We start from the raw sequence: 72089 nt of genomic DNA on the forward strand, positions 1-72089 counted from the left end.
CGGCTCACAAAGACCCGGCGAGTATTTGGTGACTTACTGATGACCCCAACGGCAGGTCAGACGGATGACAAGACCCAAGGCCCAGAAGGGCAGTTCATGTGATGGTGGGCCGGCTTAAGAAGGAGACATAAGGAATATTCTCCTGCAAAGGAAGCAAGACTAGGACTCCACTTGTAATAGAGTAATCCTAATCCTACTAGGACTAGTCATGTAACCCGCCCCTTTAACTTATATAAGGAGGGGCAGGGCTCCCCAAAAGAGGGACAAGCAACAAGCAATAATCTCTAGGGCTAGACACGATTAGAGGGGAGCCGGCTTATGCGGTGACTCTCTCATGAGCATAATGAGATCTAGCCACAAACAGCATGTAGGGCTATTACCGGATGATGTTTCCTGGGGCCCGAAGCTCTCTAAATCCTCGTCTTGTGTTTCATCTCTCGATTCCGCTTAACCCCTCTCAAGCTACTACAAAGATGTGTTGACCTCACGACTATGTCCTCGCACTAGGACATCTGCCATGACAAATCCATGATAGAAAGGGTTCTTGCATGTGTTACAAGGTGTGAAGTTGAGTAAGACTCAATGCCCGACCAATGCAGAAGATAGAGAGAAAATGAAAAGTGTTCCCTATGCTTCAGCCATAGGCTCTATCATGTATGCAATGCTGTGTACCAGACCTGATGTGTGCCTTGCTATTAGTTTAGCAGGGAGGTACCAAAGTAATCCAGGAGTGGATCACTGGACAACAGTCAAGAACATCCTGAAATACCTGAAAAGGACTAAGGATATGTTTCTCATTTATGGAGGTGACAAAGAGCTCGTCGTAAATGGTTACGTCGATGCAAGCTTTGACACTGATCCGGACGATTCTAAATCGCAAACCGGATACGTGTTTATATTGAACGGTGGAGCTGTCAGTTGGAGCAGTTCTAAACAAAGCGTCGTGGCGGGATCTACATGTGAAGCGGAGTACATAGCTTCTTTGGAAGTAGCAAATGAAGGAGTCTGGATGAAGGAGTTCATATCCGATCTAGGTGTCATACCTAGTGCATCGGGTCCAATGAAAATCTTTTGTGACAATACTGGTGCAATTGCCTTGGCAAAGGAATCCAGATTTCACAAGAGAACCAAACACATCAAGAGACGCTTCAATTCCATCCGCGGTCAAGTCCAGGTGGGAGACATAGAGATTTGCAAGATACATACGGATCTGAATGTTGTAGACCCGCTGACTAAGCCTCTCTCACGAGCAAAACATGATCAACACCAAGGCTCCATGGGTGTTAGAATCATTACTCTGTAATCTAGATTATTGACTCTAGTGCAAGTGGGAGACTGAAGGAAATATGCCCTAGAGGCAATAATAAAGTTATTATTTATTTCCTTATTTCATGATAAATGTTTATTATTCATGCTAGAATTGTATTAACCGGAAACATAATACATGTGTGAATACATAGACAAACAGAGTGTCACTAGTATGCCTCTACTTGACTAGCTTGTTGATCAAAGATGGTTATGTTTCCTAACCATAGACATGAGTTGTCATTTGATAAACGGGATCAAATCATTAGGAGAATGATGTGATTGACTTGACCCATTCCGTTATCTTAGCACTTGATCGTTTTAGTTTACTGCTATTGCTTTCTTCATGACTTATACATGTTCCTATGACTATGAGATTATGCAACTCCCGATTACCAGAGGAACACTTTGTGTGCTACCAAACGTCACAAGGTAACTAGGTGATTATAAAGGTGCTCTACAGGTGTCTCCGATGGTACTTGTTGAGTTGGCATAGATCGAGATTAGGATTTGTCACTCCGATTATCGAAGAGGTATCTCTGGGCCCTCTCGGTAATGCACATCACTATAAGCCTTGCAAGCAATGTAACTAATGAGTTAGTTGTGGGATGATGCATTACGGAACGAGTAAAGAGACTTGCCAGTAACGATATTGAACTAGGTATTGAGATTCCGACGATCGAATCTTGGGCAAGTAACATACCGATGACAAAGGGAACAATGGATATTATTATGCGGTTCGACCGATAAAGATCTTCGTAGAATATGTAGGAGCTAATATGGGCATCCAGGTTCCGCTGTTGGTTATTGACCAAAGAAGTGTCTCGGTCATGTCTACATAGTTCTCGAACCCGTAGGGTTGGCACGCTTAACGTTCGTTGACGATATAGTATTTATGAGTTATGTATGTTGGTAATTGAATGTTGTTCGGAGTTTCGGATAAGATCACGGACATGACGAGGAACTCTGGAATGGTCCAGAGATAAAGATTGATATATGGGATAATAGTGTTTGGTCTCCGGAAGGGTCCCGGAATTCACCGGAAGGGGTTCCAAATGTTTCCCGAAATGTTTGGGTACGAGAAGACTTTATTTGGGCCAAATGGGAAAGCCCACAAGGTTTTTGGAAAGCGCAAAAGGAAGTTTTGCGGAGTCCAGAGGCTAGACGCTAGGGTCCCTGGCGTCTGGGTCCAGACGCCGGGAACCCGGGCGTCTGGCCCTGGAGTCCGAGGAGGACTCTTGCCTTTTCGGGCGAAACAGACTTTGTGGAGGCTTTTACTCCAAGTTTCGACCCCAAGGCTCAACATATAAATGGAGGGGTAGGGCTAGCACCCAAGACACATCAAGAAACACCAAGCCGTGTGACGCAACCCCGTCCCCTCTAGTTTATCCTCCATAATAGTTTTCGTAGTGCTTAGGCGAAGCCCTGCAGAGATTGTTCTTCACCAACACCATCACCACACCGTCGTGCTGCCGGAACTCATCTACTACTTCACCCCTCTTGCTGGATCAAGAAGGCGAGGATGTCATCGAGCTGAACGTGTGTTGAACGCGGAGGTGCCGTACATTCGGTACTTGATCGGGACGGATCGTGAAGGTAGTATATTGATATTGCTTTCTTCATGACTTATACATGTTCCTATGACTATGAGATTATGCAACTCCCGAATACCGAAGGAACACTTTGTGTGCTACCAAACGTCACAACATAACTGGGTGATTATAAAGGTGCTCTACAGGTGTCTCTGATGGTACTTGTTGAGTTGTCATAGATCGAGATTAGGATTTGTCACTCCGATTGTCAGAGAGGTATCTCTGGGCCCTCTCGGTAATGCACATCACTAGAAGCCTTGCATGCATTGTAACTAATGAGTTAGTTGTGGGATGATGTATTACAGAACAAGTAAAGAGACTTGCTGGTAACGAGATTGAACTAGGTATTGAGATACCGATGATCGAATCTCGGGCAAGTAACATATTGATGACAAAGGGAACAACGTATGTTGTTATGCGATTTGACCGATAAAGATCTTCATAGAATATGTGGGAACCAATATGAGCATCCAGGTTCCGCTATTAGTTATTAACCGGAGATGTGTCTCGGTCATGTCTACATAGTTCTAGAACCCGTAGGGTCCGCACGCTTAAAGTTCTATGACGATCGGTATTATGAGTTTATGTGTTTTGATGTATCGAAGGTAGTTCAGAGTCCCGGATGAGATCGGGGACATGACGAGGAGTCTCTAAATGGTCGAGACGTAAAGATTGATATATTGGATGACTATATTCGGACATCGGAAAGGTTCCGAGTGATTCGGGTATTTTTCGGAGTACTGGGGAGTTATGGGAATACGGGGGAATAAGTATTGGGCCTCATGGGCCAAGTGGTGGAAGAGGGGAGGCAGGACAAGGCAGGGCGCGCGCCCCCCTAGCCCAAACCGAATTAGACTAGGGGCCGGCCCCCCTCTCCTCCTTTCCTCCCTCTCCTTCCTTCTCCCTCTCCTCCTTCCTTTCCCCCCTCCTAGTAGGAGTAGGAAAGGGGAGTCCTACTCCTACTAGGAGGAGGACTCCTTCTCCTGGCGCGCCCTGCAAGGGCCGGCCGGCCTCCCCCCTTGCTCCTTTATATACGGGGGCAGGGGGCACCTCTAGAACACACAAGTTGATTATTCCAAGCCGTGTGCGGTGCCCCCTCCACCATAATCCACCTTGCTCATATCGTAGTGGTGCTTAGGCGAAGCCCTGCGTCGGTAGCAACATCATCACCGTCATCACGTCGTCATGCTGACGGAACTCTCCCGTGAAGCTCTGCTAGATCGGAGTTCGTGCGACGTCATCGAGCTGAACGTGTGCTGAACTTGGAGGTGCTGTGCGTTTGGTACTTGGATCGGTCGGATCATGAAGACGTACCACTACATCAACCGCGTTCTCATAAGGCTTCCGCTTACGGTCTATGAGGATACGTAGACGATACTCTCCCCTCCCGTTGCTATGCATCACCATGATCTTGCGTGTGCGTAGGATTTTTTTTGAAATTACTACGTTCCCCAACAATGATCAACATAGAGATGTTCACCATGGAAGACTACTCCATCTCACGTGAAGATCGGACATGGTTTAGTTGATATGGATCACGTGATCATTTAGATGACTTGAGGGATGTCTATCTAAGTGGGAGTTCTTAAGTAATATGATTAATTGAACTTTAATTTATAATGAACTTAGTCCTGATAGTATTTGCAAATTATGTTGTAGACCAATAGCTCGCGTTGTAGCTCCCCTATGGTTTTGATATGTTCCTAGAGAAAACTAAGTTGAAATATCATAGTAGCAATGATGCGGACTAGATCCATGATCTGATGATTATCCTTGTTGCTGCACAGAAGAACTATGTCCTTGATGCACCTCTAGGTGACAGACCTATTGCAGGAGCAGATGCAGACGTTATGAATGTTTGACAAGCTCAGTATGATGACTACTTGATAGTTTATTGCACCATGATTTACGGCTTAGAACCGGGACTTCAGAAACATTTTGAACGCCACGGAGCATATAAGATGTTCCATGTCGAGAGATATGAGACCTCTGACAAGTACTTTGCCTACAAAATGGAATAGAATAGCTCAGCTAGTGAGCATGTGCTCAGAATGTTTGGGTGCTACAATCACTTGAATCAAGTGGGAGTTAATCTTCCAGATAAGATATTGATTGACAGAGTTCTCTAGTCACTATCACCAAGTTACTAGAACTTTGTGATGAACTATAATATGAAAGGGATGAAGGAAACGATTCCCGAGCTCTTCACGATGTTGAAATCGACGAAGGTAGAAATCAAGAAAAAGCATGAAGTGTTGATGGTTAACAAGACCACTAGTTTCAAGAAAAAGGGCAAAGGAAAAGAAAGGGAACTTCAATAAGATTGACAAGCAAGTTTCCACTCCCGTGAAGAAGCCCAAAGCTAGGCCTAAGCCTGAAACTGAGTGCTTCTACTGCAAAGGGAATGGTCACTGGAAGCAGAACTGCCCCAAGTATTTGGCGGACAAGAAGGATGGCAAAGTGAACAAAGGTATATTTGATATACATGTTATTGATGTGTACTTTACTACTGTTCATAGTAACCCCAGGGTATTTGATACCGGTTCGGTTGCTAAGATTAGTAACTCGAAACATGAGTTAAAAAATGAACAGAGGCTAGTTGAGGGCCAGGTAACGATGTGTGTTGGAAGTGATTCCAAGGTTGATTGGATCACCATCACATACTCCCTCTACCCTTGGGATTAGTGTTGAACCTAAATAAATATTATTTGGTGTTTGCGTTGAGCATGAATATGATCGGATCATGTTTATTGCAACACGGTTATTCATTTAAGTCAGAGAATAATTGTTGTTCTATTTACATGAATAAAACCTTCAATGGTCATACACCCAATGTGAATGGTTTGTTGAATCTCGATCGTGGTTATACACATATTCATAATATTTACGCCAAAAGATGCAAAGTTGATAATGATAGTGCAACATGTATGTGGCACTACCGTTTAGGTCATATTGGTGTAAAGCGCATGAAGAAACTCCATGCGGATGGATTTTTGGAATCACTTGATTATGAATCATTTGATGCTTGAGAACCATGCCTCATGGGCAAGATGACTAAGACTCCATTCTCCAGAACAATGGAGCGAGCCACTAACTTATTGGAAATAATACATACTGATGTATGCGGTCCAATGAGTGTTGAGGCTCGCAGCGGGTATCGTTATTTTCTTACCTTCACAGATGATTTGAGCATATATGGGTATATCTACTTAATGAAACACAAGTCTAAAACATTTGAAAAGTTCAAAGAATTTCAGAGTGAAGTGGAAAATCATCGTAACAAGAAAAATAAAGTTTATACAATCTAATCGCGGAGGCGAATATTTGAGTTACGAGTTTGATCTTCATTTAAAAATAATGTGGAATAGTTTCACAACTCACGCCACCTGGAACATCCCAGCGTAATGGTGTGTCCGAACGTTGTAATCGTACTTTATTAGATATGGTGCAATCTATGATGTCTGTTACCGATTTACCACTATCATTTTGGGGTTATGCATTAGAGATGGCTGCATTCACGTTAAATAGAGCACCATCTAAATCTGTGGAGACGACACCGTATGAACTGTGGTTTGGAAAGAAACGTAAGCTGTCATTTATTAAATTTGGGGTTGCGATGCTTATGTGAAAAAACTTCAGCCTGATAAGCTCGAACACAAATCGGAGAAGTGCCTCTTCATAGGATACCCAAAAGAAACTATTGGGTACACCTTCTATCATAGATCCGAAGGCAAGATATTTGTTGCTAAGAATGGATCCTTTCTGGAGAAGGAGTTTCTCTTGAAATAAGTGAGTGTGAGGAAGGTAGAACTTGATGAGGTAGTTGTACCTTCTCTCTAATTGGAAAGTAGCTCATCACAGAAATCAGTTCCTGTGATGCCTACACCAACTAGAGAGGAAGCTAATGATAATGATCATGAAACTTCAGATCAAGTTACTACCGGACCTTGTAGGTCAACCAAAGTACGTTCCGCACCAGAGTGATACAGAAATCTTGTTCTGGAAGTCATGTTACTAGACCATGATGAACCTACGAACTATGAGGAAGCGATGATGAGCCCAGATTCCGCAAAATGGCTTAAGGCCATGAAATCTAAGATAGGATCCATGTATGAGAACAAAGTGTGGACTTTGGTGGACTTGTCGGATGATCGGCAAGCCACTGAGAATAAATGGATCTTCAAGAGGAAGACGGATGATGATGGTAGTGTTACTATCTACAAAGCTCGAATTGTCGCAAAATGTTTTTGACAAGTTCAAGGTGTTGACTACGATAGATTTTCTCACTCGTAGCGATGATTAAGTCTGTCTGAATCATGTTAGCAATTGACATATTTTATGATTATGAAATCTGGCAAATGGATGTCAAAACTGCGTTCCTTAATGGATTTCTTAAAGAAGAGTTGTATATGATGCAACCAAAGGTTTTGTCGATCCTAAAGGTGTTAACAAAGTGTGCAAGCTCCAGCGATCCATCTATGGAACTGGTGCAAGCATCTCGGAGTTGGAATATATGCTTTGATGAGTTGATCAAAGCATATAGTTTTATACAGACTTGCGGTGAAGCATGTATTTACAAGAAAGTGAGTGGGAGCACTACAACCTTTCTGATAAGTATATGTGAATGACACATTGTTGATCGAAAATGATGTAGACTTTTTTCGAAAGCATAAAGGATTGTTTGAAAGGAGTTTTTCAAAGAAAGACCTCGGTGAAGCTGCTTACATATTGGGCATCAAGATCTATAGAGATAGACTAAGACGCTTGATAAGACTTTCAATGACTACACACCTTGATAAGATTTTGAAGGAGTTCAAAATGGATCAGTCAAAGAAGGAGTTCTTGCCTGAGTTGTAAGTTATGAAGTTGAGTAAGACTCAAAACCCGACCACGACAGAAGATGGAGAGAGAATGAAAGTCATTCCATATGCCTTAGCCATAGGTTCTATAAAGTATGTCATGCTGTATACCAGACCTATTGTGTACCTTGCCATGAGCTTGGCAAGGGGGTACAATAGTGATCCAGGAGTAGATCACTGGACAACAATCAAAATTATCCTTAGGTACCTAAAGAGGACTAAGGAAATGTTTCTCAGTTATGGAGGTGACAAAGAGTTCGTCATAAGGAGTTATGTCGATGCAAGTTTTGACACTAATCCGAATGACTCTGAGTCTCAATCTGGATACATATTGAAAGTGGGAGCAAATAGCTAGAGTAGCTCCATGCAGAGCATGGTAGACATATAAATTTGCAAAATACATATGGATCTGAATATCGCAGACCCGTTGACTAAACTTCTCTCACAAGCAAAACATGATCATACCTTAGTACTCTTTGCGTGTTAATCACATAGCGATGTGAACTAGATTATTAACTCTAGTAAACCCTTTGGGCGTTGGTCACCTAGAGATGTGAACTATGGGTGTTAATCACATAAAGATGTGAACTATTGGTGTTAAATCACATGGCGATGTGAACTAGATTATTGACTCTAGTGCAAGTGGGGGACTGAAGGAAATATGCCCTAGAGGAAATAATAAAGTTGTTATTTATATTTCCTTATATCATTATAAATTTTTATAATTCATGCTAGAATTGAATTAACCGAAACTTGATACATGTGTGGATACATAGACAAAACACAGTGTCCCTAGTAACCCTCTACTGGGCTAGCTCATTAATCAAAGATGGTTAAGTTTCCTAACCATAGACATGTGTTGTCATTTGATAAACGGTATCACATAATTAGGAGAATGATCTGATGGACAAGACTCATCCGTTAGCTTAGCATGTTGATTGTTGAGTTTTATTGCTATTGCTCTCTTCATGACTTATACATATTCCTTTGACTATGAGATTATGGAACTCCCGGATACCGGTGGAATACCTTGTGTGCTATCAAATGTCACAATGTAATTGGGTGATTATAAACATGCTCTACAGGTATCTCCGAAGGTGTTTGTTGGGTTGGCATAGATCGAGATTAGATTTTTCACTCTGAGTACCGGAGAGGTATCTCTAGGCCCTCTCGGTAATGCACATCATGATAAGCCTTTCAAGCAATGTGACTAATGAGTTAGTTGTGGGATGATGCATTACGGAACAAGTAAAGAGACTTGTTGGTAACGAGATTGAACTAAGTATGAAGATACCGACGATCGAATCTCGGGCAAGTAACATACCGATGGCAAAAAGAACAACATATGTTGTCATTACGGTTTGACCGATAAAGATCTTCGTAGAATATGTAGGAACCAATATGAGCATCCAGGTTCCGCTATTGGTTATTGACCGGAGAGGTGTCTCGGTCATCTCTACATAGTTCTCGAACCCGTAGGGTCTGCACGCTTAACGTTCGATGACGATTTGTATTATATGAGTTATGTGATTTGGTGGCTGATGTCGGATTTTGGGTTCCGGCAGACCCTTGAGGTTCGAACACTGGGGTGCGCGCGGAGATCTCTCCCCTACCGATCTACGTCTGATCCTCTCGTGTGAACTAAGATGAAAATGATGAACAACACAAGAGACACGAGGTTTATACTAGTTTGGGCCACCGTTGTGGTGTAATACCCTACTCCAGTGTGCGGTGTGGTGGATTGCCTCTGGGGCTGATGATGAACAGTACAAGGGGAGAACAGCCTCACGAGAGGTGTTCTTGAGCTGGTGTGATGAACTGCTAGGGTGAGTTCCGTCGCCTCTTTCTATCTCTCTCTCTGCTAGGGTTCTCCCAGGTCTCCCCCCTTTTCTCTCCTTCCTACTCTGTGGTGGCTAGCTCTATTTATAGAGGCCCTGGGCCTCTCCCCAAATAATGAGTGGGAAGGGCGCCAACACTTGGCCATTTTGAAGGGGAACATATAGTACAAGTTATCCTGACCAAAGGTGGTCTTCGGCTGCCAAAAGCACTGGTGATGATGCCGTCTTGGGCTCCATAGTGACCTCTGTCCGGCTGGTCTTGGTCTTGTTGCACCGGAATGGCAACCTTTGCCCGATGCCTTGGCCTATGATTACCCCCTTTGCACCAAAGGGGAAACAAGGACACTGCGCAGGCCGGCGCCCGCCTGGTCTCGGTCGTCATGGCTTGCGTCACGGGTTCCTCGCAAGGTACCCCTGCCTTGATCTCTCTGGCTCCTCGCGAGCCTGCCTGATGAGGCTGCCTCTGAGGAAGCTTCCTGTCATCCGCCCCGCGAGGTTTTTCCCCTCACGAGGGTCTTGAGCTTGAGCTGATGAAGATGGGCCGCGCTGGGCCCCCACTTGAGCCACGCCGCAGGCCGCAGGCAGGCAAGTCTGGGCCCCTGTTCCTAGAACGCCGACAGTAGCCCCCGGGCCCAAGGCGCGCCCGGGCTTGGCCTAGCAGGAAAGCGAAAGGGCAAGCGCGAAGCGCCGCGGGCCCTAATAGCCTGCGGCCTTTGGTGCCACGTGGCGATTTATTGGATGTGGGCGACTGCGCTTCCCCACGACGCCTCGGCGACCGCACGACTTGATAAGTCCCTGCATGCAGAGAAACCGGTCATGATTACCTGCGATCGTGGTGCTCGGCGGTTGGCCTTCTCCGGCTATAAGTACGGGGCTGGGCGACCCCCTTCGGCCCGTCCCTTCTTGCTGCTCCTTTCCTTCTTCTTGATTACTCGCCGCTCCCATGGCTCCAAAGAGATTCTCGGCCGCGGAGAAAGGAAAGGCCCCTCAGGCTAGGCCTGACTCCCCCCCCCCGGCCAAGCGCGACCGAGGCCGCCCTCGCAAGTATACCACGGTCCCCGTGGTGGCCTCCTGCGGCCATGGAGGCGGTTCCCGACGCGGTGGTGAGCGCCCGGTTGCCGACGAGGGGCACGCCGTGGGTGTGCGCCCCCTAGACCACGCTTCTGCTCTGCGGAGGTGCTACCGGAGTTCGTCGTGTGGTCGGCGGACCCATCCAGCACCCGGTTCCTGCTCCCACGCTTCTTCGTAGATGAACTGCCGGCCAGCGCTCGGTGCGGCTTCTGGCTCCAGGCAGACGGCTGCTGCAGCAGGGCCTCCTGGGCTTCGCTGGAGGTTTCCGTCTCTGGGAACGGGGCCCTGATGCGCGGCTGGCAAACGTCTGCCCGCGCGCACGGCTTGGGCCGGTGGTGTACCCTGTACTTCAAGTTTGATGGCGACGCCACCCTCTACGTGAGGGTGTTTGGGGAAGATGGTCACCGTGCCGGGTGCTGCCCTGAAGACGACGACCGCGGCCGCCTGCCCAGCCCCGGCACTGACCAGGATGAAGATGGCGACTAGCGTACAAGCGACGGTGCTCAGGGTTCGCCAAGTTTCGGCGACTCTCCCTCAGGCAGCAGCTCCTCCAGCGATGGACGCGACCAGCCCACGCGCCGTCGCGCCCGCCTGGGTGAAGGCAGCGGGTCCGCCCGCCGCCGCGCCCTGGTGAAGTAGGAGGAGGTGGCCTGAACCCCAGGAGCAGCTCGAGCTTTTGCTGTAGGTTGGTGTTGGACAGGTCGTGTCCATTTTGTTTCCTTCCTTTCCTGCATAAGAATAAGGTAGTACAGGGCCCCGTGGGGGCGTGTTAGAACTGTTGCTGTCAAGCGTCGCGTTGCTTTTGCCATTTCTGCGCTATGTTTCCGTGTTGCCTGTCCATGTGCGGGAGTCATTTGAGCTTGGTGGATCTTGACGCGGCCCTCACCTCCAGAGGCTGAGGCATCGCCGTGCGCTTCATGCCCTGCAAGGATTAGTTAGAGGGGTAGCTTACGGTCTTGGTTGTGGGGGCGATCAGCCTAGGTCCTGCGCTCGTGTCGCGATGCCCATGGGGCACGGACTGGGAGGGGTGCTCCCGCAGAGGACTCAGGCAGGAAAGCTCCAGACGATCGGGGCAGGAAGCACTCGCGAGGGCGCTCGCGACTCCCTCACGAGACTTGTGTGAGAGAAAACGAGGCAAGCGAGTGAGAAAGACAAAGAGTCACAAGCCAGGAATGTCAGCAACTCCAATAAAACTTCAAACGGGAATAAACAAGCCAACTGCAGAAAGCAAATGGGAAAGCCGCGTCCGGCACCTATTCTAGTCTTCGACGTCTTCTCACCAGCGCGGAGCTAAGTGCTGCCACTAGGCGTGGGCGGGAGCCCCCGAGGCCCGAAGGTGGCGCTCCGGAGACTCCGGGGTGTGTACAGCCCCACTCATTATTACGTGAGAGTTTCACGGGCGGCGAGCTTCACAGGCGTTTGCCTTCTTCACAGGCACCGGGCCTTTTCCAAAATGCGATAGCTTCACAGGCATTGGCCTTCTTCACAGGCACCGGCCTTTCCCAAAACGCGATAGCTTCACAGGCATTGGCCTTCTTCACAGGCACCGGGCCTTTTCCAAAACGCAGCGGCTTCACAGGCATTCGCCTTCTTTACAAGCACCGGGCCTTTTCCAAAACGCAGCGGCTTCACAGGCATTCGCCTTATTCACAGGCACCGGGCCTTTTCCAAAACGCAGTGGCTTCACAGGCATTCGCTTTCTTCACAGGCACCGGGCCTTTTCCAAAACGCAGCGGCTTCACAGGCATTCGCCTTCTTCACAAGCACCGGGCCTTTCCCAGGCGCTAGGCCTCGCTCAGGGATAGAACCTCCGGAGATGTTGAATGTTCCATGCATTTTGGATGGGTACTCCCTCCAGGGTCTCCAAGCGCGCGGAGCCAGGCCTGGAAACATGAACAACCTTGAACGGGCCCTCGCACATGGGAGAGAGCTTGTGTAGCCCCTCCCTGGAGAGAACCCTTCTGAGCACGAGATCCCCTACCTCAAGGGTCCTGGGGCGGATGTTGCGGCTATGGTATCGTCATAGCACCTATTGATACCTTGCCGCTCGCAGTGCGGCTTCCCGACGGCGTTCCTCCCCCAGCACGAGGTCCGTCCCCCGCATGGCATCCTGCTGAACCTCGTCGAATGCCAGGACCCGTGCGGAGTGACGTCTGACCTCGTGAGGGAGGACAGCCTCCGCTCCGTAGATGAGGAAGAACGGGGTATCTCCAGTCGGCTTGGTCGCTGTCGTGCGGATTGACCATAGCACGGACTGGAGCTCGTCGTGCCAGCCCCTGCCACAGGCCTCCAGCTTCTTCTTGAAGGTCCTGGCCTTGAGGCCCCTCAGGACCTCTGCGTTGGCTCGTTCAGCCTGGCCATTGCTCCGGTGGTGTGCTACTGAAGCATAGCATATCTGCGTTCCAAGGTTAGCACATTACGTTTTGAAGAGATTACTGGTGAATTGCGAACCGTTGTCAGTGATGACGCGGTTAGGCACCCCAAACCGGCTCACGAGGCCCTTGATGAACTTGACTGCCGAGCCTGCCGGGATTGTGCGGATAGCTTCCACCTCGGCCCACTTGGTGAACTTGTCCACAGCGATGTAGAGGTAGCGATAGCCCCCTGGCGCCCGAGGGAACGGGCCCAGAATGTCCAGCCCCCAAACTACGAACGGCCATGAGAGGGGTATGGTCTGCAGACCCCCCGCAGGCTGATGGATCTGTTTAGCATGAAACTGGTAGGCCTCGCAAGCCTTCACCAGCTCAACGGCGTCGTTGAGTGATGTGGGCTAGTAGAACCCGCTGCGGAACGCCTTGCCGACGAGGGTTCGTGATGACGAGTGGTGCCCGCAGTCTCTGCTGTGTATGTCCGCCAGCAGTTCCTTTCCTTGCTCCCTAGAAATGCAACGTAGGGACACGTCATTTGGTCGCTTCCTGTAGAGCTCTCCATCCTGGATGCAATAAGTCGTGGCCTGCCGTGCCACATGCTCCGCCTCCTCCTCGTTCTCCGGCAGAATCCCTTGCATCAGGTAGTCCTTGAGCTCTGGGATCCAACATCCCTCCTGAGGCTCCAATGCCAGGAGCAGGCGTAACCCTGAGGCCGGGCCGCAGACCGGAGCTCCTGAGGCAGGCGGCTGAGGAGGCTCCTCCCTTGGTTGCGTCGTGCCCGACAGCGACAGCACCGCCGAGGGCTTGAAGAGTTGCTCCTCGAAGACGCCAAGTTCCTGCGGCAGCCGCCTAGACGCCCTCTTGGCAATGTCGTCAGCCTCCTGATTGGTGCCGCGACGCACATGCTGCAGCTCCAGCCCCCAGAACTGTTTCTCCATCCTGCGGACTTCAGCGAGGTAAGCTTCCATGTGCCCGTCCTTCGGCTCGTATATCTTGTTGGAGAAGTTGATGAGGAGCTGTGAATCGCCCTTGATGGTGAGGTGCTTTACCCCTAAGGCGATCGCGGCTTTCAAGCCTGCTATCAGGCCTTTGTACTCTGCTATGTTGTTGGAGACCTTCTCTCCATGCTGGAAGCAGAGTTGCACGGCGTAATAGAGTTTGTCCTGGGTAGGAGACACAAGCACCGCGCCAGCTCCTGCACCATGTCGGGAGAACGCCCCACCGAAGTACATGACCCAGCCGTCCGGTGCTTCACTTCCCGGGGAAAGTGATCGGTCTTTGCCTGCCTCGAGACCCGACGCTTCTACCCATTCTGCCACGAAATCTGCAAGTGCGGCTCCCTTGATAACTCTGGTCGTGCTGAATTCTAGCTGAAATGCCTGTAGCTCAATGTTCCATTCGGCGACCCTTCCAGCGGAGTTGGGGCTCCTAAGCACTCTTTCCAAGGGGTATGCTGAGACGACCTTGATGGGATGTCCTTGGAAGTAGTGGCGCAGCTTGCGTGAGGCCACTAGTAGCGCGAGGAGGAGCTTTTGAGGCATGGGGTACCGCGCCCTCGCGTCCCGTAGCACTGTGCTGACAAAATACACGGGGTGCTCGACGAGGTTGAGGGTGCTGGCACTGCTTGCGTCCTCCAGAGGTCGAGGCGTCTCTTGAGACGACGGAGCTCCCAGTGCTTGGTCGCCTGAAGGGGCCTCTCCTGCTCCGGGTGCGTTCTCCTGCTGCGGCTGTTCCTTCCCGGCTGCGGTTGCGGCCTTCGTGAGGCCCTCCTGGCTCTGCTTTGCTTCAATTCGGACGGTCGATGCGGCCTTGGCACAACGCTCCTCCCTGACCGCCACCAGGGCTGCGCTGGTGGAGTAGGGGGTGGCCGCAAGGTATAGCACCAGGGGCTCCCGAGGACGCGGAGCTACCATCACTGGCAGACTGGTAAGGTACCTCTTGAGGTCTTGGAATGCCTTGTCGGCCTCTTCAGTCCATTCGAAGGGGCCCTTTTTCTTCATTACCTTGAAGAAGGGTAGGGCTCGTTCCCCCAGCTTGGAGATGAAGTGCCCCAACGCAGTCACACGCCCGGTGAGCTTCTGCATTTCTCTGAGGGTCCTCGGCGGGTTCATATCTTCGACTGCCTTGACCTTCTCCGGGTTGGCCTCTATGCCCCTGTGGGATACGAGGAAACCCAGGAGCTTGCCCGAGGGGACTCCAAATACGCACTTCTCCGGGTTGAGCCGTAGGTCCACTTCGTTGAGGCTGGCAAAGGTTTCTCCCAGGTCCTGTATCAGGGTTCTTGCCTCACGAGACTTCACCACAATGTCATCGATGTAAGCTTCAGCGTTCCTCCCGAGCTGCCGGCCTAAGGCGATGTGCATCAGCCGCTGAAAGGTCGCGCCCACGTTGCGCAGCCCAAACGGCATGCACGTATAGCAGTACACTCCACACGGGGTCAGGAAAGCCGTCTTCTCCACGTCTTCTACCGCCATCTTGATCTGGTGATAGCCTGAGAAGGCATCCAGGAAGCACAACAGGTCACACTCTACGGTGGAGTCAACTATCTGGTCAATGCGGGGGAGCGGAAATGGATCCTGCGGGCAGGCCTTGTTAGGGTTGGTGAAGTCGACGCACATGCGCTCTTTCCCCCCTTCTTTGGCACGCCAACAAGATTAGCCAGCCAATCGGGGTAGCGGACTTCGCGGATAACCCCTGCCGCCACTAGCTTCCGGGTCTCTTGAACGATGAAAGTCTGTTTCTCAGCAGACTGCCGCCTTGCCTTCTGCTTCACGGGGCGTACATTGGGGCACACGTTGAGGTGATGCTCTATCACTTCCCTTGGGACCCCCGCTAACTGATCTGGTACCCACGCGAACACCTTCTTGTTCGCACGCAGGAACCTGATCAGGGCGTTCTCCTGCTCGGGCTTGAGGTTGGCCCCTATGGTGAAGGTGGCGCTAGTGGACCCGTCCTCGTCAACTGGTACCTGCTTGGTTTCCGCCTTGTCTTGGGTGAACAACTGCTTCTTTTTAGCCGGCGTAGCCCCCTTGAGCTCAAGGGCGTCGGTGCCAGTGGGCTGCGCCACCGCGGCCGCCCTGAAAACAAGCCGGAGCACCTGCAGCGCATCCCTTGTGTCTCCTGACACGGTGAGGACGCCGCTGCTCCCGGGCATCTTCACGAGGTTGTACGCCGGGCGAGTTGCTGCCATGAACCGAGCCAAGGCCGGATAGCCGAGGATGGCATTGTAGGGGAGGCCGATGGGGGCGATGTCGAAGTCGATCAGCTCCGTGCGGAAGTTGTCGCAGGTGCCAAAGGTCACTGGGAGGCGGTGGAACCGGCTCCGACGCCCGAGAAAGGCCTGCAGGGTTGGAGCCGCTCCAGCGTCATGTGGAGTAGGCTAAAGGCCTCCACCGAGAGCACGTTGAGACCGGCACCACCATCGATGAGGGTCCTGGTGACGGCCACCTGGCAGATGGTGGGGGTGCAGAGCATCGGGAGCGCACCCGAACCAATGGGGTTGAAGGGGTGGTCCTCCGAGTCAAACGTTAGATCGGCCTCGGGCGCCACCCAGCCCAGGGGGGCTTCTTGGCGCTTGGAGGCGGTGCTGATCCGGCAGGAGAATGGCTTGACATGATGACTCGAGGGTGGTGCCTGGGAGCCACCCAGGAGAGCTGCAACGACGGGCGGTGCTGGCGCAGCGAAACGAGCGAGGAAGAGGTCGCGCAGCTCCTCCCAGGATGGGACAGAGGCCGTCGGCATGTGGAGGAGCCACGCGCGCGGGATGCCGGTGAGGGCCATGGGTAACTAGTTGGCCATCACCCGATCATCGCCCCCGGCTCCGAGGACGGCCTCCTCGTACGCCAGCAGGAAAATCATCGGGTCCGTCGCGCCGTCGTAGCGCGGCGGCATCTCGGGCCTGAACTTGCACGGCCACTGCACTTGCCGCAAGGCAGGGGCCAAGGCCCGGAGCCCCCTGGCCCCAGTGTCGGCATCCGTTGCTGCAGCGGGCGACGCGTTGTCCGCCATGAGGGCGGGATGTGATGTCGGGGGAGAGCGGGTCATCAGGAGGGAGGACTCCGGCGCACGCCTACCTGGCGTGCCAAATGTCGGATTTCGGGTTCCGACAGACCCTTGAGGTTCAAACACTGGGGTGCATGCGAAGATCTCTCCCCTACCGATCTACGTCTGATCCTCCCGTGCGAACTAAGATGAAAATGATGAACAACACAAGAGACACGGGGTTTATACTGGTTCGGGCCACCGTTGAGGTGTAATACCCTACTCCATTATGTGGTGTGGTGGATTGCCTCTTGGGCTGATGATTAACAGTACAAGGGAAGAACAGCCTCGCGAGAGGTGTTCTTGAGCTGGTGTGATGAACTGCTAGGGTGAGTTCCGTCGCCTCTTTCTCTCTCTCTCTCTGCAAGGGTTCTCCTAGGTCTCCCCCCTTTTGTCTCCTTCCTACTCTATGGTGGCTAGCTCTATTTATAGAGGCCCTGGGCCTCTCCCCAAATAATGAGCGGGAAGGGCGGCAACACTTGGCCATTTTGAAGGGAGATATATAGTACACGTTATCCTGACCAAAGGTGGTCTTCGGCTGCCAAAAGCACTGGTGATGACACTGTCTTGGGCTGCACGGTGACCTTCGTCCGGCCGTCCGGCTGGTCTTGGTATTGTTGCACCGGAATGGCAACCTTTGCCCGATGCCTTGGCCTGTTCTTGCCCCCTTTGCACCAAAGGGGAAACAAGGACACTGCGCAGGCCGGCGCCCGCCTGGTCTCGATCGTCATGGCTTGCGTCACGGGTTCCTCGCGAGGTACCCCTGCCTTAATCTCTCCGCCTCCTCGCGAGCCTGCCTGATGAGGCTGCCTCTGAGGAAGCTTCCTGTCGTCCGCCCCGCGAGGTTTGGCCCCTCACGAGGGTCTTGAGCTTGAGCTGATGAAGATGGGCCGCGCTGGTGTCAGGGCCCCGATTCCAAGTCACATCGATCTAGCCGGTAACACCTCATATCACATTGCGGCCTCACACATGGTATCCCCACGGGTGTCTCCTTACCATGGCCTGGGACCATTTGCGCCTTTTGGCTCACGTATATGATAGTGTCGCTAGCATCCATATGACAGAGAACCCGGGACGACATGGCTAGTCGCGAACCCAAAGCGGCACATACCTATGGAGACAGGCATACATGAATCACATCGAGCATGTCGGTCATCAGCATGTGAATCCGGGCTGTAGCACTGGGCTAACAGGACTCCGGGGAACCCGGGCTGTAGCAGGCTAGGCAGGACTCCGGAAGTCACCGCGTGACATTTCCCCGAAGGGACAGACATAGGAACGAAGTGAATCACATGTCGGCCAATCAAGTGTCCTGAGCAGTAGTGCTGGGCTAGCAGGACTCCGGTGAACCGGGCTGTAGCGGACTACTATTGCTCGAGGAGCACTAGACTACATTTCCCCATAAGAAAGGCTGCCAAGGATAAACAACTAGATTGTCGGATCCCACACATACCAAGCATTTCAATCATACACACAGTATGCTCGATGTGCAGATACAACATGGCATCACAACAAAACTCTACAACTCAAGTATTTATTCATTAGGCTCCGAGGAGCGAGATATTACAAACATGGGTCTCATGACCCAACATACAGAGCATACAAGCAACAAGCACATCCAGAAGCTTAACTTGTCTGAGTACAGACAACTACAAAAGAAGAAGGCTGAGAAGCCTGACTATCTACAAGACCCTGCCGAGGGCACAAGATCGTTGCTGAGGTATCAGGCTAAACGTCGAAGTCCACGCGAAACTACTAGCGAGACTGAATCTCTCTGCAAAACATAAATTAAGCAAACGTGAGTACAAAGGTACTCAGCAAGACTTACATCAGAACTAGCTACATATGCATCTGTATCAACAAGGGGGGGGGGGGTGGTGGAGTTTAACTGCAGCAAGCCAGCCTTGACTTAGTGGCTAACCTGAACTACGACTGCAAGCAACTCTTTTGAGGTGGCGCACACGAGTCCACATATTCACCATTCAATACACCACTATGGATCCTCTCCCGTCTCCCTACGAGAAGGCCATCCATAGCACTCACACTTATCTTGCGAGTTTTAGAGTATCCACTTCCACTTGTCTATGAACTGTTATAGGCAACCCAGAAGTCCTTTACCGCGGACACGGCTATTCAAATAGATCATTTATAACCCTGCAGGGGTGTACTTCATCACACATGTTTCCACCACTTAGCGTCTGCACACGACATGTGCTCGGCAGACTTCAAGCGAAAGCCGACGTGGGTGTAGACCACGACCTGACTAACCACACAATTCTCGAGTCCAGGTTTATCGCCTATTCGGGTACCATCCGCAAGGAAATCCGGCCGGGGTGTCCTCAACGGCCCCAAACGATGTGTACAGGGTCCCGAGACGCCAAACGGGCGCCCGACATACCAGGCCACAGTGTATCTACCGCATCATAGCCCACCCCTAGGGTCAGCGCTACGCACGGCCGCCAACACATAACCTACAAACACCAGAAACTAGTTGCAACTCCTGGACAGAGGACAAGAGGGGTCAATAAGTCGAGCGGGGTCATATTTCAGGGCCCAATGTGTGGTAGTAGCTGCTTCATGGATCAGAAACACAGAACTCAGTTCCTGAGGACGGTTTCAGTGAGACAACCCACCATGTACTCCTACATGGCCTCTCACCGCTACCTTTACCAAATCGTGTTCACACACTTAGCTCACACACCGTAGGACATGTTTACACACCTCCGATTCATCCCTGATGAACCAGACCTGACACGACTCTATGCAATAGCAGGCATGACAAACAAGCATGAATGAGTAGGCACATCAGGGCTCAAATAACTCCTACTCATGCTAGTGGGTTTCATCTATTTACTGTGGCAATGACAGGTCATATAGAGGAAAGGGGTTCAACTACCGCAACATGTAACAGTTGAAACGTTGTTGTCCTAATGCAGTAAAAGAGAGCAGGAGCGAGAGAGTGGGATTGTATCGGAATGAACAAGGGGTTTTTGCTTGCCTGACACTTCCGAAGATAGTATAGTTCTCCATCGGTGTCATCGAACTCATCGTCGGAACCACGTCTATCGAGAGGGGACAAACACCGGTAACTGAGAAAGAACTCAATCAACACATGACGATATGCAGCAATATGATGAATGCTATGACATGGCAATATGAATGTGTTTTGCACTAATGCATCTAGCAACAATTTAAATGAAGTCCATATGGACCAAGGGTTCATATGCAAACTCCATATTTAGCATTTAAAATGCCATTATCATGTTTTCACTTATACAGTGGGTATAAGTTGGTTGAACATGCATGAAAGTAGCATAAATGGATAGATTGGATTTTTCTGATAATTTTTCATATATAAATTATTTCATTTGGAGTTACGGTTGAATTTCTATGATTTTTTGTAGTTTTGAATATTTTCTGAATTTTATAAATCATTTTTGATTTATTTAATTCTAGAAAACAAATACTGCATCAGCATTGAGTAAGCATGACATCAGCAAGTCAACTACGGCTGACCGGGGTCAAACCTGACTAGTGGGGCCCACTGGTCAATGACCCATTAATTAACACCGGTCAAAACCCGTGCTGACGTGGTTTGACCCAGCGGTAGGGCCCGCTGTCAGCGGTAGTGAGGTGGCTAAAGGTGGGGATTAGTCCTAATGACCATGCCACATCGGTAGTCGCCGGAGTTCCGCCGGCGGGGACCAAATCCGACGACGGAAACACCACGGGAAAACACTACAGGGGATGGTTTCGGGCGTGGTTTGCGGCTATGGGTTGCTGGGCTTCGCGCGCATCTAGGGGTGGCAGAAGATCGAGCTGGGGTGGCCGGAGTTCACCGGAATGGAGCTCGTGGCGGCGCCAGAGTTTGGCCCCGAGCGGCGCGGGGTGCTGTGGTGCAAGTCAGGAGCTTCGAGTGGCGGCGTTGGGTTCGTGGGGACCCGCCGAGCTCACGGCTGTGCTCAAGTGCGAGTTGTGGCCTCAGTTACCACGGTGGTGCCATGAAGGCGGCGGTGAGCTTCGGGCTCGATGGATATGACGACTACAATGGTCGTACAGGGAAAAGGAGAGGGGGAATCGGTTCAGGGGCTCACGGGGATCACACAGGGAAGGTCAGCGAGCTCAGGGGAGGCGTCAACGGCGGCAAATCGATGGCGGCTATCCTCGATGGCCGAGGAGGGAACGGCGGAGCTGGCGGCAACCAGGGCTTCCGGCGCCTTCCGCCTTGGTGAGGAGGAAGAGGGGAACGAGGCAGGGCTTCTTGGCGCGTCGGCGAGGCGTGGGGTGGCCGGTGGCCGTGGTAGAGCACGGCGGCGCCCTCTGGTGCGCTCGAGAAGAGAGGGAGAGGGAGCCAGAGGAGGGGAGGAGCTGCGGGCGTGAGAGAGAGGTCGGGGGGAGGGGCATGGCGACGCATGGTGGCGTCCAGGGCGTCAGGGACGCAGGCAGCCAGGCAGGAGGTGGCTCGGGCGCGTGTGCGCGCACGGCAAGCACACGCTCTGCCTACTCGCCTAGGGAGGAAGACGACAGGGGCGGTGGAGGTGGGCTGGGCCAGCACAGGGCCAGGCCAGGTGGGCTGCACAGTGCTGGGCCTCGGGGCTGTGGGTAAGCGCCAGGTAAAACCTTTCTCTCTCCTTTCTGTTTTCTATTTTAGTTACTGTTTTCTATTTGTTTCAATTTGTTTTGATTTAGTTCAAGCACTAAATCATTTTTGTTTCTTCTGATAATTTTTGCAGGGACTGAAAGGAATATTCTAAAGCCCGTCACAAAATAACAGAATTATTGAAGCATTAAATATATTTATAACATATATTTTCTCCAACTCAAATACAATATGAATTAATTCAAAAATCCATAAATGGCCAAGAAATATGCTCATCATTTTTGACAGGGGTTTTCACCTTTATCATAAATCATGAACATTTTGAAAGGGAATTTTGGGGTCTTTGAAAAGATTTAAGTCTGAACCTGGTTGAATTTCATTTGCTGCTAGGGTTTATTATCCCCTATTTCAAGTTTAACTGAAATTTTAGACATGATGCAACACCAGATACTAGCACTAAGCATTGCCAGAACTAGGGATGTGACAACTCACCCCTACTAAACAAGAATCTCGTCCCGAGATTCAAGACGCGAGGTAAGAAGACAGAGGGGGCACAAGCTAACACAATCTTCATGATCCAACTGTGCTTCTCGAAGATGTTGATTCATTGCTTCAAATTGATCTTGACATCTTTACTTTCAAGATCTTCATCCAACATGTGGTCAACAGAGCGAGACATGTCTACATGGATGGATCATCCTAATGATCACAAGACCAACTCACGGAATGACATGTTGAAACATCTCGAGTTGAGACACCAAACACATCAAGAGGGATGGAAGAACAAATGACGTGGTTTGTTTTGGTGGCAACAATTCCACGCTTAGAAAGATGGTGGATGGTGTCAAGGTGGCGAGGAAATAATTGCCATGGTCCAGTAACGGGGCACCTTGGGAAAGGTGACTTGTTGGATTGTTCCCTTAAGTGGCAAAAAGAATTACTTTTGATCCATAGATCATTGAAACTCTTCATACCAGCTTAAGGCAATTTACAATTGATCGTTTGAAAGAGCTCGAAGAAATGGCATACCCTGACTAGAATAGATGATGTGCACTACCTTGTTGAAGACAACGCAATGGATGACTTTTGCTGATCACCGGAAATGGATGGGACCCTTGGTAAGTCCACCTTTGAAGATGATCCTGGACAACTACTGAGGTGCAAGCTGGGAACAAAATGTAAATGCTGGGAATGATTCTGGTAACTGGGGCAAAACTCAATAGTCGAGAGTGTTTCCAATGTTTCAATGGTTATAGAATCATCGAAGAAACTGAGAGCACAAGGATTCCTAAGGAACAACTTCTATAATAAGTCGCATGAAATCCTCATGGAAAAATGGGCAAGATACTATAATGACAGATCTTCCGGCTAGGTGTGTCGGCCAGAACATCAACCCTGTCGGGACCTACATCACAGATCCTGGAAAAGTTCCAACCATCATATCTGCCTGAGATTCAGATCTGGTTGGTAATAGGATATTTCAGACAGCATGTCTGGAAAAGAAAGTTTGCAACACAAACCGACGAGATGACGTTGCGAGATTCTCAGAAAATGAACTACGATAGTAAGCTCCAAAACATGAGCTGGTTTTGCTACAAACATGTGAACACGCTGTCCCAGACAAGCATGGCCACATAGTAGTCTTATAATAAAACACTACCGAGTCCAAATGGGGAACCATCATCGAGGATATCGAAGTCCTTGCGTAAGTCTAGCTCTTAAGAAGAAACTTCTTCTCCTTGAACAAATCAATCAGTGGCTTGGTGTGCTAGGAATTCATATAGAATGAAGGTTGCAAGTCTCCAGACCACAGAATACTTCGCACGTATGCATGACTGACTTGGGATGATTCCAGAGGAAGCGAAACAAACTTTCCCAAATTCATGGCGGCAACTTGCTTCAAATGCACGTGAACTAGAGGAAATCGCTTCTTATACCAAACATATGCTTCATGAGCTAGCATCAAGAAATGCTTTCAAAGTTTCCAACACTAGCTTAATGTTCAACATGAATCATGGATAAGATGGAAATATTGTCGATGGGCTCAACAACAGGTCATCCAGATTTCCGTGAAGATGGAATTCCATAATTATGTGAACAAGGTGATAGCATTGGTCAAACCCAAAAGATATAACGGTGTATGCTCGAGGAAACAACCACGAGTAAGAAAACATTACAAACATCGTTGGTTCTGATTTGACTTGACGATATTCCATACTCAAGTCAAAGTTTTGACAAGGCAATAGATCCAACAACTGATCATGAGAACCAATCAATGGAGATATCATCTTTCTTCAACACACACGCACATAGACAAAAGATATCCCTTTGGAATGAGCTAAGTTGGGCAAGCTTTTATCTTCCAACTCTCCAGGTTGTTGTTTAGCTTAACCAACTAGCTCAGGGGTATCCAACACGGATTCTTGGAGAAAGGGGTGGTTTACAAGAAACCAACTTGATCACGAACTCAACCTAGCGGTCAGGTGACAACCTGGTAACACTTCCAAGAAGACATTCGGAAAATCACGAACCACCGATATGTTATTAAGCTCGAGAACAATCTTGCTTTTCAGAGCAAGATGATATGATCAAATAAGTAAGGAATTGATTAATCCTAACTCATTGATCGAAGAGTGCACTGGAAATAAGGACTAGGTAGCACAATCTATCTTAGAATGATGATTCAATAAAGAATGAGAATATTGTCCATTTACTACCAAGCAACTAGTTGCTAGGAGTATTGATTTCACACATCATGGTTCACTTGTCCGTATTCTGGTTACAACAACACGGAACCGAGGAATGAACAATGATGGCAAGAAGTATCACTAAATCAATAATTCATAGGAGGTGGTACAATTCTCATGACATTCTTGACATAAGATGGTAATACTCTAGGGTAGAACAAAACAAAAGCCGGATTGGCATTTTGATCTGCGGGATACAACTACTTTGACCCAATCCTAGAAATGGATGAGGTACTGGAGTTTGTTTATCCTAGTCATTCCGGAATAGAATGTCTTAACGGACCACGAGAATAATAAACATCGATAACACGGATGCACAATTACTCCTAACTATCAATTGATAGACGATGGTCGGAATATAAATGAAGAGGGACAACTCAAGAGGACATATATCTTTCGGAGTTGTGGATGCATAGATTAGTATGTCGAACCAAGTTCAACAGGTTTCTTCCAGATAACCCATGCAGAAAGGTAGATCTGGCAGAATCACAATTATGAATGGAGAACTCCTCAAGAGTACTCTGATTGTGATATTTTGGTTCAAAGAACTTCTGCCTTAATGGTTCATGGTATTTGGAAGAAGGAAATACCACGGACCTCGAGGACTATCGCAAGGTTACTAATATCCTAAAGGAACGAGCAAACACTATCAACAGGAGGTGACTAGAGTGAATCTCAGGTTCAAACCCAGGAATAGAGTACCTACTAACTAAATGGCATCGCGGAATGCTTTCGAGAGTGATGGCCAAAATCATCACACTGGGAATACAAAGCATTGCTAGATTACTAGGTGACTCCCTAAAACACCTACGGTCATAATAATAGCTCCAACATATATGTCGAGACAATAAATTACCTCAACGCACCGGTTAGTGTGCTTACTCTGACCATAAAGGACATCGGGAACGGAAAGAAAGGATTGCAAATGCATCAGATTATCTAGAAACCTGGGATGACTCGGACAACATAACGGCTGTAAATGCTCAAAAATATTTGAGACATCCTGCAAAATGGTGGCATAACCAATCAACAACATCATATCAAAGTTCTGAGGCCAGCTATGACATATGGAAGTAGTAAGAACTGAACTGAGGTTTAAACTCAACAATCCTAGGCAACTACGGTTTAGTAACACGTCATCCTGAGAGATAGAAGAGAAGCCTAGTTCTTAACCCCCGTAGAAAAGAAGAGGGTGACTCAGATCAAAAGGCATAAGGTATAAGGAGTAAAAAGAGCCTTACGTTCCCTTCCACAATCAGTTCCCCTACGTAACTAAAGCATTTCTAGACACAACTTCAACCGGTTTGGCTTGGCAATCCTACAGGCAGTCAGGCTCTGATACACACGCTGTCAGGACCCCGATTCCAAGTCACATCGATCTAGCCGGTAACACCTCATATCACATTGCGGCCTCACGCACGGTATCCCCACGGGTGTCGCCTTACCATGGCCCGGGACCGTTTGCGCCTTTTGGCTCATGTATATGATAGTGTCGCTAGCATCCATATGACAGAGAACCCGGGACGACATGGCTAGTCGCGAACCCAAAGCGGCACATACCTATGGAGACAGGCATACATGAATCACATCGAGCATGTCGGTCATCAGCGTGTGAATCCGGGCTGTAGCACTGGGCTAACAGGACTCCGGGGAACCAGGGCTGTAGCAGGCTAGGCAGGACTCCGGAAGTCACCGCGTGACATTTCCCCGAAGGGATAGACATAGGAACGAAGTGAATCACATGCCGGCCAGTCAAGTGTCCTGAGCAGTAGTGCTGGGCTAGCAGGACTCCGGTGAACCGGGCTGTAGCGGACTACTATGGCTCGAGGAGCACTGGACTACATTTCCCCATAAGAAAGGCTGCCAAGGATAAACAACTAGATTGTCGGTTCCCACACATACCAAGCATTTCAATCATACACACAGTATGCTCGATATGTGCAAATACAACATGGCATCACAACAAAACTCTACAACTCAAGTATTTATTCATTAGGCTCCGAGGAGCGAGATATTACAAACATGGGTCTCATGACCCAACATATAGAGCATACAAGCAACAAGCACATCCGGAAGCTTAACTTGTAGGAGTGCAGACAACTACAAAAGAAGAAGGCTGAGAAGCCTGACTATCTACAAGACCCTGCCGAGGGCACAAGATCGTAGCTTAGGTATCAGGCTAAACGTCGAAGTCCACGCGGAACTACTAGCGAGACTGAAATCTCTCTGCAAAACATAAATTAAGCAAATGTGAGTACAAAGGTACTCAGCAAGACTTACATCAGAACTAGCTACATATGCATCAGTATCAACAAGGGGGGGGGGGTGGTGGAGTTTAACTACAGCAAGCCAGCCTTGACATACTTGCTAACCTGAGCTACGACTGCAAGCAACTCTTTTGAGGTGGCGCACACGAGTCCACATATTCACCATTCAATACACCAGTATGGATCCGCTCCCGTCTCCCTACAAGAGGGCCATCCATAGCACTCACACTTATCTTGCAAGTTTTAGAGTATCCACTTCCACATGTCTATGAACTGTTATAGGCAACCTAGAAGTCCTTTATCGCGGACAAGACTATTCGAATAGATCATTTATAACCCTGCAGGGGTGTACTTCGTCACACATGTTTCCACCACTTAGCGTTTGCACACGACATGTGCTCGGCAGACTTCAAGCGAAAGCCGACGTGGGTGTAGACCACGACCTGACTAACCACACAAGTCTCTAGTCCAGGTTTATCACCTATTCGGGTTCCATCCGCAAGGAAATCCGGCCGGGGTGTCCTCAACGGCCCCAAACGATGTGTACAGGGCCCCAAGACGCCAAACGGGTGCCCGACATACCCGGTCACAGTGTATCTACCGCATCATAGCCCACCCCTAGGGTCAGCGCTACGAACGGCCGCCAACACATAACCTACAAACACCAGAAACTAGTTGGAACTCCTGGACAGAGGACGAGAGGGGTCAATAAGTCGAGTGGGGTCATATTTCAGGGCCCAATGTGTGGTAGTAGCTGTTTCATGGATCACAAACAGAGAACTCAGTTCCTGAGGACGGTTTTAGTGAGACAACCCACCATGTACTCCTAAATGGCCTCTCACCGCTACCTTTACCAAATCGTGTTCACACACTTAGCTCACACACCGTAGGACATGTTTACACACCTCCGATTCATCCCTGATGAACCAGACCTGACACGACTCTATGCAATAGCAGGCATGACAAACAAGCATGAATGAGTAGGCACATCAGGGCTCAAACAACTCCTACTCATGCTAGTGGGTTTCATCTATTTACTATGGCAATGACAGGTCATGCAGAGGAAAGGGGTTCAACTACCGCAACATGTAACAGTTGAAACGTTGTTGTCCTAATGCAGTAAAAGAGAGCAGGAGCGAGAGAGTGGGATTGTATTGGAATGAACAAGGGGTTTTTGCTTGCCTGACACTTCCGAAGATAGTATAGTTCTCCATCGGTGTCATCGAACTCATCGTCGGAACCACGTCTATCGAGAGGGGACAAACACCGGTAACTGAGAAAGAACTCAATCAACACATGAAGATATGCAGCAATATGATGCATGCTATGACATGGCAATATGGATGTGTTTTGCACTAATGCATCTAGCAACAATTTAAATGAAGTCCATATGGACCAAGGGTTCATATGCAAACTCCATATTTAGCATTTAAAATGCCATTATCATGTTTTCACTTATATAGTGGGTATAAGTTCATTGAACATGCGTGAAAGTAGCATAAATGGATAGATTGGATTTTTCTGATAATTGTTCATATATAAATTATTTCATTTGGAGTTACGGTTGAATTTCTATGATTTTTTGTAGTTTTGAATATTTTCTGAATTTTATAAATCATTTCTGATTTATTTAATTCCCGAAAACAAATACTGCGTCAGCATTGAGTAAGCATGACGTCAGCAAGTCAACTGCGGCTGACCGGGGTCAAACCTGACTAGTGGGGCCCACTGGTCAGTGACCCATTAATTAACCCCGGTCAAACCCGTGCTGACGGGGTTTGACCCAGCGGTAGGGCCCGCTGTCAGCGGCAGTGAGGTGGCTAAAGGTGGGGATTAGTCCTAATGACCATGCCACGTCGGCAGTCGCCGGAGTTTTGCCGGCGGGGACCAAATCCGACGACGGTAACGCCACGGGAAAATGCTACAGGGGATGGTTTCGGGCGTGGTTTGCGGCTACGGGTTGCTGGGCTTCGCGCGCATCTAGGGGTGGCAGAAGATCAAGCTGGGGTGGCCGGAGTTCACCGGAATGGAGCTCGTGGCGGCACCGGAGTTCGGCCCCGAGCGGCGCGGGGTGCTGTGGTGCAAGTCAGGAGCTTCGAGCGGCGGCGTTGGGTTCGTGGGGACCCGCTGAGCTCACGGAAGTGCTCAAGTGCGAGTTGTGGCCGCGGTTACCATGGTGGCGCCATGGATGGCATCGGTGAGCTTCAGGCTCGACGGATATGACGACTACATCGGCCGTACAGGGAAAAGGAGAGGGGGAATCGGTTCAGGGGCTCACGGGGATCACGCAGGGAAGGTCAGCGATCTCGGGGGAGGCGTCAACGGCGGCTATCCTCGGTGGCCGAGGAGGGAACGGCGGAGCTGGCGGCAACCAGGGCTTCCGGCGCCTTCCGCCTTGGTGAGGAGGAAGAGGGGAACGAGGCGGGGCTTCTTGGCGCGTCGGCGAGGCGTGGGGTGGCCGGTGGCCGTGGTATAGCATGGCGGCGCCCTCTGGTGCGCTCGGGAAGAGAGGGAGAGGGAGCCAGAGGAGGGGAGGAGCTGCGGGCGTGAGAGAGAGAGGTCGGGGGGGGGGGCGACGCATGGAGGCGTCCAGGGCATCGGGGACGCAAGCAGCCAGGCAGGAGGTGGCTCGGGCGCGTGTGCGCGCGTGGCGAGCACACGCTCTGCCTACTGGCCTAGGGAGGAAGACGACAGGGGAGGTGGAGGTGGGCTGGGCCAGCACAGGGCGAGGCCAGGTGGGCTGCACAGTGCTGGGCCTCGGGGCTGTGGGTAAGCGCCAGGTAAAACCTTTCTCTCTCCTTTCTATTTTCTATTTTAGTTCTATTTTCTATTTGTTTCAATTTGTTTTGATTTAGTTCAAGCACTAAATCATTTTTGTTTCTTCTGATAAGTTTTGCAGGGACTGAAAGGAATATTCTAAAGCCCCTCACAAAATAACAGAATTATTGAAGCATTAAATATATTTATAACATATATTTGCTCCAACTCAAATACAATATGAATTAATTCAAAAATCCATAAATGGCCAAGAAATATGCTCATCATTTTTGACAGGGGTTTTCACCTTTATCATAAATCATGAACATTTTCAAAGGGCATTTTGGGGTCTTTGAAAAGATTTAAGTTTGATCCTGGTTGAATTTCATTTGCTGCTAGGGTTTATTATCCCCTATTTCAAGTTTAACTGAAATTTTAGACATTATGCAACACCAGATGCTAGCACTAAGCATTGCCAGAACTAGGGATGTGACAGCTAGGCCCCCGCTTGAGCCACGCCGCAGGCCGCAGGCAGGCAAGTCTGGGGACCCCCATTCCCAGAACGCCGACAGCCGAAGTTTGTTCAGAGTCCCAGATGAGATCACGGACATGACGAGGAGTCTTGAATGATCAAGAGGTAAAGATTGATATATTGGAAGGTTATATACGGACATTGGAATGGTTCCGAAGAGGTTCGAGGATTTTTTGGAGTATCGGGAGGTTACCGGAACCCCCCGGGAAAGTGTTGGAACTACATGGGACTAAGGGAGAGAGGTGGAAGCCCGCGGGGGGGGGGGGGGGGCGTGCGCCCCCTTTCCCTTTCCCTCTCCCTCTCCTTCCTTTTCCCTCCGGTGAAAGAAAGGAAAAAGGGGGGCCGAATCCTACTCCTAGTAGGACTCCCCCCATGGCGCGCGCCCCCTGGCCGGCCTCCTCATCCTCCTCCCATCCTTTATATACGGGGGCGGGGGACACTCCAAAGGCACACTAATAGTTCTCTTAGCCGTGTGCGGTGCCCCCCTCCATAGTTTACTCCTCCGGTCATAGCATCGTAGTGCTTAGGCGAAGCCCTACGCGGATCACATCACCATCACCGTCACCACGCTGTCGTGCTGACGAAACTCTCCCTCGACCATCTGCTGGATCAAGAGTTCGAGGGACGTCATTGAGCTGAACATCTGCTGAACACGAAGGTGCCGTACGTTCAGTACTTGGATCGGTTGGATCATGAAGACATTCGACTACATCAACCGCGTTAACCTAACGCTTCCGCTTTTGTTCTACGATGGTACGTGCACACACTCTCCCCCTCTCGTTGCTATGCATCTCCTAGATATATCTTGCATGATCATAGGATTTTTTTTGAAATTACATGCTATGTTCCCCAATAGTTTCTACAACACTCTGTTCGTAAGAGGATTCATTAGTCTAGTTGTCAACCGATTGTAATGGTGCTAGTCTCGAACACGCCAATCTTGGAGTACAAGTTGTAAAGGCAACTTCAACACCGAGCTCTAAAAAGGACACACATTTGTCTATGGACACAGTATGGCAGCCAACAACTCTTTCATCTAAACGTTCACCTCTATTTTTTTACTTAAGTCTGCAACGCTTAAAATAACTAGATGGTGCCCCGCGTGTTGCTGCACGGACCTTTTTATAATAATGTATAGATAAGTAGAAGACTAAAAGTAATGCAAAAAAGGAGTTTCTTGCATGCTTAATTGCCTAAAAAAGACATGCATGAGATGGTACATTTTGCATGAAGTGATTAATGAGACAAATAGCTTATAACTACATTCATGACTTGGTGATGTGGCATTGTTTCATGGAGAGGAAATTTAGGAAGTGGGTTGTACTATTTAGGAATAGAGGAGGCTTAATTACCTTAAAAAAGACATGCATGAGGTGGTATATTTTGCATGAAGTGATTAATGAGAAACATGCATCACTTGGTGATGTGGCATTGTTGCATGGAGAGGAAAATTAGGTAGTGGGTTGTAGCTATTTTGAATGGAGGATTATAGGAAATAACACAATTAATCCATAAATAACATGCAAATATCACTAGTACAACATATTTCAAATCTAAATATTACATCTAAGATAAAGGGATGTTCTACAAGTTTTTTGAATTCGCCGCCAAATTCAACGACACTTGAGTTAGAGCCGCACATGTCATCCCACATACTGTGCTGATTGAGCTTCATCCAACAATTGATGAACGTAAATGGCCTGCCCTTCCTCATGTTGTACAACACAACAATGCGCATGAGTTATACAATACGATGATTATCAAGTTGCGGCATTGAGCGAATCAATGAATTGATCAACGTATAGAGCAATAGGAAGCAAAACTTACTATATCAATGGTTTGCAATCCCAGTGGCCACATCCTCTCCATTTGTGCAATTGCACCACAAACCTTCATGACAGAGTTGGAGATGATGTACCACTGATGGGCTAGCGACTTCACGTTGCGTCCATGGATCATATGCAAGTCGCAGGGGGCGAAGTGCTTTTGCTAATGAAACAAAGCCTGCATGTTTTTGCCAAAAAATTCGAGCCTCATGCCTACAAAGTCCATAGATACGACCTTCCACGCATGACAGGACAATACATCCTCCATCACCGAGTACCCCTCCATCATCGTATGGTTACTCTAGGAAACAACAAAAATATATCAAAATAAAAAAACTCAATGACATTTTACCAAACATATGCCGGACGTTGTGCCTGCCATGGACGGCGTTGCCAGGGCGACGAAGGGTACCTAACTGCAGATGGATCTTGGGTGGACGGGGCGTACTCTAAGGCGAACATGCATGTGGGTGAGGGCTCCTGACATCCGACAATGCATGAGCGGCGGGCGGAGAGATGCAACAACGGCCTTGGATGAGGATGGTGCGGATGCAGAGTAAGGGGGACAGGGGCATAGTGGAAGAAAAGTGGTTCGGATGGGGGATTTGAGTGGGACAAGGGTGTCAAAGTCCTATGTGGTAGCGGTCCGGGCGCCCGTAAAGCTCCCCAGTTTGCGTCTGATTTGCAAGAATTCAGACAACCGGATGTGCGCGTGGACCGATGGTGTACGGTTGCATGGCAAACTATGTCTGGATAGTTTGGTCCAAAAGTATGCGGATGTTTTAAGGGTCGGCGTTATAGATGCTCTAACTTTTGAGGGAAAGCCTTAGGCATTTTATTGGACTTCAAATAAGTTTAGATCATTTGCCAAAACATCTAAAATTAACAGAGACGGATCGACATGCCATGTAGTGGTGAGATATTATTGCTCTCCCTAGGACAATGGACAAAAGAAATACTCTTAAAATTACGTGCTAAGAAATTGCATTCCTCAGTCTGGCCATAGTGGAGGTAACATAAGTAGTATCATGTACTTGGGACTCGCAAACATGCTTATGTGACAAGCAATTAAAGAAAAGAGAGATGGATTAATCTTAGCTAAACCTGTAGCACCTAACTTAACCATGTACTGTCTATGACAACCTATAGCCTATAGGCAATCACTGTAAATAACGCTTCCCCAAAATACCCACGCAGAGAGTGCTCCCACATATGAGGTGTGCAAACCGGAGTGAAGTACCGAATAAGAGACGGTTGAAAGTGCAAAATGTAAGATAAAGCTGGCAGTCTAAAAAGCACAAAAAGGTTGCATCATCGGCATGATACATGTAAACGTAGCGCAGAGCAAATCCATGATTAATGAAGATACAAAGTGTTGTCCCAGTTAACCGTCTCAGGGTGTCAGGCGTCTGCCCGGTTGATCGACGTGGTCCCCGGCCTACGCCCATCTCGTCGACGCTGGTGGCGGCATTGCCGTCATCTTCGTGGGCGCCTCCCTCATGTGTACCCGAAGGCATGGGCACCAAAGCATCGAGAAGAGGGGTTGGCCCATAGGTCGGGCAAAAGGGGCGACCGCCCCGAGCCCCAAGAGGGGAGGGCCCCAACTATAAATTATACTAATAAACACTATATAATTATAAATTACATTTGATGGCTTATTAAATGCATAAAATAGAGGTTCAATTTGCAGGAGCGTAAGTTGACAACACATACTAATAGTTTATTCCACGCGGAGGCAAACCAACTCGCCTGGGAAAGTTTAGATACGCTAGTCTCTCTTTATGATAGATGTCTTTATATCATAATGAAATTTATGGTAATTAGTTTTCATTGTTGAAACCAATCCATAATTTTTCATTTGAGAAATAGATAGTACATCTCATTTGCACCAAATCAAACTAAGTGAATCTAGATGATCATGTTAGATATAATCAAATCATACGCAAAAGTCCATTGCAGAACATATTAGGTTCTTAGATGACTCTATCACTGAACCCAACTTGGATGTCAAATTTGATATACCCTAGAAGTTTCTACGAATATGATTGTTTGATATACAGTAGAAACCTCTATTAAAATATTTATAAATCTCTACCACGACATTCAATAATATTGAAAGATATATGGACACGCGCATGGATACGCAAATATATGGTATATACACTATACAATTTATGCAATATTATAAAATTAGTTAGAAAACAAAAAAGATATTTTTGGGTATACCTTACAATTCAAATTTTGTAGAATCAAAATTCTCGAAGATGTATTAAAATTGTATAGCAACGAATAATATAACTATTATTTGAAAACATTGTTATGTGGTACACTTAGTTTAAAATAAATATAAATATTTGGTATAAAAAATAATGGTTTTACATCGCCCCGGGTCTAAAAATGGTTTGGACCGGCTCTGGAGTCTGGATGCACACACATACACATTTGATTTGATGGATATATAAGCAAGCAAGCAAGCACTTCTCGATCAGATCTGGAGGGAATTAATGCAAGAAATTCCTACATACAACGGATATGCGAAGGAAAGAAGGGAGGCGAGACAGCCCACGTAGGCGAGGGCCTCCATTTCGGCCGGCCGGAGAGGAGCGTAGGGGAGAAGCGGTGGGGTGGATGGAAATGTCGTGGGCGTGTGTGTGGTGTAGTCATCTATAAACCAGAGGGCAATAGAGTCGCTTCGGGTTTTTAGCACTGCGCTTCATTTGCTCACGTGCCAGCCATGCATGCAGGTGGACCCACAGAAGATTTTGTATGGTTAGTTCCATAACCGTGGTCTAGAAAAGTTGGCTAGGTTAGGTAGGCACGGGTTAGCAGGATTACCGTGGGTTAAGATGTGTCTGAGGAGTTTGTAGGCTCCGGTGGGGTCGCTTACGTACTTATTATTTGCCTGTCACCACATGGCGTGGTTGCAAAATATCGGGAGATGCTAGTTCTTGCAGCGGCGGACACGGACAACTCTGATCACCTGCACGGGTCGAATGGTATCTGCACTGTACATATCTCTGGGTGGTGGTCGTTTATTTTCTAGGCGTTTTTTTGCCTCACCTTAATTAGTACGACCGCTTGAATGATTCTGTAGAATTATTTTTTGCACTGACACCTACAACAAAGTTGGTTTTTGTTTCAAAAAACGAAACTAGCCGTTTGGTTAAACATGAGCTAGGATTACGACAGGATGTCCCTATCCGCCAGGAATGTGCATGGTGGGACAGACAGAGAGGCCTTAACGGTTGTCAAGGGCATGGTGTGGTCGGACCGGTCAAAACGGCCCAAGCCATCTCTCTCTTTCCCAGTCCACTCGCTCTCCCTCCCTTTGTCCATTGAGCTCGACGCCAGTGGCAACCCACCCAACATCTCGTCACCGGTTAGTTATTCCACCAAGTTAACCGACATGTCTAGCTAGTCCATCCACTCCCCTATTTACCACAACCGTCATCCCGCTGTGTGAAATCCTAGCCAGATGGATGTTAACCACCAAGTCAATTTGAAGCTTCTTGTGATCACACATGTAGTACTTTTGATCACAATGTTAATTTGAAGCTTCTTGTGAGCAGACATCTAGTACTTTTGATCAAAATGTCAATTTGAACAATCTTGTGATAAGACATGTAGTACTTTTGATCACAATATCAACATGAACCTTCTTGTGACCAGACATGTAGTATTTTTTATCACAATGTCAGTTTAAAACTCCTTGTGATAAGACATGTTGCTATGTACTACTCCCTCCGTTCCTAAATATAAGTCTTTTTAGAGATTCCACTATGGACTACATACGGAGCAAAAAGAGTGAATCTACACTCTAAAATGTGTCTACATACATTCGTATGTAGTTTGTAGTGGAACCTCTAAAAAGACTTATATTTAGAAACGGAGGGAGTGGTATTCAACGACACCACCACCACCACCTCCACCACCGACAGTACCCTAAACCCTGTAGTAGCTAAGATTAAAAACAGATGCTCTAACTTAACCGTGTACTGTCTATGACAACCTATAGTCAATCACTCTAAATAACGCTTCCCCAAAATACCCACGCAGAGAGTGCTCCCACATATGAAGTGTGCAAACCAGAGTGAAGTACCGAATCAGAGACGGTTGAAAGTGCAAAAAGTAAGATAAAGATGGCAGTCTAAAAAGCACAAAAGGGTTGCGTCATCGGCGTGATACATGTAGACATAGCGCAGAACAAATCCATGATTAATGAAGATACGAAGTGCTGTCCCAGTTAACCCACTCAGGGTGTTAGGCATCTGTCCGGTTGGTCGACGTGGTCCCCGGCCAACGCCCATCTCGTCGATGCCGGCGACAGCATTGCCATCATTGCCGTGGGCGCGTCACTCATGTGTACCCACAGGCGTGGGCATCGAAGCGTCGAGAAGAGGGGCTCGCCCATAGGTCGGGCAAAAGGGGCGACCGCCCCGGGCCCCAAGAGGGGAGGGTCCCAACTATAAATTATACTAATAAACACTATATAATTATAAATTACATTTGAAGGATTATTAAATGCATAAAATAGAGGTTCAATTTGCAGGAGCATAAGTTGACAACACGTACTAATAGTTTATACCACGCGGAGGCAAACCAACTCGCCTGGGAAAGTTTAGATACGCTAGTCTCTTTTTATGATAGATATCTTTATATCATAATGAAATTTATGGTAATTAGTTTTCATTGTTGAAACCAATCCATAAATTTTCATTTGAGAAATAGATAGTACATCTCATTTGCACCAAATCAAACTAAGTGAATCTAGATGATCATGTTAGATATAACCAAATCATACGCAAAAGTACACTGCAGAACATATTAGGTTCTTAGATGACTCTATCACTGAACCCAACTTGGATGTCAAATTTGATATACACCAGAAGTTTCTACGAATATGGTTGTCTGATATACAGTAGAAACCTCTATTAAAATATTTATAATTTATAAATCTCTACCACGACATTCAATAATATTGAAAGATATATGGACACATGCATGGATATGCAAATATATGGTATATACACTATACAATTTATGCAATATTATAAAATTAGTTAGAAAACAAAAAAACATATTTTTGGGTATACCTTACAATTCAAATTTTGTAGAATCAAAATTCTCAAAGATGTATTAAAATTGTATATCAACGAATAATATAATTATTATTTGAAAACATTGTTATGTGGTACACTTAGTTTAAAATAAATATAAATATTTGGTATAAAAATAATGGTTTTACATCGCCCCGGGTCTAAAAATGGTTTGGACCGGCTCTGGAATTTGGATGCACACACATACACATTTGATTTGATGAATATATAAGCAAGCAAGCAAGCACTTCTCTATCAGATCTGGAGGGAATTAACGCAAGAAATTCCTACGTACAACGGATATGCGAAGGCAAGAAGGGAGACGAGACAGCCCACGTAGGCGAGGGCCTCCATTCCGGCCGGCCGGAGAGGAGCGCAGGGGAGAAGCAGTGGGGTGGATGGAAATGTCGTGGGCGTGTGCCCGTGGCCGTGTGTGTGTGGTGTGGTCGTCTATATACCAGAGGGCAAGAGAGTCGCTTTGGGTTTTTAGCACTACGCTTCATTTGCTCACGCGCCAGCCATGCATGCAGGTGGACCCACAGAAGATTCTGTATGGTTAGTTTCATAACCATGGTCAAGAAAAGTTGGCTAGGTTTGGTAGGCACGGGTTAGCAGGATTACCGTGGGTTAAGGTGTGTCAGAGAAGTTTGTTAGGCTCCGGTGGGGTTGCTTACGTACTTATTCTTTGCTTGTCGCCACATGGCGTGGTTACAAAATATCGGGAGATGCTAGTTCTTGCAGCGGCGGACGCGGACGGCTCTGATTGCCTGCACGGGTCGAATGGTTTCTGCACTGTACATATCTCTGTGTGGTGGTCGTTTGTTTTCTAGGCATTTTTTTGCCTCACCTTAGTACGATCGCTTGAAGGATTCTGTAGAACTATTTTTGCACTGACACCTACCACAAAGTTGGTTTTCGTTTCAAAAAACAAAAATAGCCATTTGGTTAAAAATGAGCTAGGATTGCGACAGGGCGGCCCTATCCGCCAGGAATGTGCATGGCAGGACAGACGGAGAGGCCTTAAATGTCGTCAAGGGCATGGTGTGGTCGGACCGGTCAAAACGGCCCAAGCCATCCCTCTCTTTCCCAGTTCGCTCGCTCTCCCTCCCTTTGTCCATTGAGCTCGACGCCAGTGGCAACCCACCCAACATCTCGTCACCGATTAATTATTCCACCAAGTTAACCGCCATGTCTAGCTAGTCCATCCACTCCCCTATTTACCACAACTGTCATCCCGTTGTGTGAAATCCTAGCCAGATGGATGTTAACCACCAAGTCAATTTGAAGCTTCTTGTGATCACACATGTAGTACTTTTGATCACAATGTTAATTTTAAGCTTCTTGTGAGCAGACATGTAGTACTTTTGAACAAAATGGCAATTTGAACAATCTTGTGATCAGACATGTAGTACTTTTGATCACAATATCAATATGAACCTTCTTGTGACCAGACATGTAGTATTTTTTTATCACAATGTCATTTTAAACCTCCTTGTAATAATACATGTTGCTATGTACTACTCCCTCCATTCCTAAATATAAGTCTTTTTAGAGATTCCACTATGGACTACATATGGAGCAAAAAGAGTGAATCTACATTCTAAAATTTGTCTATATACATCTGTATGTAGTTTCAAGTGGAACCTCTAAAAAGACTTATATTTAGGAACGGATGGAGTAGTATTCAACGACACCACCACCACCACCAAAACCTTTTAAGTCACCAAAGACAATTCCCTTTACTACAGGATACATTACAAAACCCGAGGCAATTCTTTTATTGATATTGTGATAAATAAATTGATCACTATACCCATTATTTCTGTCACTTGTTTTGTTATGTTTTCTTGTATCCGTATTCTGGTATCCCTATGATCATTATAACTGTAATTGTTCACGCAATAATGGATATCGTAGAACTGAGTGGGACCAAAGTATATCTGTCGGTGTTCTGGGAACGGGGGTCCCCAGACTTGCCTGCCTGCGGCCTGCGGCGTGGCTCAGGTGGGGGCCCAGCGCGGCCCGTCTTCATCAGCCCAAGCTCAAGACCCTCGCGAGGGGCCAAGCCTCGCGGGGCGGACGACAGGAAGCTTCCTCAAGAGAGCGGCCTCATCAGGCAGGCTCGCGAGGAGGTGGAGAGATCAATGCAAGGGTACCTCACGAGGAACCCGTGACGCAAGCCATGACGATCGAGACCAGGCGGGCACTAGGCGGGCGCCAGCCTACACAGGGTCCTTGTTTCCCCTTTGGTGCAAAGGGGGCAAGCACAGGCCAAGGTATTAGGCAAAGGTTACCATTCCGGTGCAACGAGACCAAGACCAGCCGGATGGCCGGACGGAGGTCACCGTGGAGCCCAAGACGGCGTCATCACCAGTGCTTTTGGCAGCCGAAGACCACCTTTGGTCAGGATAACTTGTACCAGATGTTCCCCTTTAAAATGGCCAATTGTTGGTGCCCTTCCTGCTCAATTATTCGGGGAGAGGCCCAGGGCCTCTATAAATAGAGCTAGCCTCCACAAAGGAAAGGAGGGGAAGAGAGAGAGAGAGATCTGGTAGAACCCTAGCAGAGAGATAGAGAGAGAGAAAGAGGCGACGGAACTCACCCTAGCAGTTCATCGCACCAGTTCAAGAACACCTCTCGCGAGGCTATTCTTCCCTTGTACTGTTCATCATCAGCCCTAGAGGTAATACACCGCACCACACACTGGAGTAGGGTATTACACCACAACGGTGGCCCGAACCAGTATAAACCTCGTGTCTCTTGTGTGGTTCATCATTTTCATCTTAGTTCGCACGAGAGGATCAGACGTAGATCGGTAGGGGAGAGATCTCCGCGCGCACCCCAGTGTTCGAACCTCAAGGGTCTGCCGGAACCCGAAATCCGACATTTGGCATGCCAGGTAGGGTGCGCCAGAACCTTTCTTCCGCTGTTCGCATGTGATCTTCCGTCGTGTCCATGGCTGACGCTCGTCGGGCTCGCGCCGAGCGCCGGGCTGCTCGCGCCACTCGCATCGCCCAGACGGCGCCCGTCGGCGGCCCCCCTCATCGTTCCCCATCGCCCGCCGCCAATGCCGCCACTGGCCCGGCGGGGAACGAGCAGCAGGCCTCGTCCCAGCATCCTTCGGTGTGGCGGGATGGCCGCACCGCCACCCCGTCGCTAACTCCAGCTAGCTCGTCGTTCCACGCCCGTCGCACACCCATGGATGCGCACGCCTGACTGCTCTTGGCGCGGGAGCTCCTGCACTATCGCCCGTTCGACGACCTCTACGAGGACTGGCTCGCCCGCATCACCGAGATCGTCAGTGCCGTGGGGGGCTCCCCCTTGCGGTCCCTCTCGCTGCCTCGCCCTCCGTCCCGCGCAGGGGGCGAGGATCAGGAGGCGCCTCCACCGCCTCCTCCCCAAGAAGGTGCCTTGGCTCCAAGACGCGCAGCCCCAGGGTGGGACCCTCCACGTCCGGCGCCTGTGCAGCAAGAAGGGAGCTGCCAAGAGATCCGACGTCCCCGGGAAGGTGCTCTCGCGCTCCCAGCGCCAGCGCACCAAGATCGCGCCCCGGCGCCTCCACGACAAGACCCCGCGCTGCTTCCAGTGGCGGCGCGTGGTGACCCACGAGGACAAGTCCAGCACCAGCAAAGGGCGCCGGTGACCACGGCGGGCTGCCTCGCCTTCACCCTCGAGCTGCGCGGCGTCACATGGCCAGGCAAGTTCAAGCCTGACCTCCCTCCCCGCTATGATGGCGCAGCGGACCCCGCGAAGTTCCTGCAGCTCTATGAGCTGGGCATCGAAGCCGCCAACGAAGACGAAAAGGTCATGGCGAATTGGTTCCCCATGGCGCTCAAGGACGGCGCCCGCACCTGGCTCCTGAACCTGGCTCCCGGCACGATCTCGTCCTGGAGCGAGATGCGCACCCGCTTCATCGCCAACTTCCAGGGCACTCGGGACCGGCCCCCGGCCGTGAGCGACCTGCGCCGCATCAAGCAACAGCCAGGAGAAACCCTGCAGAAGTACATCCAGCGCTTGAACTATGCTCGCCTCAAGATCCCCAAGGTAACTGAAGAAGCTATCATCTCAGCCTTCTCCGACGACGTGCGTGATGTCAAGATGAAGGAAGAGCTAGCAATCCATGAAGACCTGTGCACATCCCTGGAGCTGTTCAACTTGGCGACCAAGTGCGCCAGGGCTGAGGAAGGGCGTCTCTCCCTCCTTGAGCTCCCGGCTGCCGACCCGGAAGAAAAGAAGCTCAAGGCCAAGGATGTGAAGCAAAAGGGGGCTGCCGTGCTAGCAGTGGAACCGGACACGAAGCGAGGCAGGGATCAGCCCGAGTCATCCAAGGGCGGATGGTACTGTGTGTACCACGACCTCCACACCACAACACCAACGAATGTCAAGAGCTCAGAGCCGTGCGAGATGGGCGGATCGGCCGACGCCCAGAGCGCAACGACAGGGGCTATGGCCGAGGAGGAGGAAGAGGCGGCGGACGATGGGAAGACCGTGGCCTTTGCCAGGGATGGCGTGACCGCCCTCGCGAGGACCACCGGCAGGATCAGCCTCGCGAGGGAGGCTGGAGGGACCAGCCTCGTGAGGGCCACCCGCACGGCAACGCAGGCCTCCCTCCTCTGCCGCCTCCACCAAGAAGGAACGAAGACCAACACCAAGACGATGGGGCTGGGGCTTCCAAGAGCCGCGTGCAATTGCTTGCATCTTGGGTGGCACCCAGGCCCCAGCCTCACAGCGCATCTTCAAGCAGTTCGCTCGCGAGGTGAATGCAGTCCTTCCCAAGCTTGAGGCCACGCGCCCTCTCAGCTGGTCTTCGTGCGCGATCACATTCAGTTCCGCAGACCAGCTCAAGTGTGCGGCAACGGCCGGAGTCCTCCCGATGCTTTGCTCCCCATTCATCAACAACGTGCAGGTCACCGGGACCCTCATCGATGGCGAGGCAGGACTCAACATCCTGTCCGTCGAGATGTTCAACAATCTCCAAGTGCCGTACGACCAGTTTCAGCCGACCAAGCCTTTCTCCGGAGTAACCGATGGTTCCACTGTTCCAATTGGGCAGGTTCGCCTTCCGGTCACCTTCGGGCAACGCAACAACTACCGCACCGAGCTCATCGACTTTGATGTCGCTCACATCCGCCTGCCGTACAACGCCATCCTCGGATACCCAGCCCTAGCCAAGTTTATGGCAGTGACTCACCATGGTTACAATGTCCTCAAGATGCCAGGAAGCGGTGGAGTCATCACCGTACCCTGTGAAGAAAGGGACGCAGTGTGCTCGCTCGAGCGTGCGTTCCAAGCCGCAGCAATCGAAGACCCAGATCGCAGGAGCGGGAGGCCTCCCGAGGCGACCCTCAAGAAGAATAAGACCTCACCTGGCCCGAGCCACAAGGAAGCAGGCACCTCTGGAGGTATTGCGTCAGGATTCGCGCACGATCAGGGAACGTCGCCCTCTCGCGCATAGGAAGGCGCACCCGGCGCCCTCCTCAGGCAGGGCTCGGGGGCTCTCTCTTGGAGAGCCACCGACCTTGACAAGGTCACGGGGGAGGCGCTCGGGCACCACTTGGGGGGGTGCTTTCAAGCACGCTTCCCTCAGGAAGGTACAAGTCAAAGGAGACCAAACCCTCATGTAACACCCCGGATATGATTTTCCTAATATGTAATCCAACTCTTGCCGTTTCCGGCCTTAAGTTATTTTATTTTCTCGGGTTCAGGTTTTTTGTCTCCGTGTGTTGTTGTCGTTGTCATGCATCTCATATCATGTCATCATGTGCATTGCATTTGCATACGTGTTAGTCTCATGCATTCGAGCATTTTCCCCGTTGTCCGTTTTGCATTCCGGTGCTCCGTTCTCCTCCGGTGGTCATTTCTACCTTTCTTTCGTGTGTCGGGATTAAACATTTCCGGATTGGACCGAGACTTGCCAAGCGGCCTTGGTTTACTACCGGTAGACCGCCTGTCAAGTTCCGTACCATTTGGACTTCGTTTGATACTCCAACGGTTAATCGAGGGACCGAAAAGGCCTCGTGTGTGTTGCAGCCCAACACCCCTCCAATTTGGCCCAAAACCCACCAAAACCCTTTCCATCATCTAGAGCGTTCGATCACGATCGCATGGCCGAAAACCGCACCTCATTTGGACACTCCTAGCTCCCTCTACCTCTATATAAAGACCCCTCCTTGAAAATCCGGATCTCCCCCGTCCAAACCCTAAAAAAAATCACCTCCGCCGCCACCGGACACGTCCGGACGGCGCCGGACGCGTCCGCCGCCTCCACCGACCTATCCGCGCGCGCCACGTGGCCCGGCAGCGCCCACTTCACCGCCTCCTGCCGCCGGCCCGCGAGGGCCCGAGGCCAGCCCTCCCCGCCGACCGCGCGGGCCAGATCCGCCGCGCCCCGCCGCCTCTTCTTCTCCGCAGCGCCGCCCGCCTCCTCACGCCTAGCCGCCCGCCGCCCTCCGCCGCATCTGCTCTGACCGCCGCGCGACCTCGCCGGAGCGGGAGGTCACCTCGCCTCCTTCCGCCGCCCGGCTTCTCGGCGCCGACGTCCGCAGTACAAGGATTCCAGAGGAGGCCGTGCGATTACCTGGGATGAATTCCGTCAAGACTTCAAAGCTCATCATATTCCTTAGAGCGTGGTTGAAAGCAAGCGTGAGGAATTCCGCAACATGAAGCAAGGCTCTTTGTCTGTCTATGACTACAACAAGTTGTTTCAGAAGCTCGCTCGCTTTGCTAAGCAGGACGTCCCTGATGAGAAGAGCATGATATACCAGTTCAGGGGTGGTCTCAGAGAAGAAATTCAGCTAGCTCTTGTTCTCTTTGAGCCCTTGAGATACGATGAGTTCTACAACATGGCATTGAAGCAAGAGGCCGCTCAACTGAGGTGTGATGCTTCCAAGAAGCGAGTCAGAGACACTACTCCTTCTTCCTCTACTCAAGTGGCCAAGCAGCAGAAGTATTGGCTTCCTCCTCCTCCGTTCCGTCAGCCGTATCAGAAGAGCAAAGGTGGCAGTGGATCTTCCCACCCACCCAACCCTGGCTTTCAGAACAAGACTTCGTCTCAAGCTCCTAGATCAAGTGCTCCGTATCACCGTCCGCTTTCAGAGGTCACGTGCAACAAGTGCCAACAGAAGGGTCACTATGCCAACAAATGCTTCAATCAGAGGCATCTCCCTCCTCCTCCTCCTGTAAGATCGGCAAGTACAGCTGTTGTCAAGCATAACCCCAAGCACGCCAAGGTCAACTTGATGAATGCAGCTCAGGCAGAGGACTCGTCAGATGTCATCATGGGTAACCTTCCTGTTAACGATGTTCCTGCAAAAGTTCTTTTTGACACTGGTGCATCGCATTGTTTCATCTCGAAACCTTTTGCATCTAAGCATGAGTTGATTTCCCAAGTTATGCATACACCGTTAGCAGTTGTCTCTCCGGGTAGATGTTTGCTCGCTAACCACGAGATCCCAGATATTTCTATCATGTTGGGTGACTTCAAGTTTCTGGCTTCTCCAATGGTTCTTGGTAACTCGGATACTGATCTTATTCTCGGGATGGATTGGCTTTCTAAGCACAAGGCTCAGCTTGATTGTGCAGCCAGGAAGATTCAATTGACTCATTCGTCTGAGGATGTAATTGTCTTTGCCGCTCGGGATAATACTATCCGTCTGTTTTCTCTCAATGACAAGGGTGAACTGGATGCCATCTCATAAATTCCAGTCATTTGCGAATATCAAGACGTCTTTCCAGAAGAGCTTCCAGGAATGCCTCCGCATCGGCCAGTTGAATTCATCGTCGATCTTGAGCCTGGCACGGAACCAGTGTGCAAGCGTCCTTACAAGCTCGGACCCAAAGAGTTGAAGGAGCTGAAGAAGCAACTCTATATTCAAGAGAGAATGGGTCTCATCCGGCCTAGTTCTTCTCCGTGGGGTTGTGGTGTTCTTTTTGTGAAGAAGAAGGATGGAACGGACCGACTTTGTGTCGATTACCGTCCATTGAACAAGAAGACCATCAAGAACAAATACCCACTTCCCAACATCAACGAGCTGTTCGAACAACTCAAAGGTGCCCAAGTATTCTCCAAGCTTGATCTCCGTATGGGTTATCACCAGATTCGAATCCGTGAGCAAGATATTCCCAAGGCGGCTTTCAGGACAAGCTTTGGTTCATATGAATACACTGTCATGTCTTTTGGCCTCGTCAACGTTCCTCCGACTTTCTCTCGCATGATGAACCTCATCTTCAACGCCTACACCAATGACTTCGTTTTGGTCTATCTCGACGACATTCTGGTCTTTTCGAAGAACAAGGAAGATCATGCCAAGCACTTGCGTTTGGTACTCGATAAGCTCAGGGAACACAAGTTCTACGCCAAGTTCTCCAAGTGCGAATTTTGGCTCGATGAGGTTCTTTATCTTGGTCATATCATCTCTGCCAAGGGCATTGTGGTGAATCCTGAGAAGGTGTCTGCAATTGTGAATTGGGAACCACCTCAGAACGTGAAGCAACTCCGTAGCTTCCTCGGTCTCGCAAGCTACTGTCGAAGATTCGTTGAAAACTTTTCTAAGATCGCGAAGCCTCTCTCAAATCTTCTCCAGAAGCACGTCAAGTACGTTTGGTCTCCGAAGTGTGACATTGCTTTCAACACTTTGAAAGAGAAATTGGTCACTACTCCAGTTCTGACTCCCCCTGATGAATCCAAACCATGCGAGGTCTTTTGCTATGCCTCTCTCCAAGGTCTTGGCACAGTGTTGATGCAAGAGAATAAAGTTGTGGCTTATACCTCTCGTCAGTTGAAGCCCAACGAGAAAAACTACCCCACTCATGACCTCGAGTTGGCGGCAGTTGTGCATGCTCTTTTGACTTGGAGACATCTCTTATTGGGAAGAAAAGTGGACATCTTCACTGACCACAAGAGTCTCAAGTACATCTTCACTCAGCCTAATCTCAACCTCAGGCAGACTCGATGGGTCGAAATGATTCAAGAGTATAATCCGAGTATCGAGTATACTCCAAGGAAGGACAATGTGATTGCTGACGCATTGAGCAGGAAGGCTTATTGCAACAGCCTGATTCTCAAGCCTTATCAACCCGAGCTTTGTGAAGCTTTCCGCAAACTTAATCTGCAAGTTGTTCCTCAAGGTTTCCTCGCCAACCTTCAAGTCTCTCCTACCTTGGAAGACCAGATTCGCCAAGCTCAGCTTCTTGATGCTATGGTGAAAAAGGTGAAGATTGGGATTGCCAAGAGTCAACCCAAGTACAAGTGCTACCGCCTTGATGACAAGGATACTCTTTTCTTCGAGGATCGTATTGTTGTGCCCAAAGGTGACCTTCGTAAAGTGATCATGAATGAGGCTCACAATTCTCTCCTCTCCATCCACCTCGGGAGCACGAAGATGTATCAGGACCTCAAGCAGGCTTATTGGTGGACTCGAATGAAGCACGAGATTGCTCAGTTCGTGAATGAGTGTGATGTCTGCAGAAGAGTGAAGGCAGAACACCAAAGGCCAGCGGGTCTCCTCCAACCTCTTGCCATTCCAGAATGGAAGTTCGACCACATTGAGATGGACTTCGTGACTGGGTTTCCAAAGTCCAAACATGGCAATGATGCTATATTCGTTGTCATCGACAAACTCACTAAAGTGGCTCACTTTCTGCCTATCAAAGAGTCAATCACTGCAGCTCAATTGGCGGAGCTGTATACCTCTCGAATTGTCTCTCTGCACGGTATTCCACAAGTGATCTCTTCAGATCGTGGCAGCATCTTTACCTCCAAGTTTTGGGATTCTTTTCAGAAGGCCATGGGCACCAACATTCGCTTCAGCACAGCTTTCCATCCTCAAACTAGCGGTCAAGTCGAGTGTGTCAACCAGATTCTTGAAGATATGCTCAGGGCTTGTGTGATCTCCTTCGGCATGAAGTGGGAGGATTGTCTTCCATATGCTGAATTCTCCTACAACAACAGTTTTCAAGCAAGTTCGGGCAAGGCCCCATTCAAAATTCTGTATGGCAGGAAGCGTCGTATCCCTCTCAACTGGTCTGAAACCGGTGAACGTCAGCTTCTCAGAAATGACTTAATCACAGAGGCAGAGGAAATGTGCAAAGTCATTCGAGATAACCTCAAAGAAGCCCAATCCCGCCAGAAGAGCTACTATGATAGTAAGCACCGAGTTTTGGCTTTCGAGATCGGAGATCATGTTTACCTCCGCGTCTCTCCAATGAAAGGTACTCGTCGCTTCGGTATCAAAGGGAAGCTTGCCCCTAGATACGTGGGACCTTTCAAGATCGTCAGCAAGAGAGGCGATCTCGCCTATCAACTCGAGCTTCCTTCAAACTTTGCAAATGTGCATGACGTGTTCCATGTCTCTCAGCTCCGAAAGTGCTTCAAGACTCCTGACCGCATCGTCAACTTCGAGGACATTGAGCTCCAAGAAGATCTCTCTTATCGTGAGCACCCCGTTGCTATTCTTGAAGAGACTGAACGCAAGACTCGCAACAAGTCAATCAAATTCCTCAAAGTCAAGTGGTCACACCATTCCGACCGTGAAGCTACCTGGGAACGCGAGGATCACCTCCGTTCTGAATACCCGGCGTTCTTTCAGTCCTAGATCTCGGGACGAGATCCTTTCGTAGTGGTGGAGTGTTGTAACACCCCGGATATGATTTTCCTAATATGTAATCCAACTCTTGCCGTTTCCGGCCTTAAGTTATTTTATTTTCTCGGGTTCGGGTTTTTTTTGTCTCCGTGTGTTGTTGTCGTTATCATGCATCTCATGTCATGTCATCATGTGCATTGCATTTGCATACGTGTTCGTCTCATGCATTCAAGCATTTTCCCCGTTGTCCGTTTTGCATTCCGGCACTCCGTTCTCCTCCGATGGTCATTTCTACCTTTCTTTCGTGTGTGGGGATTAAACATTTCCGGATTGGACCGAGACTTGCCAAGCAGCCTTGGTTTACTACTGGTAGACCGTCTGTCAAGTTTCGTACCATTTGGACTTCGTTTGATACTCCAACGGTTAACCGAGGGACCGAAAAGGCCTCGTGTGTGTTGCAGCCCAACACCCCTCCAATTTGGCCCAAAACCCACCAAAACCCTTTCCATCATCTAGAGCGTTCGATCATGATCGCGTGGCCGAAAACCGCACCTCATTTGGACACTCCTAGCTCCCTCTACCTCTATATAAAGACCCCTCCTTGAAAATCCGGATCTCCCCCGTCCAAACCCTAAAAAAAATCACCTCCGCCGCCGCCGGACACGTCCGGACGGCCCGGACGCGTCCGCCGCCTCCGCCGACCTATCCGCGCGCGCCACGTGGCCCGGCAGCGCCCACTTCACCGCCTCCCGCCGCCGGCCCGCGAGGGCCCGAGGCCGGCCCTCCCCGCCGACCGCGCGGGCCAGATCCGCCGCGCCCCACCGCCTCTTCTTCTCCGCAGCGCCGCCCGCCTCCTCACGCCGAGCCGCCCGCCGCCCTCCGCCGCATCTGCTCCGACCGCCGCGCGACCTCGCCGGAGCGGGAGGTCGCCTCGCCTCCTTTCGCCGCCCGGCTTCTCGCCGCCGACGTCCGCCGTGGCCAGGAGGGCCCGAGGCCGCCGTCCCGTCGCCTCCCCGCCTCTTCGGCGATCCCCGACGTCAAGGCCGGCCCCCGCTTCTCCTCCATCTCCGGCGAACAGTGCATCCCAGCCATCCTCGTAAAGCATGCCGGCCGGATCTAGATCTGAGATTCGTCTCGGGTTGACTTTTTGCTTGAAACCCTAATATTTTGGCTATGTTCATCGCATCATAACTTTGCATCCATAGCTCCGTTTGGGGCATATAGCATATCAAAGTGTCCATCTCAGAGAGTACATCATTTCATCTCATTGCATCATTTTCATTTGAGTTCATCTTGATGCCCGAAATGCTGTTAGAAGAATGCTATTTGAGATAATTGTCAGATCTGCTGCTCCAATTAGATATTTGTCATTTTTGCCATGATTAATGTGTGCATGATATGCCCCTGAGCTCTACATGAGTTTTGTTATATGTTTTGCCATCTATCCAGGGGTGCAACCCATGTATTTTTGTGATGTGTGTGGTGACTAGCACAAGCTTGTAAAGTGGAGCATTCGTTAATGCTGATTTCAGGGACTTAGCATTTGCACTAAGTCCTTGGACTGTTTATCTCAATATGCCATATGTTCATGTTGTTTCCTAGTGATCCGTGCCTCTTTTGAGGATGATCAGTAAGGATGTTTTGTTAATCTTGTAGTGCTCTATCCATCCATGTCTTTGTTTGCAATTATGGAGCACCCTAGCTTGAGTCAATCGAGCTCTACTTTTGTCATTTCGTGAATCTGAGCAGATTGTCTACTTGTTAGCAATTTTGCCGAGGATGTTGTAGTTGATCCGTGCATGCTCTGTTATTGTTCTTGCCATGTCTAGCTTGTATTTTGCGTATTCTTGATAGGTGTATGCTTAGATTGTCATGACTTCCTCTGTAGTGAGTGCATCGAGCTCGTAAACATGCCTACTTGATATCTGTTTCAGCATGCTCCAGTTTTCACTAAGTCTGAGAACTTATTATGTTTTTGCCATGTTCACATGCTTACAAGTGTATTTTCTGATCCCTTTTGGCTCAAGGTCACTAAGGGACTTTTGTTAAGCTCTTTGAGTAGCTCCATGCCATGCTTTACTTTGCCATGTTCAGGTCCTGTAGCATATAGTTTTCATGCTCCAAAGTGTGCTATCTAATCTGAAATTCCAGACAAGTGTTGATTTCACTAAGTCTGAAATCTGTTTACCAAATGCATTTTTGCCATGCTTGTTTGAACCTGTTAATGGATGATTTGGCCGTAGCTCAGTGCTAGTCTTTTGTTAAGCATCATGAGTGGATCCCTGCCATGCATTTTGTTGCCATGTTTGAGTGTTTTAGTATGTTCATCTTGTTGCATTAAATGGCTACTTGCTGTAAATCGCAGACCGGTGCCATATTTGAATTGCTTGCCATTTCCAAACTGTACCTCCGATTCTGGTGTTCTTTATATCGTTTTCAAGCGATTTCATCTCACCTTTCCAGTGGCACACTTGGATTTCCAAGTAGAGGCCAGGTTCATTCATTCCTTGTCAAATCTTGCATATGCATCGCATATCGCATCCCGCATAGCATACCATCTTTGCATCATATTGTTTGAGCTTTGCACGTGGTTGATTGTGTCCTTGTTGCTTGTTTGTCTTGTTTGGGTAGAGCCGGGAGACGAGTTCGCTAATGAGGAGCCCGTTGAGTTTGCTTTCGAGGATCTAGTCAACTCTGACAACTTTGCAGGCAAGATGATCATACCCTCGAAATCACTACTATCTTTGCTTTGCTAGATGCTCGCTCTTTTGCTATGCCTATGCTACGATGCCTACCACTTGCTTATCATGCCTCCCAAATTGCCATGTCAAACCTCTAACCCACCATGTCCTAGCAAACCGTTGATTGGCTATGTTACCGCTTTGCTCAGCCCCTCTTATAGCGTTGCTAGCTGGAGGTGAAGATTGGAGGCCGTTCCTTGTTGGAACATTATTTACTTGTTGGGATATCATTATATTATCTTGTTATCTTAATGCATCCATATACTTGGTAAAGGGTGGAAGGCTCGGCCTCTCGCCTAGTGTTTTGTTCCACTCTTGCCACCCTAGTTTCCGTCATATCGGTGTTATGTTCCCGGATTTTTGCGTTCCTCACGCGATTGGGTGATAATGGGAACCCCTTGATAGTTCGCCTTGATTAAAGCTTTTCCAGCAATGCCCAACCTTGGTTTTACCTTTTGCCACCTAGCCCCTTTTTCCCTTGGGTTTCCGGAGCCCGAGGGTCATCTTATTTTAAACTCCCCCGGGCCAGTGCTCCTCTGAGTGTTGGTCCACCTCGTCCGCCGCCGGTGGCCACCAGGGGCATCTCTGGGCTGGCCTACCAGAAGTTTGGACAATCTGAGTGTGCCCTGAGAACGAGATATGTGCAGCTCCTATCGGGATTTGTCGGCACATTCGGGCGGTGTTGCTGGATTTGTTTTAACTTGTCGAAGTGTCTTGTAGAACCGAGATACCGAGTCTGATCGGAATGTCTCGGGAGGAGGTCTATTCCTTCGTTGACTGTGAGAGCTTGTCATGGTCTAAGTTGGGACTCCCCTGCAGGGATTTGAACTTTCGAAAGCCGTGCCTGCGGTTATGGGCAGATGGGAATTTGTTAATGTCCGGTTGTAGACAACTTGAACCTTAACTTAATTAAAATGAATCAACAGTGTGAGTTACCGTGATGGTCTCTTCTCGGCGGTGTTCGGGAAGTGAACACGGTGTTGGAGTAATGCTTGCCGCAGGATGTTCTCTAGTTACTCGTTCACGCTTTGCCTCCTCTTCTCGCTCTCTTTTGCGAACAGGATAGCCACCATATATGCTAGTCGCTTGCTGCAGCTCCACATATTTTACCTTGCCTTACCTATAAGCTTAAATAGTCTTGATCGCGAGGGTGCGAGATTGCTGAGTCCCTGTGGCTCACAGATTACTTCCAAACCAGATGCAGGGCCTGATGACTCTGTTCCAGATGACGCGCTTGAGCTCAAGTGGGAGTTCGACGAGGACTCACGCCGTTACTACGTGTCTTTCCCTGATGATCAGTAGTGGTGCCCAGTTGGGGTGATCGGGACCGTGTCGCATGTTGGGTTTATCTTTTATTTTCGCGCCGTTGTCGGGCCATGAGTGTTTGATTGATGTAATGCTATTTATGTACTTTGTTTGACGTGGCGAGTGTAGGCCAACTCTGTATCTCCCCTTTTATTATCTATATTACATGGGATGTTGTGATGATTGCCTAACTTGTGACATTGCTTTCAATGCGGTTATGCCTCTAAGTCGTGCCTTGACACGTGGGAGGTATAGCCGCATCGAGGGCGTTACACCTCAGGAGTTCATCGCAAGGAACACCCATGAGCTACAAGATTCCAGAGTCATGCGCGGCATCCACCGCTTACCTGCCGTGGCCCCACATCCAGGCAAGGATGGAGGACTGCGCGTCTGCGTCGACATACCAAGGCTCAACCGAGCTGCGTCCTAGGAGCGCCTATGGCCTACGGCCGTAGGGCGCTGCGTGGGACCACCTCACAACTACGTTCGCATGCCCTTTGACCTGCCGAGCGCGGTCGCCGCACATCGGCGCCTGTTGAGGAGCATTTTGGAGGCTTAGGAGGTCAGGCATCGCGCGGTCCTGGCGGAGGTGGCGATGGTCCCCAAAGACCTGCACGTGCCACCAGAGCCTCCCGAGGCCCCTGGGCCTGGGGGCTCATGAGGGCCGACGTCTTCACCGCGCATCGCTCACTTCCTCAGCATCACTTCATCTTCAACAGCACCTACTTTCAGCTGGGAGCGCCCACAGGGCTGCACCATTCCCAGGCCACGTGGGTCCATCCCCGCGGCATGTATCCATTTTGTTTATGCTCTTTATTTACCTTGTTGGGGGCGCCCCTCAGGCTGCATCATCCCCACGCCACTCGGGCCCGACCCAGCAGCGGTTGCTTTTACCTGCGCTTGCTTGAAATTGGATCTCCTCCTATGTGCTTAACATACCTGACCTAATCACCTGCTTGATCGACGCCTATCCAAAGAGCCGCTCGCTCTGGCACGGCGCGTGCACACGGGTCTGTCCCTGCAGCGTTGATAAACCTGAGTGGTCGAGCTCTGGCCGCGGCAGCCCCACACGACGCCACCTCACCAGGCCCTCAGTGCCCTGACCGCTCCCCCAGAGCGACCAAGGGTTGGCAGGCAACCGTAACAACAGGTCTTGTTTCTCTTTATGACTGGTGTGCAGGACCTACTCCAGGAGCAACGTTGGGGGCATCATGAGCTCTCTCTCCTCTCTCCGGCACGGACCGCTTACATGTTAAAAGGGGGGGTACCTGAGCATCGCGACTCATGGGCTCCTACTGGCTCTCCAGCCCTCACCCCCTGGCCTTGACCCACGACATCGTGACCTGTCATACCAGCGGCGGCTGAGCTCGCTCGAGGGCCGGGACCTGAGGACGTAGAGCATTAAGGAAAGTGCGGGGGAGCGGGAAGAAGCTCGCGAGGGCCTCACCCAGCAATACCTCGGCCACCGCCTCTCGAGCCGGGCGCCTCTCCGAGGAGCTACATCAGACGCACAAGATAAGTTGCACCCTCGCAAGAGCTAGACCAACGCAGCGCTAAATCCCCGCCCAATGCAACTCTGTCACAGCGACGCTACCTTCCTTTCTCACCCAGCAAGGATTGCTTGAGCTCTATAGGGGACCTCCCGAGCATAGCGACTCGGGGGCTCTTACCGGACCTCGGGCCGCTCACCTCCTGGCCTTGACCATGGCATCGCGACCTGGCATACCAGGGACGGTTGAAGCTTGCCTGGGGACTGGGACCTGTCAGCGTAGAGCGCCAAGTCCTCATGAGGATAGAAAGGGGGAGCTTAGCTGGTACAGAGCGGACACCTCACGCCAATTCATATTAAGGATATAGTATTTACAAAAGCACGAAAGATGCCTTACATACCACCGTGGGGTGTTGCTTTAATTCCTCGCAGGGAACAAAAGTTGCTAACCCTAAGGAACGCTACTCGCTAGCACCTCCCCAAGCGACGCCATCATCAACAGTGGGATGCCCAGTGACGGCGCCAATCCCATCTAGATCAGTGGTGCCGGCGGCCCGATGCAGCTGCCCCACTCCGAGCGCGGCGTGAGCTTGGAGGCTCATAGCTGTCGTCGCTCGTCTCCGGGGTCGCGAGGAGTTCGGGGGAGCCGCTGAAGCCCTCAGCCCCACCGCTGCTGCCTGAGGAGCTGCATGAGGACCATTGGGCGGGGCTAGTCCTCGCCAGTTCGTCACCACTACCGCTTCCCATAGGGCAGCATTCCAGCCGGCGTCCCTCTGCATCAAAGACCTTGAAGAACATCAAGGAGGCGCCGTCGTATTCAAGATGGATCACCAAGGCGCCGTCCGCGCGACAGACCCAGGCAATCTCACCCCAGCCCCGGGTCATGAAGACCTTGCCCGAAGTGACGACCGCGACCTCCGCAACGGTTGCAGGGGTGCCGCAGTCGGCGTGCTACAGCCAGAGCTCCAGGGCCCCGCTCGACGGCATCTCGAAGGCGAAGGAGGGAGGAAGGCGGATCCACGAAGTTGGAGGCATGGCGGCGTGGAGCACAAGCTCGCGAGAGGAGCGCTCCGCGTGGACTCCAGGGGGGACGACGCACACCACTATGACTCGCCGGCATCGGCGGCGACGCCGTCAGTGTTGCTCAGCGCCCTTCCCCCTGGGGCCTACGACGCGGGCGTATAAGGGCAGCGGAAACCCAAGCGGCGGCCGCTCGTACCACGGCCTCGACACCTCCTGCCAGGCGCCTTCGTCCCGGTGACAGAGGATTGGCCGCTTCTTCAGCGGGAGGGGGTCAGGACCCTCTCTGGGGGCCTTTCCCTTCTCCTCAGCTGAAAACCGACGGATCGGTGCCATTGGTTCAAGAGGAAGCAAGGATGAGGAAGAAGAAGATGAGGAGTAACGGAAAGGGGTGAACTAGCGGAGGCCACACGGCCCCGTACTTATAACCGGGGAAGGCCAACCGCCGAGCACCATGACCTCAGGTAATTATGACCCATATCTCTGCATGCAGGGACTCGTTGAGTCGTGCGGTTGCCCACGTCCAATCATCCGCCACGCGGCGCCCAAGGCCGCAGGCTGTTAGGGCCCGTGGCGCTTCGCGCTTGCCCCTTTGCTTCTCTGCTAAGCCAAGCATGCGTGCGCCTTGGGCCCGGGGGCTACTGTCGGCGTTCTGGGAACGGGGGTCCCCAGACTTGCCTGCCTGCGGCCTACGGCGTGGCTCAGGTGGGGGCCCAGCGTGGCCCGTCTTGATCAGCCCAAGCTCAAGACCCTCGCGAGGGGCCAAGCCTCGCGGGGCGGATGACAGGAAGCTTCCTCAAGAGAGCGGCCTCATCAGGCAGGCTCACGAGGAGACGGAGAGATCAATGCAAGGGTACCTCGTGAGGAACCCGTGATGCAAGCCATGATGATCGAGACCAGGCGGGCGCCAGGCAGGCGCCAACCTGCACAGGGTCCTTGTTTCCCCTTTGGTGCAAAGGGGGCAAGCACAGGCCAAGGTATCAGGCAAAGGTTACCATTCCGGTGCAATGAGACCAAGACCAGCTGGACGGCCGGACGGAGGTCACCGTGGAGCCCAAGACGGCATCATCACCAGTGCTTTTGGCAGCCGAAGACCACCTTTGGTCAGGATAACTTGTACCAGATGTTCCCCTTCAAAATGGCCAATTGTTGGCGCCCTTCCCGCTCAATTATTCGGGGAGAGGCCCAGGGCCTCTATAAATAGAGCTAGCCTCCACAAAGGAAAGGAGGGAGAGGGAGAGAGATCTAGTAGAACCCTAGCAGAGAGAGAGAAAGAGGCGACGGAACTCACCCTAGCAGTTCATCACACCAGCTCAAGAACACCTCTCGCGAGGCCGTTCTTCCCTTGTACTGTTCATCATCAGCCCCAGAGGCAATCCACCACACCACACACTGGAGTAGGGTATTACACCACAACGGTGGCCCAAACCAGTATAAACCTCGTGTCTCTTGTGTTGTTCATCATTTTCATCTTAGTTCGCACGAGAGAATCAGACGTAGATCGGCAGGGGAGAGATCTCCGCGCGCACCCAAGTGTTCGAACCTCAAGGGTCTGCCGGAACACGAAATCCGACAATATCTCCATCATCAGAGGAGCAAATCCCAGTCTTGAATTACCTAGCACCATGACATACTTTTCGATATACCCGTAAGTTACTTTTATGATCACCTGATTATGGTGTGATGTTTAGCAAACCCAAAGCATGCATCTGGTATGTAGGACTAATGATATTCTCATGGTATAAGGACATGCATAAATGTTAACACTTTGTATGAAAATACCGACACCAGTTTAGACGATGTGATCTCGGAGTATTTCATAAGTTGGGTCTATCCAACACCATTGTTCTGCCGACAATGTGTTCGCATTATTGTCGGCATCCTTTTCACATAGATAATGTCCATGATCATGAAAACGAGATCATCAACAATACATGAGCTAGTCCTAGAGGCCATACTTGGGAACATTATGGTGTTTATGTTTCTACATATGCAACAGAGTTTTCCTCCGAATATCATATTCAAGAATCATTACAATTATATAGCAGAAATATAAACTTAATTACGAATGTGAAAATGAGATAATAATCACTTTATTATCGTCTCTAGGACAAATTTCTAACAGACTCCCACTTGCACTAGAGTCAGTAATATAATCATTACTCCTATAAAGGATGCTGAAGTACCCACCTACTGCGAGCCTCCGCGGGCAATGAGGCCCTCCACATCGTCTGCTTTGCCATGACCTCACGTGGCTGGCTCCCTAGGACTCTCTGCATCGTCTGATCTACCCAAATGGCGTGCACCCGGTCGTATTGTCTCAGGGGGTCCATGACATGTGAACCACAGGCGCAGTTCGGGCCACCGTCATGTGGTGGCTTTCGCTGCACCCACATGCACTCTCTCGCACACTACCCCGCACATGATGGGGAAATCGAGTTGTCTTGTCAATGTCCATAGGAGCCAGTTATAGATGGATGGTTCATTCGTGCCAGCGTCATTCGTATCAGCAGTTGTTCCTACCCGGACATGGAGGGGGTGGAATGCCCAGGCGTGGAGGAGACTGGTCTGGCTAGGCAAAGCATGAAGGGGGTGGCATGTGGCGACGCAGTGCTGATAGAGGCCCTGAATCTCTGCACTTACTATGTCAGTCCCTGGATCAATAGCTAACACACATACTTCACGATGAAATACCAACATACAACACACATCATAGTATGACATCGCCAATCTAGTCTTTTTTACATTACATACTTGCTTAGCTCAAGGCTAGCTTACAATATTATGTAGTGGAAATAAAATACTATCTTGTGGCGTCCATCCACTCACAGGCAAGCATTGAGTATAGCATCGTAACCCTACTTCGTATCTCTCCTTCTGTATGGTAAACCTACATGATACGTTGCAACCACTAGGGTGAATACAATGAATGTGTTGGCAAGATTTCACCTTGTTATAGCAGCCCTATCTCACCTACATGCATTTTGGGGGTAAGTGGAGGCTGCTTTCCTGTCTAAACGCAATAATAAGTTTTGCCCTTCCTTTGTACGTAGGTGGTCTACTCTAGTACATAGGCCACACTGGTAAACCCCATCTATCCGTTGGCAGCACATGACACTCTCGGTAAACCCTAGTGTAGTCAGAGGCAATCTCAGTAAACACCGGTTGTAACCTTGGACACATAGTTAAACCCCCTAGTAGTCCTATTTCTTTGGTTGAACCCATCAAGTTTTAGTTAAAATAAGGTGATGATATCAAGCTAAAAGTTCTTGGCAAAGTTGCTCAAATTTGTCCGTAACTGGGGACACGACTAATCATGACCAATTTATACACTCGACATAGGTTTGTGTACTTTACTCGCGAGACCTAATGACACCATTTTTCTACTAAACTTCATTTATGAAGTAGCTAGGTAGATCATGACAAGACTTTTGGGACATGGTAGCCCGTACCCACACGAAGAATCTAGTCAAACCTACATATAATATCTACATCAGCTAGTCTGCTGGGTCAGGTTCCCACAACTTACTTGGTCAAGACAGAGCCCATACTGACTCACGGTTATAAATGAAAGCTATTCAACTCTGAAATCATACAATCCCTTTGAGCCTGGGTGGTCACCCACAAGTGCACTTCGTAGAGGGCAAACCATCGACATGGGCTCGCTAGAGCCACTCAACAGTCAACCACCACAATAAAATCAAAATGCCGCCCATATGGTTCATTAATTAAGTTATTATTAGGTAGTCAACAATATAGTTTTAAACTTTCATCAAATGTTGGTCCCAACCCCGTTAATATTTAGCAACTAAGCATCACTACACGATGGTTACGAGGAACAAGTGAAAGTGCAACTAACACTGGGTGGTTTTGGTAATTCCTAACAACATATCGCTCATTGAGCTAATACTATTTCAAGATAAATATTTCAGGAAAGCTCAATGATTGGCATGGCATGGATTAGAAATGCAGACCCCTCAAAATGCTAAGGACAAAAGATTGGCTCAAGCTCTAAAGCTGAAGACTCTACATTTTACGTTTTAGTGATCCAAGATCACATTGAGTCCATAGGAAAAGCCAATACTATTAAAAGGGGATGAGGTGTTGCTTACTCTAATCAAATGAGCTAAAGAAACTCTAATGGTGTGAACACAACAATGCTTTATGTAAAAGTGGAAACCCCACTTATGCTTAAATGATGAGTATGACCTACGATCAAATGTTCTCATTTGACTCCTCAGTCAATATACTCATATATAGATGAACTAGTCATCGCCAATTGCTTGATATATGCTAGAGTGTTTGTGCATGCTCTGCCACATATTTCATTTGCCATTTTATTGTGTGAGCATGTTGGTTGCATATTTTACTCATTCAAGGACATCCACTTGTAGTTCGACTCTTTGTGCTATTTCCCAACTCCGATTCGTAGCACATTACTTTGCCATGATATTTACCACGTATGCAAACAATCTGTCCAGAAGAAAATATCCTTAGATTAGAACTCATTTGAAAATTTAGGGTTAGGTCTCCGCTGGACTCATCTCGGACCGACTGAATTGTAGAAATCGGTCTCACTGATTTGGCTTAGGCCATAGCACATGCATTTTCGGTCTGACCAAAAATTGCAAATCGGTGTGACCGAGTTCGATTTTCTGTGAAACCCTAGCAGTCTCGGTGCCACCGAACTGTGACTCGGTCTGACCGAGTTCACTAGTTTAGGTTCCAAAAGGTGCTTCGGTATCACCGAGTTTATCAAATCGGTAGCTCCGAAATGCTTTCTGTGGAGAACTAAAACTAAGTTTTTAAGTAATCTATTTTGCAAAAACTCTGCACTTTGTGATGCTCATCCACTCTACCTCATCTACATCTATTCACAGGGTCTGCTGTCAGTAAGTTTGCAAAGATGTCTGATCAGAGTGGCACTCAGAACAGGTCTGAGGAACATGTGCAGCTGAGTGAGGGTTCAGATCCCTCAAGCAATTTTGATGATGGCAGCAGGAGCACTCCAAGTAACTTGCCAAAGGCAGCTACCAGAACAAGGAAGAAGAGAACCTCAGATTCAGAGGGTGAGGACTATGTGGCTACTGAGGAGGAAGTAAGCTCCAAGAAGAAGGTGCTGAAAAAGGAGTATGGCACAACTGCTATAGTTAAGCCAGGGATGAATAAGAAGGCTCCAGGAAGAAGGATTCCTATGTCAAAGGCCAGAGCCTCTACTCAAGAGATAATGGAGTTCACTCTTGAACCCAAAGAGGCTGGAGAAGGAAAGAAGAGAAAGGAGAGGGTCAGGAAGACAACTTCCAGAGTTCTAGGGAGATCATCCATGTTCAAGGATCCCATAGAAGAAGAGGAAGAGGAAGAGAATGCTCTAGCACCCAAAGCTCAGAAGCTTATGGGAGATGCAATTAAGTCAGGGGCTGCAACATCAAAGCCCAAAGTTGCTCCCAAAGCTCAAGCTCAGAAGCCCACTAAGCCCAAGAGGAACACCAGAAGTATTCCTGCTGAAGAGAAGAACAAGGCCCGGTGCCTGAAGCTGAAGAAGAGGATGATGAATCCCAAGTGTTGATAAAGTTGAAACCCAATATCCCAGACCACAATGATACTCATCTAGTGGCTGAAGACATGCACATCAGAAAAGATGCTGGACTGAGATTGTGGAGACAGTCTGATCCCTATGCTGTGAGGAGAAGGACTGCAGTTGACTACAGGTTCCACACAAAAGAACAGCAAGACTTCTATGAAACTATTTTGCTTGACAGGAAGCCCATTGTTTGTGGCATGAGATGGGTTGATTGGGAATTCATCAAGGATAATGAAGATCACTTCCCAGTAGTATATGACAGCTTCAAAGCATGTGGAGTAGATGACTTTGTTGGACATAAGCTCACAAAATGGAATGATGAGCTGATCATGCATTTTTACTCCACTGCTCACTTTTACCTAGATGGGATGATCATATGGATGTCTGAAGGTACTAGGTACCAGTCCACTGTTGAAGAATGGGCCAAGCTGATAAATGCCCCAGAGGAACATGAGGATGACTTGATGAGTATGCCAAGAAGAAGAAAGACCACAACACTATGGTAAACATGTACAAGGAGATCCCGGATAAAGCTTTGGAGACTCACAAGCTTGGATCAGTACATTACTTGTTGTCTGGTCTGCCTACCATCAACTGGATCCTAAGGCACACATTGCTACCCAACTCAAGAGATCACAAGATGATCAGAGGGCATTCTATCAACCTGCTACAGCTTTTTGATGTCCCTCAGAAGTTCAAGGTCATGAGTCTGATTGTAGAGACAATCAAGAGGACTGCTGCTGACCAGAAGAGAAGTTGTGGGTATGCTCCACACATTCAGGAGCTCATCAACTCCAAGATGGGCACATGAACATATCTGTTGGATAAGGAGCATCTACCCTTATATCCATATTTTGAAGACAACACTGTAGTGATGAATGAGGAGGAACCATCATCAGCTCAAGCACAGGAGAAGAGAGACAAAGCAAAGGCTGACAAAGCTGCCAAGATGCCAAGTGTTGAAGAGGCATCTAAAGTTTTCCTGAAGAGCAAGCAAGATCAACTTGCATATCTGATCCAGTCCACACTAAGGATTGAGAAGGTCTTGGCCACCCCGACTCAAAACTAGGAGAGCTTAGAGAGGATCATAGAAACCAAATTTTGTGATCTTGATCTGAAGGTAACTGAGATTCAGACTACAGTTGAGCAGCTCCAGGAGGCACCAGAAGAGAAGAGAGGGAAGGCAACTACTGATGCATTTCAGCGAGTGCCTAGAGGACAGAGGTCTGTTGCAGTGCATGTACCTGATACAAGAGCAACATCATCATCACCAGCAGCTACAGCCTCAGTACCACCTCCAACAGCCACTCTACCAGCTCCAACTACATCAACGGATGCCTTCGTCCTTGGAGTTATCTCTACACCACCTCCCGAAGACCAAGCCTGAGAGACGCTGTCGGTGTCAAAACCGGCGGATCTCGGGTAGGGGGTCCCGAACTGTGCGTCTAGGCCGGATGGTAACAGGAGGCAAGGGACACGAAGTTTTACCCAGGTTTGGGCCCTCTCGATGGAGGTAAAACCCTATGTCCTGCTTGATTAATATTGATGATATGGGTAGTACAAGAGTAGTTCTACCACGAGATCGGAGAGGCTAAACCCTAGAAGCTAGCCTATGGTATGATTGTTGTTCTATATGTTGTCCTACGGACTAAAACCCTCAAGTTTATATAGACACCGGAGAGGGTTAGGGTTACACAAAGTCGGTTACAATGGTAGGAGATCTACATATCCGTATCGCCAAGCTTGCCTTCCACGCCAAGGAAAGTCCCTTCCGGACACGGGACGATGTCTTCAATCTTGTATCTTCATAGTCCAGGAGTCCGGCTGAAGGTATAGTCCGGCCATCCTGACACCCCCTAATCCAGGACTCCCTCAGTAGCCCCTGAACCAGGCTTCAATGACGACGAGTTCAGCGCGCAGATTGTCTTCGGCATTGCAAGGCGGGTTCCTCCTCCAAGTACTTCATAGAAGATTTTGAACACAAAGATAGTGTCCGTCTCTGAAAAATAAGTTTCCACATATTGCCATAGAGAGAATAATATTTACACAAATCTAATCAACTGACATATTCCGTAGTGTGACATCGCACCACGGCCAAGCGTTTATTCGAATCATTTTATTATCCCACCTCAGCGTGTCATGCGAGGCGGTTTCCTTGGCACGTCTTGTTAAAGCAGAGATCGTGTCCCCTTATTCCGGGATTCTCATCAATACGGGCGTGGGTAACCCAACCGCTTCTAGGACTCCTAGACTATAGGCAAGTCCAAACGGCCACGGAGAGGACGCTTGATATTCACCCTCTTTATAAAGGGACAAGGCTTTTACTCTTTTCCCTCACGTGTTCAATCGAATCCTTCCCCCACCTCAAGCTCAAACACCCAAAGTTCAGGTCAGGTGCTCCGAACCTTCGATCATGTCAGGATCTAGCCTTCAAGGCCGATGGGTGCCTTCCTCCGTTACGGAAGAAGACATCAAAAAGTTGAGGGAGGCCAGATATCTGACTGCCGAGGTTTTTCATCTACTGCCTACCCGAGGGCAGGCCATCCCCTCCCCCGAACCCAACGAGAACGTCGTGTTCGTCTCCCACTTCCTCCGAGGTCTAGGCCTGGCTCTGGATCCTTTCGTCAGGGGTTTGATGTTTTATTACGGCTAGATTTCCATGATCTAGCTCCGGACTCCTTTCTTCATATCACGACATTTATTGTCGTGTGTGAGGCCTTCCTCCGGGTTACCCCTCACTTTGGCCTGTGGCTCAAGACCTTTGAAGTAAAGCCGAAGATGATCGAGGGGCGACACGCAGTGTGTGGAGGTGCCTCAATATGCAACATGATGGGAGCTCCATGGCCCAAAGGTTCCATTCCAAAGGTGTCTGAATTGTGGCAACATGAGTGGTTCTACATCACGGCTCCTAGAAGTGCCAAGTGGGCAGCCGCCCCTGTTTTTCGCTCGGGCCCTCCACCACAACTAATGTCATGGATCAGCAGAGGTCTGAGCTGGGGTCCAGCCAAGGACGTGCCTATACTGCAAAGCCTCATTCGAGATCTCTTCAATGGAGATTTTAGTTTGGTTGCGGTAATACAAGTTATGCTGGTTCGTCAAGTCCAGCCTTGCAAACGCCGGCCCCTTCGCTTGTGGGAGTTCAATCCCGAGGGACCGTGTGTCATTCAAAATTTCCTCGGCCTGACGCACGAGGAGATGTACAAGTCATTCTTCGGACCTCAGGTAGAGTGTCCGGAAATCACCGAGGACGTGGGCCTGAGCAGTAACCGCGCCGCCGAACAGGTAAGGAATCTTCCGGCCGAACATACTATCTCTGATTTGTTACGAAGTTATTTCTGAGAGTTTGCTTTTTGACCAGGACTAGCTAACAAAGGCGAAGTTGATTCAGTGTTCGGCCCCCCTCCCTGAGGGTTTGGACAATCCAGTATTGGAAAAGATGCTCCAGGTCGCACCTTGCCCAGAGCCCTTGAAGGAAGATACTGGGGAAGATAATACGGGCAGACGCAGGCCCCCAACGCTGCCCATTCTGACCGAGGGAGCGAGCGTCTCCATGAAGGAAGACGACCGGAGGAGAAAAAGGACTGCGGTCGGGGATTCGGAAGCCGAAGCTTCCAAACGAGAGAAGAAGTCTCCCACAGAGTGTCCTACCTTGGGGGGTGCTTTTGCCGCACAAAGTCCGCAGGGGGATCAATTCTCCAGCGAGTCGTAAGTGACCCGAAATACATTAATAGTACAGGTATGCCACCTTTTTCTTCTGAGAAAATAACCACTGCATATATCTTTGCAGTTCGGGCCTTAGCCCCTCTCAAATGAACTCGTCTTCGAGGGATCTTCTTCCAGAGATGATGGAGAGCGAAACGCCTCCTACAGACTCCTCCACTCCGGAAGCGGGCGACCCCGATGTGTCATCGCGGAGGGCCTCTCCGAGTCCGGTGAGGCCAGAAGATAATCCCATTGACCCCTGAAGCTCCCAGTGTCCGGCTCCCGAAGAGAGCGGACAAAAGAGTCCGGCACCGTCTGGTGTGCGATCGGATGTTCTGAGGGAGTTGGTGGGGCGAGCAGACATCTCGGATGAACACCGTGTGCTGATGAATACGGTGATGGAGAGAATCTCGTCCGCCGAAAGCGGATTGCATGAAGCTTTTATGAGTCTACTGGCAGGCTTTGAGGTACGTAAAATAATGTATGATAGTCCTGCACATGCTAGGTGTGCCCTGTGTAGATAGTAGCCCCTGAGACTCTGGTTTTCATCGGAAACGACGACGAATAGAGGATCATATTCCTAGGTAATAATCATACTGCCTCTATGTTCAGGTGATGGAAGCTCCGGTGGCTGGCCGGACTAGCGAGTTTGACCATTTAAAACGGCAGTTGGATGTGGCAGACGCCGACATCGAGCTTGTTAACAAAAGGCTTGACGAGGCACAGGGTAAGTGTCATTATCTGGTAAATGCCACATAGTAAGAGCAGTATGATGCCAGTATCTTTAATATGTTGTGACTGTAGATGGAGCTGCCACTGTTGAAGCCTTGCAGGCAGAACTTGCCTGAGCCAAGGAACAAGCGAGGTTTGGTAATGCGGCTGCTTTGAAGGCGGCCGAAGAGTTGAAAGCCGAGAAGGCCGCGCATGGTGAGAGCCGAGATAAGATGGCCAAGATGGCCATAGAATTAAAAGTCGCCGCCGACCGTTGCCGGGTTCTTGAAAAGGAAAACCTAGCGAAGGCATCGGACCTTGAGAAGGCTGCTGCAACGAGAAAAGACATCAGCTCTGCTATGAGGGCGAAGAAGGAGGAGCTGCGGGAAGCCGGGGATATTGTAGCTGGGAAATCCTTTATGTTGCGGAGGAAGTTCGGAGATCCACGGTATGCCTCTCTGGATCGGCTGTGGAGTTCGGAGGATGTGTATATGGATTTGGCGGCGAGCGCTGCCGATGCGGCCAAGTACTTCCAGGGTCAGACGGACCGTGAAGTGGACCAGCTGTTTTGGACACAATTCCATTCTCCCGAGCGTTCGCTTTCATTGACTGACCAATTAGCCGAATGGGCCGAACTGAATAGGTTGTCCGGACTCGCCATGAGGTCTATTGTGGATCAGCTATGGCCGGAAAGGCCAAAACCGAACAGATATTTCAGCTTGGTGCAGCAACTCCTTGACGTGGTGTCGCGCATTGATAAGATGAAGAGGTCGGCGTGCATAGAGGGCTCACAGATGGCCTTTGCCCGTGTTAAAGCATACTGGGCGGAGATGGATGCTACCACTGTTGCAGCGCGGGATTCGGCCATAGGCCGAATGGCTGCTGAGCACTACTTTGAAGAAGTTCTTGAGGGTGCTCGTTTGATAGAGACCCAGTGCTCAAAAAATATTATGTTTGAGTGATATGTAATATCATCGTAAGCGAAATGCTTTTATAAATTTTTTATAAGGCTATTTTTATACTTTTGCCTGAAAGTAATATGATGCCTCCTGGGCGGCCGTTTATGTATACATGTGTATAACCTGAAAGATTGCAGCCGTCGGCTTCAACCCCCACACATATAATGCGGAGGTGCTCGCAAAAAACACGCATTCACACTTAACCCAATGTCTTGGTCCTATTAAGGAGGTGATAGCGGAGCGAGCGAGGCAACGGGACTATAATGCTTTAGCACTTTCACTTAGCCATAGGAGTTTAACAGTGGGGCTACTAGATAGCCCCTAGTGGCTCCGCACTCTCCCGATCCCGGGGTGCGTACATGCCTGGCCGAAAAACGGCCCTTCGTTAAGGCGGAGGAATTCTAACATTCCAACAGGTCATCGAGTGGTTGACCAGTCTCACGCTATATCATGACAGTCAGTTTTCGGCTTTCTCTACTGAGGTGCTCGTCTAGATGAACCAGGGCACAATCGCAGTAGTTCTCCTGGTGCTACCTTAGCCAGTAAAGCGGAACGTAAGGCACCAAAACACAGGAGCCAGGCAAACCCAACATTTGACCAAGGACAATGATTCGGAGCTGATGTATATAGGGCCAAACTCGCGACGCCGAACACTCCCTAAGGTATTCGGTCTTTGTGGTATAAACCGGGCCTGAATAATGGCCTTTGTAAGAAGCCCCTTGTGTCCAGGTATGTGCATTGTTCTGGCGTGGCCACATGCCAAGATGTCAGCATCCTTCTAAACGGTGGATATGTATCAACAAGAGATAGTAAAAAAGGTTTACGCAGGGTCTTAATCTAAAAAGAATCCTTAGAGCGTGTCCCTGTTGCACGTCTGCGCCTGTGTCTCCGTTGTGCCGTATCCTGGACGGCTGTAGCACGATGATCGTCTGTAAAAGAGAGGAATTTAGGTTAAAAAGTTGTCGTGCAAAAAGATAGTTTTTAAAGAAACCATGTATAATTCAAGATGAGAAAAAATTGCCACTTGTCTGCGCGCGTTGAGCCCCTTGTATTGACAAATAGGGGTGTGACCATTTATTCGGTATAAATAGCGGCGCCGGACTTGATCTGGTCCGGGGGCCTTTAGTGTGCGGCTGCCAAGGTAGCCGCACTCTCTTCGGCACGCAGAGATCGCTTGATATTTCCGTTCACTGAAATGATGCCACGTGGACCGGGCATCTTGAGTGTGAGGGAGGCGTAGTGTGGTATTGCATTAAAGCAAGCGAAAGCTTCGCGTCCGAGCAGTGCTTGATAGCCACTTTGGAACGGAGCGATGTGGAAGGTTAAATGCTCGCGATGGAAGTTATCGGGGGAGCCGGATATAACTTGTAGCAGGAGGGAGCCCGTACAACGAGCCCCTGGGCCTGGCGTTACTCCTTTAAAGGTAGTATTGCTATGGCGAATTTTTCCTGGGTCTAACCCCATCCCGCGGATTGTATCCTGATATATTAGGTTTAGATTGTTGCCACCGTCCATCAGGACTCGTGTGAAGTGATATCCGCCAATTACTGGGTCTAATACCAGGGCAGCCCATCCTGCGCATCGGATACTTGCTGAGTAATCGCGATGGTCGAAAGTGATCGGTTGAGACGACCAGTGGCAGGACTTCGCGGTGACAGGCACTTGGGTATGTTTTCCTGGGAGTGCCACGTTGTTTTTTCCCTTGATCACGTGTAACACGTTTACTGTTTTGACTTCTGGTGGAAATTTCTTTTGTTCCCCAGTGTCTTGCTTGGGAGGCTCGTCCTCGTCTTCACTTGGTGTATCCTCCCCCTTGTGTACGGCGTTGAGCTTGCCGGACTGCTTGAAGACCCAACATTCTCTGTGGGTATGATTAGCAGGTTTACCAGGGGTACTATGGATCTGACATACTTGGTCCAGAATTTTGTTGAGGCTGGACAGTTCATCCCTGATGCCTTTAGAGGGCAGCTTTTGCTGACCTGGCCGAGAGCTTTTGAATCCGGCGTTTACTGCCGTGCCCTTCGTGCTGTCTTCTTTATTCCGGCGTTTGTTATTGCTGTTGCGCCATGATTTCCCGTTTCCATCTCTAACTTCAGATTTACTGGGGTCGCTGGTGCTGCATCTGGCTAACCAGCTGTCCTCACCCACGCAAAAGCGGGTCATGAGGCTTGTTAATGCGGCCATCGTTCTCGGCTTATTTTGGCCGAGGTATCTGGCGAGCCATTCGTCACGGCCGCTATGCTTAAAAGCTACCAAGGCTTCGGCGTCCAGACAGTCGACAATCTAGTTCTTTTTAGTAACAAACCTGTTCCAAAGCTTTCGGGCTGACTCTTCGGGCTGTTGAGTTATATGACTCAAATCATCCGCATCCGGAGGTCGGACATAAGTCCCTTGAAAATTTGCCCAAAAGGCGTCTTCAAGCTCTTCCCAACTTCCAATGGAGCTTTCGGGAAGGCCTTTAAGCCAGTGACGAGCTGGCCCTTTGAGCTTGAGGGGTAAGTACTTGATGGTGTGGAGATCATCTCCTCGAGCCATATGGATATGAAGGATGTAGTCCTCAATCCAGACCCCAGGGTCTATTGTTCCGTCGTATTTCTCTATGTTTACGGGTTTGAATCCCTCTGGAAATTCATGGTCCAGCACCTCATCGGTGAAACATAGGGGGTGTGCGGCACCCCTGTAGCTGGGTGTACCGCGTTGTTCGGATGTTTGTTGTGTTGCATTGTATGCTGGGGCGCGCTTGCGTGGTCCATAGATGGATCTTGTTGCGCCGTCCTTTGGGTGCGAGCCCTCGCATGGTTCGCGTGTTGTATTGTGAGTGGCATTGTATGCCGCTCTGTGTTGGCAGAAGGGTCGTCTATCCGGCCAGGTGGCTGTTTGATATTTGGTTGTGGGGGGTCTGAGGCCTCCTCATCGAATTTAGGTAGCAGCTTCCGCTTTGGGTAGCTCTTGGAGGGGCGATTATCGCCGTACCTCGCTGTTGTGTTGAGTATTTTACTCCGTCTGATTTGGAGTGTGTCTTGCGCAGCCTTGAGTCTTTGCTTCTGCTTTTTCAGACTCCTCGCGGTGGCAACAAGCCTTTTACGGGCATTCTACTGCTTCGGGTGCCTGTCCGGCGTTATGTCGTCCGGACTATTATCCTTGATAGAATTTGTTTGTTCGGCTTGATTATCCGGATTGCCGTTGTCCGGCAGCAGTTCGCCCTGCTCCAGCACTGGGTCTGTGTGATCGTTATTTCTGTCGAGGAGGGATTTGGGGCGCCGCTTGCGTCGCCGCTTTGATTGCTTCTCGAGGGAACAAGCCTTCGGTGCGTCCTTCCGCTCCTCGTCGTCATCTTTTGGTGCGTCCACCATGTATACGTCATATGACAAGGTGGCTTTCCAGGGCCCAATAGGCGCTGGTTCTTCATCGTCTCCTTCATCGGCATCCATACCGTCGATTTCTTCAGAGTCGAAGTCGAGCATGTCGGTTAAATCGTCGACAGTGGCTACAAAGTAGGTGGTGGGTGGGCTTTGAATTTCTTCATCGTCCGTATCCCAACCTTGCTGACCGTAGTCCGGCCAGGGCTCTCCTGATAAAGAGAGAGACTTTAGTGTCTTCAGAATATCGCCAAAAGGCGAGTGCTGAAAGATGTTCGCGGCAGAAAACTCCATGATCGGCGCCCAATCGGATTCGATCGGCAGGGGCGCGGAGGGTTCGGAGTCCGGAGAGGACTCCGGCTCCTTGGAGTCACGAGTCTCGCGGAGTGCGGGGCTGGTGTTTGGCTCGATCGCCGTTGGGATCGCAGCCCCTGAGGCGGCGTCCGACCACCCATCCTCGATCGGCGCGGTTGGATTCGAATTAAGGGTCAAAGCCGATGCGGGTGCGGCCTCCAGGGAACTGTTCGGCGGCAGAGCTAGATCATGCTCGTCGTGACAGTGCGGCGCGCTCGGCAGTGGCTCGAATTCGTCGAAGATCAAGTCCCCGCGGATGTCAGCCATGTAGTTTAAACTTCCAAATCTGACCTGATGGCCAGGGGCCTAGCTTTCAATCTGCTCCAGATGGCCAAGTGAATTGGCCCGAAGTGCGAAGCCGCCGAGGACGAAGATCTGTCCAGGGAGGAAGGTCTCACCTTGGACTGCATCGCTATTGATGATCGTAGGAGCCATCAAGCCTAACAACGACGACACAGAGGAACTCTCAATGAAAGCACCAATGTCGGTGTCAAAACCGGCAGATCTCGGGTAGGGGGTCCTGAACTGTGCGTCTAGGCCGGATGGTAACAGGAGGCAAGGGACACGAAGTTTTACCCAGGTTCGGGCCCTCTCGATGGATGTAAAACCCTACGTCCTGCTTGATTAATATTGATGATATGGGTAGTACAAGAGTAGATCTACCACGAGATCGGAGATGCTAAACCCTAGAAGCTAGCCTATGGTATGATTGTTGTTCTATATGTTGTCCTACGGACTAAAACCCTCCAGTTTATATAGACACCGGAGAGGGTTAGGGTTACACAAATTCGGTTAAAATGGTAGGAGATCTACATATCCGTATCGCCAAGCTTGCCTTCCACGCCAAGGAAAGTCCCTTCCGGACATGGGACGAAGTCTTAAATCTTGTATCTTCATAGTCCAGGAGTCCGGCTGAAGGTATAGCCCGGCCATCCGGACACCCCCTAATCCAGGACTCCCTCAGACGCATAGCACTATGCATATTTGAACTTTTTGGTAACTTGTTGCCAAAGGGGGAGAAATATGTATAGATCGTAGGCTTCAAGAGAGTGTTTTGCTTCTTTTATTTTGGTTGAACTTTTTATTGTGTGCCTTTGTGAGATACTTTATGTCCTTGTGTGAGATAGTTGTGTGATCATGTGATTGATCATATGCTACTTTAATGCTTGCTTGGATGATATTATCCTCTATTTTCTTATATGATCATTCACTTTGCTTGGTGATGAGTGCATGCTTTTAAGTTATATCATTTTGAGCGCTCCACCAAGATGTATGTGACATGTAAGAGTAACCCATGATCCTAATCGATTGTGCATTTGCATTCAAAAGCAAATTTCAAATAATGCACAAAGTTAGGGGGGAGCTCTTGCTTATCACATACTTCGCAAAGCGACAATGTATTTCAATCTTATAATCATTTGTCGAAGCTTTGATCTATATGTTGTCATCAATTACCAAAAAGGGGGAGATCGAAAGTGCAACTATCCCTTGGTGGTTTTGGTAATTCCTAACAACATATAGTTCATTGAGCTAATACTATTTCAAGATAAATATTTCAGGAAAGCTCAATGATTGGCATGGCATGTATTAGAAATGTGGACCCCTCAAAATGCGAAGGACAAAAGATTGGCTCAAGCTCTAAAGGTCAAGACTCTACATTTTACCTTTTAGTGATCCAAGATCACATTCAGTCCATACGAAAAGCCAATACTATTAAAATGGGATGAGGTGTTGCTTAATGGGTTACATGCTCAAAGTGCTTAGTGATATGCTCCAAAACCCTCAACCACTTTATCATATCCACATATGTGCCAAACCAAAAGTGAAACTCGGCCCCACCGAAACTTTCCATCTGGCGCCACCAAGTTTAGTTGACATAGCCACTGCCACAAAACCCTAGTTCTTTTGGTCTCACCGATAGGGATCTCGGTCTCATCGAGATGATATTGCAAACTCTCTGTTTCCCTTCGTAATGTTTCAGTCTAACCAGATGAGCAATCGGTCCCACCGAGTTTGCCTGACCAACTCTCTGGTTAGCTTATTACCAAAATCGGTCCCACCGAATTTGTGTAATCGGTCTCACCGAGATTACGTTATGCCCTAACCCTAATGAAATCAGTCCCACCGAGTTGATGTGTCGTTCCCACCGAAAAACCTAACGTTCACATTTTGAATTGAATCAGTCTGACCGAGTTTCACGATTCGGTCTCACCGAGTTTGGTAAATTGTGTGTAACGGTTAGATTTTGTGTGGAGGCTATATATACCCCTCCACCCACTCTTCATTCATGTAGAGAGCCATCAAGACATGCCTACACTTCCAACTTACATTTTCTGAGAGAGAACCACCTACACTTGTGTTGAGATCAAGATCTTCCATTCCAACCACATAAATCTTGATTTTTAGCCATCCCCAAGTTGCTTTCCACTCAAATCATATTTCCACCAAATCCAAATCTGTGAGAGAGAGTTGAGTGTTGGGGAGACTACCATTTCAAGCACAAGAGTAAGGAGTTCATCATCAACACGCCATCTATTACCTTTTGGAGAGTGGTGTCTCCTAGATTGGTTAGGTGTCACTTGGGAGCCTCCGTCAAGATTGTGGAGTTGAACCAAGGAGTTTGTACAGGCAAGGAGATCGCCTACTTCATGAAGATCTACCCTAGTGAGGCAAGTCCATGGGCGATGGCCATGGTGGGATAGACAAGGTTGCTTCTTCGTGGACCCTTCGTGGGTGGAGCCCTCCATGGACTCGCGCAACCGTTACCCTTCATGGGTTGAAGTCTCCATCAACATGGATGTACGATAGCACCACCTATCGGAACCACGCCAAAAATCTCCGTGTCTACATTGAGTTTGCTCCCTCCAAACTCCTCCCTTTACCTTCATGTGCAATGTTTTACATTCCGCTGCTATACTCTTAGACTTGCATGTGTAGGTTGAGGGAGTCCTGGATTAGGGGGTCTCCGAACAGCCGGACTATATCCTTTGGACGGACTGTTGGACTATGAAGATACAAGATTGAAGACTTCATCTCGTGTCCGGATGGGACTCTACTTGGCGTGGAAGGCAAGCTAGGAAATACGGATACGTATATCTCCTCCTTTGTAACCGACCTTGTGTAACCCTAGCCCCCTCCGATGTCTATATAAACCGGAGGGTTTTAGTCCGTAGGACAACATACAATCATACCATAGGCTAGCTTCTAGGGTTTAGCCTCTCTGATCTCGTGGTAGATCTACTCTTGTACTACCCATATCATCAATATTAATCAAGCAGGACGTAGGGTTTTACCTCCATCAAGAGGGCCCGAACCTGGGTAAAACATCGTGTCCCCTGCCTCCTGTTACCATCCGCCTTAGGCGCACAGTTCGGGACCCCCTACCCGA

The sequence above is a fragment of the Triticum urartu genome, chromosome 2A (genome assembly GCF_056163025.1).
Source record: "Triticum urartu cultivar PI428250 chromosome 2A, HENAU_Tu73, whole genome shotgun sequence".
NCBI lineage: Eukaryota > Viridiplantae > Streptophyta > Magnoliopsida > Poales > Poaceae > Triticum > Triticum urartu.